At 41.2% G+C, this 65,286-nt stretch overlaps 4 protein-coding genes across 5 annotated transcripts in view; all 4 read left to right on the top strand.

Moving 5' to 3' along the window:
* The first annotated feature begins 4,560 nt into the window (after positions 1 to 4,560).
* iyd (iodotyrosine deiodinase) lies at positions 4,561 to 10,205 on the top strand. The gene is made up of 5 exons (XM_033649455.2): positions 4,561 to 4,822; positions 8,652 to 8,849; positions 8,954 to 9,113; positions 9,263 to 9,419; positions 9,638 to 10,205. The coding sequence occupies exons 1-5, from the start codon at positions 4,627 to 4,629 to the stop codon at positions 9,818 to 9,820; spliced, it is 894 nt and encodes a 297-aa protein (XP_033505346.2). The 5' UTR covers positions 4,561 to 4,626; the 3' UTR covers positions 9,821 to 10,205.
* Positions 10,206 to 12,795: 2,590 nt separating this feature from the next.
* Positions 12,796 to 34,514, top strand: sec63 (SEC63 homolog, protein translocation regulator). Of its 2 annotated transcripts, none has more exons than XM_033648545.2 (20): positions 12,796 to 13,065; positions 13,943 to 14,042; positions 15,269 to 15,383; positions 16,602 to 16,714; positions 16,853 to 16,914; positions 18,642 to 18,700; positions 18,787 to 18,837; positions 18,955 to 19,063; positions 19,158 to 19,252; positions 20,064 to 20,196; positions 21,142 to 21,234; positions 21,360 to 21,505; positions 21,598 to 21,745; positions 23,823 to 23,905; positions 24,060 to 24,128; positions 24,278 to 24,430; positions 24,514 to 24,693; positions 24,799 to 24,999; positions 29,760 to 29,864; positions 31,493 to 34,514. In XM_033648545.2, the coding sequence occupies exons 1-20, from the start codon at positions 12,942 to 12,944 to the stop codon at positions 31,628 to 31,630; spliced, it is 2,277 nt and encodes a 758-aa protein (XP_033504436.2). In that variant the 5' UTR covers positions 12,796 to 12,941; the 3' UTR covers positions 31,631 to 34,514. The 2 variants fall into 2 exon arrangements, with proteins under 2 accessions (XP_033504436.2, XP_033504435.2); XM_033648544.2 differs by having other exon boundaries at positions 12,797 to 13,065; positions 24,275 to 24,430.
* A 3,898-nt stretch (positions 34,515 to 38,412) lies between these two features.
* scml4 (Scm polycomb group protein like 4) lies at positions 38,413 to 62,260 on the top strand. Its single transcript, XM_033648082.2, has 7 exons — positions 38,413 to 38,783; positions 47,389 to 47,668; positions 52,206 to 52,408; positions 54,584 to 54,713; positions 58,606 to 58,818; positions 60,341 to 60,489; positions 60,632 to 62,260. Exons 2-7 carry the CDS (start codon positions 47,428 to 47,430, stop codon positions 60,755 to 60,757), a joined length of 1,062 nt encoding a protein of 353 aa, XP_033503973.2. The 5' UTR covers positions 38,413 to 38,783; positions 47,389 to 47,427; the 3' UTR covers positions 60,758 to 62,260.
* A 2,496-nt stretch (positions 62,261 to 64,756) lies between these two features.
* lnc.lemp (lncRNA encoded micropeptide) overlaps positions 64,757 to 65,286 on the top strand; it is a 927-nt gene continuing 397 nt past the window's right edge. The window contains exon 1 of the mRNA XM_078173757.1: positions 64,757 to 65,003. Within this exon, the coding sequence (XP_078029883.1) occupies positions 64,830 to 65,000 (171 nt within the window). The 5' untranslated portion in view covers positions 64,757 to 64,829 and the 3' untranslated portion in view covers positions 65,001 to 65,003. The remainder of the gene's footprint in view (positions 65,004 to 65,286) is intronic.

Below are 65,286 nucleotides of genomic sequence, written 5' to 3'. Positions count from 1 at the left end.
CCATATTCACCTGCTGTCAGTGAGACATAGATCTGAGTGTTGTCTGCATAATTGTGGTAGGACACATTATTACTTTGTATTAACTGGCCTAAAGGCAGCATGTAGAGATTGAACAGAAGGGGTCCCAGGATTGACCCTTGGGGCACCCCACAGGTCAAGGCCATGTGGTCTGAGACACAGTTACCAATTTCAACAAAGTACTTCCTGTCTTCTAGATAGGACTTCAGCCAATTTAGGGCAGTGCCAGAGATGCCCACCCAGTCCTCTAGTCTCTGTGAAAGGATCTCATGATCGACAGTGTCAAAAGCAGCACTCAGATCTAGCAGGACTAAAACTGAGACTTTGCCTGCGTCAGTGTTCAGGCGGATGTCATTTGTCACCTTAATAAGAGCGGTCTCAGTGCTGTGATGGGGTCTAAAACCTGACTGGAAAACATCAAAGGAGTTGTTCATTAGGAGAAAGTCAGTAAGCTGTTGGTAAACAACTTTCTCAAGGACTTTGCCTAAAAACGGCAGATTTGAAATGGGCCGGTAGTTGTTCAGTACTGTGGCATCAAGACTGCTCTTCTTTAGGAGAGGCTTTATGACCGCAGTTTTCAAGGCCTTTGGGAATGTTCCAGATTGTAGTGACATGTTAACTATGTGAGCGAGTGGTGGTAACAAACTGCTCAGCACAGACTTTAGAAATCTAGTGGGTAACACATCGAGGCAGCATGTAGATGAACTCAGACTGGTGATGATCTCTTGGACAGTTTTGTCAGTTACAGGTGCAAAATGAGTCAGCTCTAAGTGTCTAGGTGGCTGCAGGGTTGTTATTGGTGTTGTGGAATTGATGGCATTTTTAATGGTCTGAACCTTGTCGCAAAAGAATACTGCAAACTCATTACACTTAGATGTGGAGATCAGTTCCAACGGCAGTTGAGCTGGAGGGTTTGTTAATCTGTTCATTGTTGCAAATAAGACACGCGAGTTGTTACTGCAGTTTCCAATAATTTCAGCAAAGTTCCTCTCCCTTGTTCTACGTAAGATCCGGTTGAACACGTACAACTTTTCTTTATAAATTTCAGAATGAACATGAAGCTTTGACTTGCGCCATTTCCGCTTGGCCCTCCGGCACTCCTTTTTCTGTGCCCTGACCGAGTCGTCATTCCTCCATGGCGCCTTCTGCTTATTTTTAACCATTTTAACCTTCACAGGGGCAATGGTGTCCAGAACATTCAAAACACTCGAAGTAACAGAGTTCAACAAATCATCAACATTAAAACATGAGGCATTTTCAAGGTTTATCATTTCCATGAACAGAGCACCTGTGCTGTTATTTATGTGTCTCCTCCGAACAACTGCAGGACCAGCCGGTGGTTTGGGAGAAACAGACAGGTCAAAGAAGTCACAGAAATGATCAGACAGAGCAACATCAACCACATTGACGTTTGAAATATTAACCCCCTTTGTAATGAGCAGGTCCAGAGTGTGCTGCACTCTGCTGTAGGTGGGCTCACACACATGCTGAGTCAGGCCAAAGGTTTCAAGGACAGCACTGAGCTCTTTAGCATTTCTGTCACAGACATTATCCACATGTACATTAAAATCACCTGTAATGACCAAACCATCAAAGTCTGTGCATACAATTGAAAGCATCCTGGTAAAATCATCAATAAAACTTTGACGGTGCTGGGGATTCTTGTATATAACTACATAGAGTATGGACGGAGATTGTTTTAGCTCCATTTTAAAGGATACATACTCAAATGATGAAAACACCCCAAATGACAACCTGTGCAACCATATGATCTCTAAATATTGCACAGACACCTCCACCCTTTTTGTTTTCTCGTGTTTCAGATTCAAATTTGTAGTTGGGTGGAGCTGATTCCGTTAGAACAGCATAACCTGTGTTTTTGTCAAGCCATGTTTCAGTTAAAAACATAAAATCAAGATTATACGAAGAGATCAAATTATTAATTAAAAATGATTTGTTAGACAAGGATCTGACATTAAGCACAGCAAGTTTCAGATTAGTTTCAGTAGGACTGGACATTATCTTCTTACAAGGGATATGGATTAAATTTCTCTGATTGGACAGTCTAACTGTCCTGTAATCTGGTCTATGTGGTGTGGCTGTAGATATAGAACTAGGGGAGAATATTGTCTCACAGGGCCCCAGCTTGATATTACCTTTATCATGGCTGTAAGTCCTGGGACAGCAGAGGCCCTGTGCATCCTAGCTCTTAGGGATACCAGCTCTGGGGGCAGGCAGGGGAGGACGAGCAGGGTGAAGTTTGGGTGATGGACCAGATGAAAAACGAGGGGGAGGAACTGGGGGAGCTTTAGTTTGTGAAGCAGGAGAGTTGAAGCTCCTGTGTGACTTGAGGGGCACAGTTTTATACGGGGGAGAGTTCAGCATAGTTGGTGATAGAAGTCTTGACCTTGCTATATTAGGGGTGAGGGGAACCATCTTAATCCCTGATTTGATCAGGCTTTCAAGATGGTTGGGAAGGCCCATGGGGGAAGGCGGGGATGAAAAGGAGAGGGACAAGTCTCTAGAGGGGGTTGATGTGGCAGGGGGGCCCAGGGCTGGTCTGTGGGTAGAGGAGGTGATGGGGGTGCTGCCAGGTCTGAAACTTCTGCTGGGGCCGTCACAGACGAGTCCAAGGCCTGTGATGAGGGCCCGGGGGGAGGTGAAACCGATGGCGGGCCTGAAACCTTCGCTGGGGCCGTCACAGACGAGTCCAAGGCCTATGATGAGGGCCCAGGGGGAGGTGAAACTGATGGCGGGCCTGAAACCTTCGCTGGGGCCGTCACAGACGAGTCCAAGGCCTCTGATGAGGGCCCGGGGGGAGGTGGAACTGATGGCGGGCCTGAATCCTTCACTGGGGGCAGTGGAGGCTGTTGTGGTGCTGGAGCTGAATCCTTGGCTGGAGGCGGTGGAGGCTGTTGTGGTGCAGCTGGTGCTGAAACACTGGCTCAGTCTCTGGCTTCTGCGACAGAGATGCTTCTCTCGTTCCTCTTTTCTCTCACTGGTCGCTCAGGACCCTGTCCCGGCCCATTTTGATGCCTCAGAGCGTGGAGGAGGTGTTCCGTCAGCACTCTCCTCCCACCTCTGCACAGGTGTGGGCCCTTTCCCTTGAACAGGTCCTCTCGTTTCCAGAACAGATAAAAGTTCTCAATGTAGTGCAAACCTCTGTGCGCACACTCTTTGGACAGCCATGTGTTCAGCTGAAGCAGCCGGCTGAACTTGTTTATCTTCCTGTCTATGTTTGGAAGAGGTCCACTAATGAATGCCTTGACCTCCACTTTATCAAGCTCCTTGAAGAACTTAGTTGAAATCCCTTTTCAAGACTTCAGTCTGTTCCTTTCTGATGTCCACTGCACCCATGTGCACGATCAGCTGTTTGACTCCTCGGTGTGTAGACAAAACTTTTGGGAGGAGTGTTGTCATCTCAGAGACAGTGGCACTGGGACAGCAGCATGTTTGAATTCTTCCGTGGTTTATGCCACTGATAGCACTGTCTCCTATCAGCAGCGTATCTCTGACCTTGACGTTTGGTCCAGATTGTCTGTCTGCCTGCTGTCTTTTGCCGACTTTATGGCTCCAGTTTCATGAAGATAATCCATTTTCTCTTTGTTCGTTAGAAACATTAAATTCAGTCTCTGACAGTGGCAAAAATCTGTTTGTAAGCTGTATTTTGGGTGATGTTACGTAGGTATTAACATTGTCTCTCATCACTTTGTGCTGCTTTGGCTTAGCACCAAGTTCTCTCCAGGATGAGGCATTTTGGTCTTTACAGAGTTTTGGAAAAGACACAGTATCACTCACGTTTAAGATGAAAGTAGCAGGTTTTTCACCCTTTTTACTGAAAGTAACTGTGGGCTTCTTACCACCGGATGTCACTGGGAGCGTCTTGTGAAGTCCTTTTTCAGATTCTAAAGCAAAAATCCGTGCTTGTAGCTCATTAATTTCTTGTTGATATCTCCGACAGCGTTCACAGAAGGAATTTGTTTGGTTTCTTCCCCCGGACATGTTGCTGGCTCGTCAGATCGGTTAAAAATATAAAAATGTTCTCCAAAGTCTTGGTTTACTTAAAATAATTCATGAAATGATGGATATAGAGATTTTCCAGGATTTGTAGAAGGAGTAAAACGATTAAAAAGCAGAGTAAAGAAGGGAGCAGGCTGGAGCAAGCAGGAAAGCATCTGCACTCTTCAGAAGCAGGAAGCATTAGGTAATGATTGTTCAACTGAAATAAATACCAGAAAATATTAACATAAAGCCTACTTCCACTCTGCCAATTGGAGCTGTACTTTCTTATTGTAGAACAGAAAGTACAGAAAGAAGAGAAGTATACAGTGCATTCATGACCTACCTGAATATAAACTTTAGACTCAACTCATTGACTAACTGTGACTTTATAACTCTGACTTGTGTAGGTCATGGTCTGATATCTTGACACAAAAGAGCAGCAGCCCGTCACAGCGGAGCAGAGCTGCCAGCTGAGGGCACATTTCTCACAAAGGTAGCTCTGACTCAGCACAAAAGCCCACCCTCTGATAACAGTAGTAGTGTTTCATAACATCAGGTCTGCACTCAGCTGACTACCTGTGTCCTCTTCTCTCCCCTCCAGCAGTCATGGCTCTCCTGTCCGTCCTCACGCCTGTCCTGGCGGTGGTCCTGTGTCTGTTGATAGGCTTCATGCTGGTGAGGTCACGGGAGACGGAGACCACCTCGACCTCTGTTAAAACTGAGAGGGCGTCAAATGCAGACTTCAGACCGTGGGTGGACCAGGACTTACAGGATGATACAGAAATCACAGCGAAAGAGGACGGTAAGAGCTGAAGAGAAAGTTTTTTTTACTGGACAGGGATGATCTTCTTTCACAGGCAGGTCAAAACAAATAATATGTAGACCATAACCACCATCTCAACACGATATAAAAATTTGGAATAATGTAAAAATCCTTGATCAACAGGTGCATGTATGTTTTCTTCCTTCTGACCCTTTCTTCACAGCTGGGTTAATCAGTAATAGTATATGACCTATAACCTTTTTGTACATACAGAGAGAGTGATCTTTCTCAATTTCTTTTACATGAATCATGCAATTTATTTAAGACTGCACCAAACGAAATACTGTGAAAATGATAGTCAGATTTTTAAAGGGAATGAAATGAAAAACCTGATTTCTGGTTTCACCATAGCCTGAACCATAACCAGGATAAGCCTCATAAAAAGGTTGATTTTGGGGTTGGTTATGGCACATGGTCCAACCAATTCTAAAATTAAGAGTTGTAACTCTATTTTGAGAGATTAAAACTATTTTGAAAGTTTAAAAATAACATTTATATTTTTAGTGTATTGCTCGATGGCAAAAGTAATGAGACATTCCTACTGATGAATTGCTTAAAAATGTTTGCTTTTTTGTTTGTTGAAGGTGGCAGTGCTGTTTGGGCTGAGAAAGCCTGTGAGTTTATCTTCTTTATTTCCTTTAACTTCGGCTTATATTGGAGTTATGATATGTAGCATGTGAAATAGGGTTTGGTGAATATGCTACGAAAGGTAGTATCAGCACGGTCACTACCTGGAGCTCACATAAACGGAGCCTGGGTTTGTTGAAAGTGGCAGTGCTGTTTGGGCTGAGAAAGCCTGTGAGTTTATCTTCTCTATCTCCTTTAACTTTAGCTTATATTGGAGTTATGATATGTAGCATGTGACATAGGGCATGGTGAATGTGCTAGGAAAGGTAGTATCAGCACGGTCACTACCTGGAGCTCGCATTAACAGAGCCTGGGTTTGTTGAAGGTGGCAGTGCTGTTTTGGCTGAGAAAACCTGTGAGTTTATCTTCTCTGTCTCCTTTAACTTTAGCTTATATTGGAGTTATGATATGTACATTCTTGGAACCCATTGGCTGTATCGTCGTCTGCCAGAAGTCAGACGACGATACAGCCTCCGGGGGCAGACCCCCGATTTTTTGGCATTCCGGTTTGAGGAGGCAAATTTCCGTTTCCAACTTCCGTTCATATATATAAGTAAATATGTTGAACCATTGCGATGGATTCAGAGTTTGCAATGACGCCAATTATGTTCCGCCTTGTTAGTTCACCGCACGGAGCGTTTAACCTGGCAACAACTGCAGCCGGCTCAAACGTGATTGGCCAATATCACGCGGACTACAAACAGCCTAGCACCGGAAACCAGGGCTCTTCCGCTCTTCTTCTGGAGGCAAGATCTCCGGGTTTGCCTACAGACTCTACATTCACTGAATGTAGAGTCTGTATATAGAGACTATGCTATGTAGCATGTGAAATAGGGTATGGTGAATGTGCTAGGAAAGGTAGTATCGGCACGGTCACTACCTGGAGCTCGCATAAATGGAGCCTGGGTTTGTTGGAGGTGGCAGTGCTGTTTGGGCTCAGAAAGCCTGTGAGTTTATCTTCTCTATCTCCTTTAACTTTAGCTTATATTGGAGTTATGATATGTAGCGTGTGAAATAGAGTATGGTGAATGTGCTAGGAAAGGTAGTATCGGCACTGTCTCTACCTGGAGCTTGCATAAATGGAGCCTGGGTTTGTTGAAGGTGGCAGTGCTCTTTGGGCTGAGAAAGCCATGTGTAATGTAAGGTAAAGGAGGTTGTTGGGTCGGTGCGGGGAGCAGTGAGAGCTGGCACTAGGGGAGTGTCTCTGGGACACCAGAGATCACTATCTAGCCTCCTGGAGGTGTCGTGGGACCAACTAGACGAAACGCTGGTAAAAGGAGGTTCCCACCTGATGACCCCAAAGACATGTTAGTTATCACTGCTCACTGGTCTGTATAGTTAAGCCTTGCCATAATAGCTTATCATAGGGCTTAGGAGGTTATTCACTGAGTGCTGATCCTTTCTCTAGAGCACAAATTTCTTGTGTTTATTTGAACTAAAAAATAGGCAAATATTCCATGAAATGTTAATGTTTTCAGGTTTACTTGTATTTCTACTGATTGCTTCCATTTTTTGGGACAATAGAATTTTAACATTGTGCCAACATACCCCATGATTTGGGCTGTTTGGCACAAATGCACATGACCTTAACAACAAATCATTAATTTTAAAAATTAGTACAATTTAGCAAATTTATTTATAGCTCAGACATGAACCTTTCATTTGCTGCTGGTCAGAATATTCTAACATACATTTTTCCAGAGAAATACGACTACTTTTTACTCCACTGCATTTATCTCATAACTTATCATGACTTACTTTGCAGATTCACAATACCAAATATAATCAACAAATAAATTATGATGTTTATTTTTATAGGTTACTTTTTACTTATTGCATTGTCCTGTGTTTTTTTTTATTAAGATAGATAAACACACACAACATATAGCAACACACAGCACAGTACACATATACATATCTGGGGGTCATGTAGTCACAGCTAACCCTCCCTCTGGCCACCAATTTATAGTTGCTATCAGCATGTTAACTGATTCCCCTGAATAAGGACCATAACATATATACATACACATACCGTTTACTCATTCTAGTTGCTCTGTGTTTTAAAGGTTTTACTCATTAGACTGATTGTTTACTTATTATGTTGGTTTGTGGTCTTTTATACTGACGCATCTTGTTTGCATTATCCTCTTTGCTGCTACTGTCAAATATTTATAGGCCTTTTCACCACCACAACTTTTATTAAGTTTTTGAATGCAGAATAACAGTGCATTTCTACACTGTGGTATTGCTCCTTTTAGTCAAGTAAAAGATCTTAGTCTTATCTTTGCCTTTTGATTGGAATGCACCAAATGGAGATTAAAGGGACAGTTCACCCCCCAACAAAAAAAACATTTTTTTTTTTCTCAGAAGGAAGTGTGCATCTACCCATGGTTGAGAGGCTTGTGACAGCAAGAGAGGTAAACATTAATGGTGTCTTCCTCTGCTGAGCTGTAACGTGAGCTAACTCAGCTGTGCTAGGTGAGCTAGCAGTAGATGAAGGCTTCCTTCTGGGCGGTGATATGGTTGGCAGAACTGCTCACAACAAGGTCTTTGGATTATCTTGAGTAACCAGGTCATGAGTTCTGTAAAGAGACATTGCTGTTGAGTTTTTCAAATGTATTTTTTGTAATTGTTTTGGTATGAGCTGCTGACTGTTGGTGGTAACAGCTGTAGAGATGTTTGCCTTCTCTTGTCCATGAGTAGATGCACACTTCCTTCTGCGCAGTAATACGGTTGGCAAGTGTAGGCCAGTATTAAGAAAATAGTTCCTACATGAAACTGCTCACAACAAGAACTGTGGATTATCTTGAGTAACCAGGTCATGATTTCCAAATTTCTTTTGAGCACCCTTTGAGCACCACAAGCTGAGTGCCATCTAGTTCTATTACGTTTGAGAGAAGGCAGACATCTCTACGGCTGATATCTCCAACACTCAGCAGCTCACACCTTTTGGGTGAACTGTTCCTTTATGCTACAACTTTGATTACCTACCAGACAAAGTGGGTCTAACAATTACTGTGGAATTATTAATCAAAAATTGTTTCGACTGAATTCTTAGTTTTGCTTTAAGATGACTAACTTTTCAAGAGTACCAATTTTGCCATTGTTCTTACTGACACCTTTTGAATTTTCATATCCAAAGCTGCTCACTGGTCGTCTTTTTTGTGTGTCATCCTTGTAGATGATGGTGAATGGGGTGACAGCAATGAGGAAGAAGACCTTCTACATGTGCCCTATTCACCAAAACGTTACCCCGAGGACATAATGCTGGAGAGATCCAAGGATTTTTACACCCTGATGAACCAGCGGAGGTCTATCCGATTCATCAGCCCAGAGCCGGTCCCACGAGAAGTCATCGATAATGTCATCCACACTGCAGGCATGTGCACATCTACAAAGGACAAATGGACCACTCTAGAGTTTAGAGTTAGACGCAGGTGTGTAATGTTTTGGCCTTTCTAATCCTCTCCATCTTCTGGACAGGTACGGCTCCTAGTGGAGCGCACACAGAGCCCTGGACGTTTGTTGTGGTGTCAGACCCAGAGACGAAGCACCAGATCAGACTGATAGTGGAAGAAGAGGAGGAGGTCAACTACCGTCAGAGGATGGGGGACAAGTGGGTCCATGATTTAGCCAAATTAAAGTGAGCATTCATACTTCTTCCACACTGACACCATTCAATCCCCATTCCCTAAATTTAAGACTCATACACAATGATTATTAGTCTTTTTGGACCAATGTAAAGTCTAAGTGAATTTTCTAACACTTCTCACAACTTCCTTCCTCTTGCAGGACAAACTGGATAAAGGAGTACTTGGATGTTGCTCCGTACCTCGTCCTCGTTTTCAAACAGACCTATGGGATTCTACCAAATGGCAAGAAGAAGACACATTACTACAACGAAATCAGCGTCTCCATATCATGTGGAATCCTGTTGGCTGCTTTACAGGTGAAGAATAACATAAACCTTTGAAATATAAATCGGTAAACCCCTGTTTATTCGGTCATAAATGCCATTTAAACAAAAGGATGTAAGACAGAGTTTGGAGTGTTTATGAAGCTTTATGGACCCTCTTGGAAATGCATCCACATTTGAGGATAAACTTTTGTTTTACATGTCTGTTAAAGCAACTAAAGGTCTGTTCTTTCTGTCCATTTCCCAATCAGAACGTGGGTCTTGTCACGGTCACATCGACCCCTCTAAACTGCGGCCCCCAGCTCAGGCTCCTCCTCAAACGGCCAGCCAACGAGAAGCTGCTGATGTTGCTTCCTGTAGGTTATCCTGCATCTGACGCCACAGTGCCTGACTTGAAACGCAAGCCTCTGGATGATGTAATGGTGCACATTTGAAGACAAAAATAGTTTTTTCTTCTCCATCTTTTTTACCCTGAGCTGAAAGAGATGTTTTAATTGTGCTAAATCTATCTTTAACAATAAGCCTCTGTTTAGAAGGAGCAGAGAGCAAAGCGTTGTTGCTCCCATGTTCATCATCAGATACACAAGAAAAAAAGGATGACATCACTCTCTTTATGTACTTCAAAATTAACCCCTGATTGACAAGTATATAGTTTAATATGCCACTGCCAAAAAGCCCTACTGTTTTCTTCTGCCATGTGCAGGGGACAGTTAATAAATGGCAAAAGAAACAACCAATCCTGCAAAGTTACTTGACGTGGAACTGCCTATTCAGTGCAAACAATAAGCATCTAATAAAGGTAGTTTTTTATGAATAACATATTTTAGAGTCCATCGTTTTTTTCTATTAATTCTAATCATTTTAACAGTTGTATGAACTGTGTATATCATTATTTGGGATGAGATCTGATCTTACTGCAATATAATGAACACTGGTCCGAATGTTAAAGGGACAGTTCACCCTAAAACCAAACATACATATGTTTCCTCTTAACTGTAGTGCTATTTATCAGTCTAGATTGTTTTGGTGTGAGTTGCAGAGTGTTGGAGATATCAGCTGTAGAGATGTCTGCCTTCTCTTTAATATAATGGAACTAGATGGCACTCAGCTTGTGGTGCTCAAATTGTCAAAATAATACATTTGAAAAACTCAACAGCAATGTCTCTTTCCAGAAATTATGACCTGGTTACTCAAGATAATCCACAGACCTTGTTGTGAGCAGTTTCATGTAGGATGTATCACCGTGCTGAAGGAAGTGTGCATCTACTCATGGACGAGAGAAGGCAGACATCTCTACAGCCGATATCTCCAACAGTCAGCAGCTCACACCAAAACTTCTTCTTCCTCTTCTTCTTCCTCTTCTTCTTCCTCTTCTTCTTCTTCTTCTTCTTCTTCTTTGAAAAATATGTATTTTTGATTTAGCGGTAGACTGTCCCTTGACATTAATCAAACAACCACAAGGTCAACCTCACTCTTACCAAACAAACTGAGAAAGTTGTTTGCTTTGGGATTGCTGAGTAGATTGTTAAGAAATGTAATGCCCTTGGGCTTTAAGTGAAGAGTTTGTCCTATAATAATGACCAGCGCAACTCTTTTTTCCCCCAGAAATGTAAATAATAAAATATACTTTAAAATAGCTATTATATTTTTTAAGTCACATCAGTTAATATAAATGGGGAATGATTCATTGATATGCACAAGTTTATGTGTATCTTATGTGGTATCTCACTCCGAGGGAGGACAAAACCTCTCAATAGGTAGGTACATGATGAGGGGATATGGTTTGACATCTTTGTTATTTTAGCATAATATTCAGTAGACCATTCTGCAGAATCATGACCCAAACCTGAAAGAAAATTGTGCCGGTGCTCCCTTTTTTTGAGTAAAGTCATAATGATGGGATTGTTGTGAGACATCCCAGGTAAAATTGTCATCTCCAAAAATGTTGGAACTAGGTGCAACAGTTGCAGAACCTGACCAAGTACATTTTTAACGAAGACATCAGGTAGCCTATGTCAAGGTTCAAGATTCAAGATTAACTTTACTGTCCTGCAAAGCGGGTAATTTGTCTTGGGCTCTTCATTCATACTGCAGCCATAAAAATACAACCTACAAAAAAATAAAATAAAATAAAATACAACATAAACAAATCAACATTATACACAGAAAGTAACAAAAACAAAACAAAATAAACAGGAAAAACAAAACAAAAACAAAAAATAACGTTGAAATAATTGTACACAAATGCAAATTGTCAAATCATCATGATCCAGTACCTGTTCTGGCTTTATCTGCTTCCATTTAAAAGCTTTATAGACATGGGTATAAAGGATTTTTTAAAAATCTGTTCAATCTGCATTGAGGCACTCTAAGTCACCTACCAGAGGGCAGCAGCTGGTACTCTGTGTGCAGAACACGAGATGAATCATTGACGATCTTAACTGGCTTGACTTAAAGTAGCCTGTTCATAAATAGTCTGCAGGGAGATGTGCTCTTGACACCCATGGTTTTCCATGCAGTATTGATCAACGGGAATATTTTGGTTTTTAAAAGGTTCATTTTTGACATTTAAATCTGACTGCCAACTCAAAAACCATTCACACTCAGCTCCTGTGTCCTTTCTTAATTTCCACCTCGGGGGTCAGTGAAGAAGAAAGGCCACATTTCCAAGGACAGGTTTCACTGTTAATATACCAGCCCAGCAAGTTTCTGTTAGAAGATGGACATCAGACCATTTGTCAGTGTATAAATTGGAGATGGTGACAGTTGCAACAGCATTACAGATGACAGAGGAATTACAAATTAAAAAGACAATTCTTTGCACATACTCATGTTCAGCATTGATGACATACATCACAATCCTATTGTTAATGAAATATATGGAACTTTGTACAGATTTAATTATATAAATATTGCTATAACATTTATGTGGATTCCAGCTCATGCTTATTTATTTTATTTCATTTTACTGTATTTTTTATTTTATTTTATTTTATTATTTTCATTTTATTTTATTTTACTTTATCCTTTATCTTAGTATATTTATTTTTTTATTTTATCCTTTTTTTCCATTATTTTATTTCATTTTACTTTATTTTATTTCATTTTATTTTATTTTACTTTATCTTTTTATTCTATTTTACTTTATATTATTTTATTTCATTTTACTTGACTTTATTTTTAATTTATTTTACTTTTATTATTTAATTTCATTTTACTTTATATTATTTATTTTTTATTCTATTTTACGTTTTGTTATTTTATTTAATTCTACTTTATTTTATTTTATTTTATTTTATTGTGTGGAGGATAAATAACTCTGGCCGACACTCCCACAGGTGGCGCTAATGCACTTTAACGCCGACTGCCACGCGCCATAAACCCTAAACGAAGAAGAAAGGCCACATTGCGCAGGCGTACACCACGTACACCGATGATCAGAGCTGTTGGCTGGATGCTAGCTGGCTAGCTAACTGTCTGTCAAGTCGAACACATTGGGCTAGAAGGGGGAAGCGCAGCGGTGGAGAAGAACGGCGACCCAAGCGCCGCTACGAAATGGCCGGGCAACAGTTCCAGTACGATGACAGCGGCAATACATTTTTCTATTTCCTAACGTCCTTCGTCGGACTTATTGTGATCCCAGCCACATATTACCTCTGGCCCCGGGATCAGAATGCTGGTAAGGCCCGATGTCTGGCTCAGTTAGCTAACTTAGCTAACTAACTAACCTCAGCTAGTGTAACGCCAAGTGTTCATCCAGCAGCTTGTTTTGTAACGTTAACGCCTCACCAGGTTGCTGTCTGTTGATCTGGTTAGCTTGGTGCTACATGCAGATGCTGCACAAGCTAACACAACGTTATATTAACTTGTAAATGTAAGCTAGCAGACGTTACAAACATGATACCCACGTCTCTTTGCTTGCTCTGAGTTTAGTACAAGTTAACCCCGCCAGTTTTACCAATTACCATCCCACTGGTTAGCCATATATCATAATCTCACACAACTCGTCAGTATTTCCCGCTTCAGTGGGTAAAAATGAAGCTAAGTGTTGGCTAGTTGAGCTAAAGCTTCCACACTACAGCCAGCGTCACTCCTTCAGCTCCTCAGGCTTATTGACCTCATATATCCTTATTTTAGCCCAGCTATCTGTTTGTCAACAGCAGAGTATATCTAACGCGGATTATGTAACACATGCTAGCAAACTTTACTCAGCTGGTCCACTGGGAATAGCCACATGACAGGTCACCCTAGTTGAGATGTTGCTAACAGGCATTAGCTGTATTGCTAAGTTGGTTTAAGGCTAAATTTTGTTATCATGGTAACAATAAATTAATACACAATCTGAATGAAGGAAACACATGCCTCTACCTGCTTGGTTAACATATTCACAATAATTGCATATTCTCAGTGACAATATCACCCACCCCTGATTTAGATTATTAACTTAAAGCACCTGTAATCCCACATATATTACTGTGGCATTGTCAGAATTGATTACAACTGGTTTGATGGCACTAAAGTGTCTGTAATCTTTTTCTTTCTGCCCATCTCTCCAGAACAACTGCGGCTGAAGAGCCTGAGGAGGGTCCATGGCAGGTGTCTGTGGTACCGGCTCAGGCTGATGAAGTCACAGCAGAGCATTGTCCCAACACTAAAGTGAGTCCAGTGGTTTCAGTTTGTCGGTTTCATTGGGAAACAGGGAGAGCAAACCCTTACCTAATGTTGTCCCGAGACTTGAGACTGTGTTATGTGCTACACATGAGCCAAATGCATCTTGACCTATGATTGTTTGACTGTAACTTTCCCAGCAGTATAATATCAGGTCTGTTTCATTGGTTGTTCGCTTCCTTCTCCTTTGTTGCTGCACGTCGTTTGGGTGTGACTTGCCTCAGCTGTTTGCACTGAGACAGCTCAGTCATGCTTCCCTGGTTCATTCGGTGTGTGTTTCCAGCTGGGCAGGGATGTTGTCACTGCTGTGTGATGATAAAGCAAAGGCCATGCTGTCCATAGCGTGGGCACAGCTTATAAACATGTGTGGAAGTGTGTGCAAACCTCTCGTCAGTGTAAACACTGCGTTGCACTGTTTAACATCTCTCTTAACATGACCCTGTTTCCTCGGTGTTGTTTATTCCTACTGCGTATGTGGGTTAATGGAAAGATGCGGTTCAACGTCTCACTCTGCCTCTCTTCTCTCACACACTCGCCTCCCTGTCACTGTGTCTGAATATCTCCTCTTTGTTCAGTCTCTGCCTCCTCTTCATGCTTCTACTTTCCACTCCTGCTCTGTCACTAGACCCACATCCTGTTTTTAACTCTCCAAAAAATTCATGAATTCTTTATTCGCACGGTTGAGTCTGTGACTGAAGCTGGCGGAAGCACCCAGCGTGCTTATTAAGTGGAATGAATCAGCCTTTCTCTCAAAATCTCAGTATCCGTGTCCTCCTCACGACTGTATCATAACGGTGGTGTTTATTATAGGAATCCATCGTGTATTTTTTCTGGTTGAGCCACCCAGACGACTCAGGCCAGCGAGCGGTTGTCATGGCAACAGATGCTGCAGCGCAGGCCATAGGGTTTTGCCATTGTCATGGAAACAAGTTCAACTTCCATGCATAAATACCAAACAACAACAATGTCAGAACTTGTCCTGCCCTTCTGCGTCTGTGCAATAAGCTCTCTGTGCTCTAGCGCTGAGAGCTTGTTTGCATTGCAGATTGGTTCTGCACGATATCTTTTTTTACTCCAAACAGTTACAGTGATTGCAAGCTGCAGTGTGAAAGTGTGCTGTAAAAAATAAGACGGGCCTGATGTTGTCTCCGGGGAGCGCAGACTTTTTTGTGTGTGACATTTTTTTTTCTTTGTCTGTGTGTTGCCATTTTCAGGAAAGCAGCCTTGTTATTTGGCTGGGTCGTGTTCCTGCTGCTCGCCTACAAGGTGTCCAAGCTGGACAGAGAGTACCAGGAGTATAATCCATATGAAGTCCTCAACCTGGACCCGGTAAAAACACACACAAAACACGAAGTCTGCTGTACTCTACAGAGCCTCTGAAGTCTCTCAGGACACCTTTTATCCTATGATAAGAGGATGTTAGACTCATAACTTGTCTAAGATAAAACACAAGATAAAAATATCATCTTTTAGAACTTTAAGACTCTGTAGTATTCTCTATTTTTGATTAAAGGTCCAGTGTGTAGGATTTCAGGGGATATATTGGCAGAAATGGATTATAATATAGTAAATATGTTTTCTTTATTGCATAATCACATTAAAATAAGAATCGTTGTGTTTTTGTTTCCTTTAAATGAGCTGTTTATATCTATATAAGGAGCGGAGATCACCATATTGCACGGCTGTAGCCCAGAACAGACAAACCAAACACTGCCGACAGATAGGACCACTTGCGTTTTTGCGTCAGCCACCATAGTTGGCAGTCTCTCCGTGACAAAAGCGTCCGAAAAACACAGATTCTTTTAACATAAAACGGCTTTATTGAGTGTTTTTACCAGTTTTAATCACCAGGGGTCTCATTTATAAACATTGCGTATGCACAAAGCGAGGCCTGAAAGAGGCGTACACAGACATGATGGGAGAAACTCTGCCCCATGCTTACGAACATTTTTGAGATGGGAAATTGGCGACCAAGATGGTGAGGTGGAAGCCTGATTGTAGAAACTATCCAATATTTTTTTTTGCACGCCATATTTGGCTTTTGTCCGTAGTTACATTTTGAGTATGGATTCTATGCACTGTTTTATAAATGAGAACCCTGGTCTGAGAGACCTCTGCGGATAATTCTGCTCCCGGTGAAAACCTCCTGAACGTCTGGCTCTTAAGTTATCGGAGAAAAATGGTGAGCAGACTTTAGCAGGTGCTGGGCTAGTGACCTGTCCTTGACATGCTGAACAGCATCAGAGAAACATTTGTATTAAAAAAATACTTAATTTTGTGTTGTTACCGGTTTAAATCAGAGAGTAAGGGACCTCTGTGGATAATTCAGCTCATGGTAAAAACCTCCTAAACAATGAACACTGAAGGAATCCTAACCCGAAGTTTAGTTTAGCACATGGGAGAAGCTTCAGCTGGTTTCAATCTTCAATCCTCACTGCTAGTTCCCAATAAATTCCCCTAAATCCTCCACACTTTGTCTTTAAACCTGTCTCTTCCACTGTATGTGGTGTGCTCGGAGTTGCTGTAATTACATCTCTGTCTCTCCAGGGTGCATCGCTGTCAGAAATCAAGAAGCAATACCGTGTACTGTCACTCAAGTACCATCCTGACAAAGGTGGTGATGAGGCCACATTCATGCGAATTGCCAAAGCTTATGCTGCGTAAGTGTCACACAGTTCTCGTAAAGCCAGACAGCAGGACTGCATTTGCATAATCAATAAACATCTGAATCAATAATGAAATCCCAGAATGTTGCAGTGATTGATTCCTTTACTTTTTGCTCACCTTGTTTTCCGCAGTCTGACCAATGAACAGTCCAGACAGAACTGGGAAATATACGGCAACCCAGACGGTCCAGGAGGTGAGTGATCCCACACATTTGCATTTTCATGTGTCGACACACTGTCTGCGCTCGGAGCCGGTGAGTCAGCCTCTTGTAGTCAGGAATGTGTTAAACAATGGGAGATGAATTGAAACATTCACTCCTGTGAGGACTGAGCCTACGATGGAAATGTATCTCCCACTTTCACACACTCTTCTCTTGTGGGTGTTCACAATGCACGTTCACTGGGCTCCAAGAATAACATGTTTGCACACATTGTGATGGCGTCTTTAAATGGTTTAAATGCAGAGGTATTCTTGAATTTCTTAAAACATTTTCAGTGTCATAATGGGGATAAATCTTCAGGTGATGTGCCATTCCTTCGTTGTCCGTGATGCCAAAGGCTACGTTTACGCCTAGCGTCTGACGACACACTGCTCTGGCACGTACAAACCCCTTAAACTGAGACTTTGAAGACACTGCCGATCCCATTTTAGTTTAAAACCCTGGGGTTAGGTTTTAGTCCGGATGGGTGGACACCCATGTCACACAAACACCCAGCTAATTGCATCTTATCAGTCACGATGTGTCAAGCCAAAACATCATTGCTTGTCCTTTCTTACTTTCTGTGACTTTATCCTTCTTGTGTGGGTTTCCAATCGCCATGTCTGCCAGATAATGCTCCCAATTCCACTCAAAACGTCACCGTATTTGCTCTACAGCCTCTCCCAATCAACGTTTTTCTCCGCCTTGACTGCCGTTCTCGTACTACTTTCACAAACAGTTCCACCTCGTCGTTGGCCCAAGCAAAGAAATCTCTTGTTGTACTTTTTACTGTCTTATTGTCTGTAACTAAGCGTTTTAAAACAAAAATGATCTCTGAACACACGCATTTTAGCACCACTTCAGAATTAATCTCTGTCCACACCTGAAAACGCATATCACATGACCATTCACATATACTGGGCATGCATGTGTGCTGATGTTCAAACGGAGCAGATTGTCTACTCTGCAGGTGGGTGCTTAGTTACAGAAAATACCACGAAGATGGCGAAAAGTAAGACCAGATATGTATTTGCATGGATCGAAAACAAGCTTGAATTGTTACTGAAAGTAGAACATGAGTATAAGGCTGTCAAGGCACCGTAAAACAGACTGGGAGTCGTTACAAAGCAAATACAGTAACATGTCAGAGCAGTACAGGGAGCATTATCCATCACCGCAGGAAACCATGGCAATGGCAAAGGATTACTTACACAAGAAGGATGAAATCACAAAAGGTTTGTAGACCTTGTTAGGATGTTTTGGCTTGACGTGTCACGACTTATGAGGCCGAATCAGGAGCAAGTCATTGTTTTAGGGCTTCCAAAGTAGTAGTAGTAGCCAGAGTAGTGTGAGTGCAAGGTATAAACTTCGCAGTAGTTTATGTGGTTTTAAACAGAAAGGTACAGTGTGGATGTAGCCTAAGCAATCAACCGCAGAGTAGATGATCTGCTTCCACTTTACACCAACATGCCCAGTTTATGTGAATGGTCGTGTGATTTTCAGGCGTGTTATAAAATAATACATCATATATCTGAAACTGTCCTAAAACGCTCGTGTTTATGAAGATAGATTTTCATTTTGTTTAGAACGGAAACGTGTTAGTGTGGATGCAGCCAAAGTTGCCACAGAGCCCGGTGCTGGTGAAGGAGGCTTCACTGAAATGTGTAAATAGAAGATTTTGTCATATTTTGATCCGTTGCCTTTTATGTCTTCTTTTCTAGCAACCAGTTTTGGTATTGCACTGCCTGCCTGGATTGTCGACCAGAAGAACTCAATGCTGGTATATATTTATTGATGATGTCACTGTAGTTATATTTGCTTGAAATGTCATCATATTTATATTGTTATATCTGCGTACCTGTGCAGGTGCTGTTGGTGTATGGACTGGCCTTCATGGTCATCCTCCCTGTTGTGGTGGTAAGTCCTCACCATGCTCTGTGCAATAGATTGTATTAAACAACTGCCCTTTCCTCTTCCTGGGTTTGTCACTTTTCTCACTCTGTTTCTTTTTTGTGTTTGCCTCCTGTATCGTAGGGCACATGGTGGTACCGCTCCATCCGATACAGCGGAGACCAGATCCTCATCAACACCACCCAGCTCTTCATGCATTTCATGTACAAGACGCCCAACATGAACATGAAGCGTGAGTTCGCCTTCCAAAACAGGTTTATGAATCTCAGTTGTTTGTCATCGTTTTTTGTGGACTAATTGTAACTGTCACTATCTCTGCCCTGCAGGGTTGGCCATGGTGTTGACAGCAGCCTTTGAGTTTGACCCTCGCAGCAATAAAGAAGCCACCATACGACCAACAGACAACATCGAAGTGCCACAGGTAAGAGCAAACATCGATGCTTATGTATACATGTGTAAGAACAAAAGTTTGTGTTTTAGGGTGCTTTCAGACCTAGAGTTGTCTTGCTTTGGTCTGAATCAGGGACTAATTCTGTTAGAAAGTTGCATAATTGCCTAGAGTCGGTTCGTGTTCTCACAGCAGCATTTACAAGCGGACCAGATCAAATGCCTTGTGTGAGAAAGCTGCTCTTGATTGGTCAGAATTTCCATGTGGGAAAAATCCAGGAAGTAAAGCAAACGTTGAAGAAGAGTCCACTTGCAAGATAAATGTGACACTCTCTAATGTCACAATGGAGGGACAACTACGCAGGTTGATTTTAGCGCTGCTCATCGTGGACTATATTGCTGTCATTGTTCATTTTAGTCAAACAGTCCAACTCTGCATCACTCCTCATCCTCTCCTTCAGTGCTCCCTTGCAAAAGTGAAAGCCAACCCCAGATTTACTCTCATTCTGGAACAAGCTTTGTCCACATGGGGTTTCTCCTCGACATATTTGCATTCTTTTTTTTTTTTTTTTTTTTGTAGCCTCCTTTTTGTTGTGAGCTGCTCCTACCTGGCCGCTATATTTTTAGAAATTCCTGACCTCATCTGCACGCTGTTTTTTGCTGGGGGCTTCACACTGCTGCTGTTCCAAAGCCCAGACAGAGGGCAGAGTCTCTGCAGATAAATACACCACCACAAATTTCTTAGCGATGCTTGAGAGAGATTATTTTGTATGAGTTAATACATTTTTCTTTTAGGAAAGATTAACCTCAAGTGTCTTAAACAACCTCTCTCGTCTGTCTTGCAGTTAATCCGTGAGTTGGGAAATATTAACGTAAAGAAGAAGGAGCCTCCGTTCTGCTACCCGTACAGTTTGAAGGCCAGGGTCTTAGTGCTCGCTCACCTGGCACGCATGGACGTATCAGAGGAATTGGAGGAAGGTAAGATGCTTAAATTGTCATTGCTTTTCCAGAGACGTGTAGATATATTCTGAAAATTAATTAATTAGTATTACAATTTCTGTGTGTAGACCTCAAGTATTTTGTCGTCTTGCACCTGAGTATTTTTGCCTGGATGTTTGCACAATTTTTCTTTACTAAAGAAACATTTGACCCCCAAATTTTCATAACCTGCTTCACCCCCATTTCAGTTAAAACATCATTCATATGCTCACACAATACACAGCTGGTACAGTTCCATGTCAGCCCTCTCCAAAGCAACACAAGTGGTCAGAAACCAGTTCTTTAGAGTTCCAAAAATGGGAAATAAAACAGCTGTGCAATCTGTTCGGAGTGAAGTTGTGAAGTCAGAGGATTTCAGCATGAATACACAACCTTACCCTGTTTATAGTTTACACTCCTACACAGAGGTAATGATACATGCTCGACGAGGACAAGCTGTTTAGAGCGGTTTTAGGAGTTTTTCCAGCTGTTTGTGAACCATAAAAACAGTCTTGGCAAGTTGTGTTGTTTTGGAGAAGACAGAGCTGCAGTAGTTGATACTGCAATACTTGTTTATTTATGATTAATAACATTTGTAATTTGATATGGCAACAGATTGACCAATTTTAGCAACAGTAACAAGCTGAGACGTTGTTAACTAGAAATGACTCCTTTGCGGACATTGGAAATTTTTCATCAGCTCAATGAAGGACACTGGGACTTCATTATCGTCTCGATTGAGGATGTTGGGACTTTAGATTTTTATACTTATCAGGTCCTACTGATCCCAAATAGCAAGTAAAAATTGAAAGTGCATACCAAACAAAAGTTCAGGTCTCAGGAGGATGTACATATTTTACCCGTTACAGCCACAGGTACCCGACCTAGCGCAGGACTCTGAGGAGCACGTTATCAGAACATTGTATATGTGTGTTTTGGTTCCAGATCAGAGATTTGTGGTGAGGAAGAGTCCCGCTCTCCTCCAGGAGATGATCAACGTGGGCTGTCAGCTTACCATGATGGCCAACAGCAGAGGAGGTACATGCACACACACACACACATATCCACTTTAACATTAGCAGGAGTTATCACTTAGAATAAAGTTTTCACAAGCCTCAACCCACATAACAACTTCTTTGATAATTTCTGCCCGTTGCCTCCAGGCTTCCACGCTCCTCGACTGGTAACCATAGAGAATTGTATGAAGCTGACCCAAATGATAGTGCAAGGTCTGCAGGAGTCAAAGTCACCACTGCTGCAGCTGCCCCACTTTGAGGAGGAGCACCTCCGCTACTGCATCTCTAAGAAGGTAACTGCAGAATGTGTGTACACGCACACATACTGAACACTTGAGCAACTTAGTGAAAATAATAATGGATAACTCGTCCTCTCCCTCTCTAGTATAAAGTTCGGAGCCTCCAGGACCTGGTGAGTCTCAAGGACTCCGACAGACGCAGCATGCTGCGCTTCCTAGGGGAGGAGAAGTACGACGAGGTCATGGCTGTGCTGGGCAGCTTCCCTCACATCACCATGGACACCAAACTGCAGGGTCAGTCCTGAATTACACACATACAAACACTATTTGTTTGTCCACCAGTACGGCTGCACAGTTAATCAAATATTAATCGCGATCATGATTTTAACTGCCCATAATTAAATTAACCTTATTGACGGCGATATTGATGTTTAAAATGCGTGCTCCACTCAGAGAAAACTCTGCTGCATATCAAATCAAGTGCTTCTTAAACTAAGAGCCAGCCTCAACTTTTGAAGAGCTGTCAAGCCGCCGCAGCAGAGGCAGCCTGTGAGAAACTTTACTGAGTGTTGCGGCTGCAGTTCAGAGTAGAAGAAGTCATGTACAACAGAGAGCAGACGGGCAAAAAGAAAATGTGTGGAGCAGAAGGCGAAGAGCTGGTCCCCCGAAACGGATCATCATTCGTTGTTTAGAAGTATTTCAGACTCAAGCTGAAGACTTGTGTCTGCACTGCAAAGCTACACAACTAACTTGTTCAACCACTGAAAAAAAGACCAACTACAGTCTGCACAATGATGAACCCATAAAAGCTGAGAAGATTAATGTCTCCAACGTCATATCACTAAATCCTCACCAGTGTAGCATCAGTCAGACATCCATAACTGATGCTTTACAGTGCGTCACCGTATTCATCCAGCTCCCAAACACAGACTAAAATAACCACTGCAGTTCCATTCAATTTAGCCAAAGATACGTCCAATTAACATTGATTTGATTTGGTTACATTCTGTAATGGCATATTTATATTCAGTTAGCCTGTCATTTTGGTACAGTTTTATTTATATTTTGCTTCTAAGAGATGCACTGTGATGAAGGACCAGTCTCATTTTGATGCAACGACTTGCAGGAATGTAGCACAACATGGGAGTAAAAGCAGTGCTCAGTTTTTTAAAATGTGAAACTGCAATAAAATTATTTTGTCCCTGAAACCAACAAATAATTGTGATTATCATTTTGACTGTAATGGTGTAGCCTTAGCCACCAGCCCACCTGTGACACGTCTGCAGCCTACAACACCTTAACACGCAGTAATTCCATCTTCGTCTTTGTCACTTTAGCTGAAGATAACTCACTTAAGTATGATTGTTGTCATTATAGCGAGGTTGATGCCACAGTGACAATAGAATTGATACAGAGAAGAGTACGTAACATATAAGGTCTTTTAAGCAATGCTTTACTAATAACTGATCAAAAAAGGAAGTGAAATGGTTATGGTCCTCATGCAAAAGCACAAGTACAGTTTTGTTCGGAAATCCATCCATTCATTTTCAACCGCTTATCTGAAGCCGGGTCGTTGGGGCAGCAGGCCAAGCAAAGCACCCCAGACATCCCTCTCTCAAGCAACACTTTCCAGCTCCTCCTTGGGGACCCTGAGGTGTTCTCAGGCCAGATGATATATGTAATCCCTCCAGTGTGTTCTGGGTCTGTCCCGGGGCCTCCTACCAGTGGGACGTGTAAGGAACACCTCTAATGAGAGGCGCACAGGAGGCATCCTGATCAGATGCCCAAACCATCTCAACTGACCCCTTTCAATGCGAAAGAGCAGCGGCTCTACTCCGAGCTCCCTCCAGATTTCCGAACTCCTCACCCTATCTCTAAGGCTTAGCCCAGCCACCCCACGGGGGAAACTCATTTGGGCCGCTTGTGTCAGCGATTTCATTCTTTCGGTCACTACCCAGAGCTCATGACCTTAGGTGAGGGTTGGGACGTGGATGGACAAGTAAATCGAAAGCTTTGCCTTCTGGCTCAGCTCCTTCTTTACTACGACTGTCTGGAACAGCGCCCACATCTCTGCAGATGCTGCGCCAAACCGCCGATCCATCTCACACTCCATTCTACCCTCACTTGTGAACAAGACCCCAAGTTACTGCTTGGGGCAGTAACTCTCCCCCAACCCAGAGAGGGCAATCCACCATTTACAGCAGAGAACCATGGCCTTTCTGACTGTTTGGAAATGTACAATTAAATTTACCAACAGATTGAGACAAACAAGATTTCAAAAACTGACCACAAACTGTTCAGATTCTTCACTTGTCTTTTCCAAACTTTGGTGTATTGACAGCTCTTTGTCTCTCTCCTTGTGTCTTTGCAGTCCTTGATGATGAAGACAGCAATAACATCACAGCAGGCTCTATTGTTACAGTAACTGTCACCTTAACCAGAAAACGGATGGCGGTGAGGAATGATTGCATTAATATCTGACATACTAATGAATCACCAGAAATCAAATGGATTTTTTTTATGAGACGCACTTCCATGTATGACCACTAGAGTGCACTGTTGACTGTATGCTTTGTTGAATTAACCATCCTGTATGCTGTGTGTGTAGGAGGTGTTTGAAAAGGAGCAGGAGTCAACACCGTGTCTAGCAGAGGAGACTGCCACTACAGAGGAAGCAGTAAGGATAACACACACAGCACGTCGGCTCCGACCGATTTAGATAACACGCTCACTCTGTTTGGGTCAGATTTAGCCACGATTAAAGCTTAATGGTTCAAGAAACCATGCAGTGTTTACCTAACCTCATTTTGTCCGTGTGTGAAGCAGGGGGACACGAGTAAAACCAAAACAAAAGTGTGGCAGAACAAGAGTAAAGGGGCTAAGAAGACAGCCAAGTCCAAGAAGAAAAAATTAACCAAGAAGAAGGCCACTCCTGCGCCTGCCAAAACAAAACAGGCCAATGGCAACGTGGCAGGAAATGTACGTATCCAATCACAGCTCATCAAAGCTGCTTGGTGACTTTTTAAAAACTCATTTAACTGTCACTTTTATCCACGTCACAGGAGGTTGTAGTAGCAGCAGCAGCGACGGCAGTGGCGAAGGAGGAAGAGGACGAGGTCTCCGATAAGGGCAGCGAGTCGGATGAGGGCGAAGCAAACAAGGACTCTCCCAGCGAGAGAGACGAAGACAGTGACAAACAGAGTGACACAGAGGTGGACGAGATGGCTGGCGATGATGAAGAGGTCAGGGAACTTTAAAAGTTATCAGTCCTAATAATGGATGTAAATGGAAACGCTGCTTCTATCTGTATCTGTAACCTAATCCTCTCTTCCACACTTGTCCACCAGGAGTGGGAGGCGTTGCAGCAGAGCATCCAGCGGCGAGAGCGGGCCCTGCTGGAGACCAAGTCAAAGGTGACGCACCCAGTCTACAGCCTTTACTTCCCAGAGGAGAAGCAGGAGTGGTGGTGGCTCTACATCGCTGACCGCCGAGATCAGACACTCGTCTCCATGCCCTACCACGTCTGCACGTTAAAAGACACAGAAGAGGTGAGTTTGTTTATGTTGAAATGGTCTGATACCATTTTCTCATCCCGATACCGATTCCGATACTTAAAGGCATCAGCTGATACCTTTACAAAAAACTAAATGGACAGCTGTATACAAACTGTATGCTTGTACGGCATGGTTCAGGTTAAACTCGAAAGAGGCGGGACTTTCTAGAGTAAAATACTCCAAATTGCTGACAAATTGCTAGCAGCTAACTTTACGCTATTTATTGGAATTCAGTTCTTCTTCGCCTCTTTTTTTAAAACAGTAGTTGCCATTGACTACACAGTGTAACTCTCCATGTAGGCTGATGTGTTAGAGCGTTGAAGGAGAACTGATTTCTGCAGAAACTGCCATTTTATCCAGGTGTGAAACTACTTGAAAATGTATTGATAAATTACATGATATCAGATTGGTGCATCGACTTGCGTACGCGCCAATACCAGACCTAGCATTTTTGGCAGTATAGGAGGTATTTCTGATACTGGTATCGGTATTGGAACAACTCTATTTGAATGGACAAACAGGCAAATAACAGTTGTCATGGGTCTACCCAAGAACCCAAGTATCGACCTAGGAGCCATTCGGATTAAGATCCAGGTTTTATCATGGTCAGTTGGGTCTGGATCGGGGCCCATTCTTATACCAGGGGTCCTTCCTGGGTCTGTGTATCATTACATTTAATATCAAGTGAATCCATGAAGACATTGCGGTTGGGACTGATCACGAGAGAAAGGCATGAGCACTGTGTATAACTTGCACGATGATCATTGTGGGAGCAACGCTAGCAAGCAGCAGGCTGGTGGTAAGGGATAGTTAGCTGATCGGCTGATGTCCCCTACGATTAACACTACTGCAAAACTAGGAGCGCTCGAGAGGGTCAGTTTCGTGGCACTGTTTAGACCAGTGGTTCCCAACTGGTCCAGCCACGGGGTCCAGATTTCTCCTTAGTCATTAGTTCAAGGTCCACACAGTTTAATACATTCAGCGTCATACTAGTGTTTGGTCATGTCGTCAAGCTAGTTTGCTGTCTCTGTCGAGTAGCTGTCCATTGGTCATTCAGTCTATAGCAGGAAATGGCTTCAAAATAAAAGCTACCCACCAGAAATTCACTGTACTTCAAGTTTGTAAGTCACTTGCAGTTCATTCAGAATAAATCCACGACTTTCAGCATTGTTTTTAATTACATGAATATTTTAGTACAAACATTTACCCGTCAGTGTGGCAGATAACGTTCTGAGATTTACCCGCCAAACAGAAAATCTACTCACATTTGGTGCATGGCAGGCGTTAATTTCGGACTCTCTGTGTGTTTTGCAATAAAATACTTTGATAGTGTATTAAGGTTGTCAGAAGTTTCAATACGTAGACTCGTTTCAATACCACATGTTTAAAACGAAGCAATCTCCCTTAATTATAAATTTGATAGTATCAAAAGTACCAAAGCGAAACCAACCAGATTTTCAAACCAAGGCTGCAACTGTGAAAAAACTGAACTGGCCCTCCATCTGTGGCTGTTACGTAATTCTCCCCAGCAGCAAACCCACCATGTGACTGGAGGCGTGTGTTCAGTAACTTAATCTGTACCAGCACAGTGTGCAGGTTGTTAATCAAAAAAATAATAATTCTATTTGGTGTGCCTGGTTTGTACTTGTATTGTACTGAAGTTGAAATTTCTGGTGTTGTGACCACCCTCAGGATGAACTGTAGCTTTTCTATAATCCCTCCAGAGTCAAAAAAAGGTCTTAATAAGTTAAAGTGTGTGTACATGTTTCTTGTGCATGGTAGCCCCTCACACATCCTGTTGCTAGGCAACCATGTGCACTTGAGTCATTATTTCCTCAGAGGAGGGTGTGCGTATGTGTGTGTGTGTGTGTGTGTGTGTGTGTGTGTGTGTGTGTGTGTGTGTGTGTGTGTGTTTACTGTGCACCTCTGATGCCGGTGTCCTCCAGCAACAATGAGGATTGACAGCGAGGTAAAAGCTTAATGAAGCCCGTGTAAGTCTGCATGACCAGCTGTCCCCGCTCTGAAGGAATGCAACGGCGAGAGGTGACCCGCCCGTGCATAACGGTTCACTGTCTCGCAATCAATTAGTCTGTCACTTCAACAATTCTTTCTGTTGTTGGTGTTGTGAGGCTGCTTAGACACTGTGTGTTTGACAGACGTGGTTTTTTTTTTTTTTTTTTTTAGTGAGGGCAGGAGATTTGCTTTCATCAACAAGGCAGGGCAGTAAATTGCCGCTGCGTTCACAGCTCATTCTCCGCTCACCCGCTGAATAATAATTGGCCTCATTGTGCTGATAATTAGATGTTTGCCATATGTAATTGCACGACATGGTAATCACAGCCTGAGGTAATGCTGGTCTAATATTTACAGTTGGACCCCATCATCATGTCAAGTCATTTTTATTCATATAGCCCAATATCACAAATCACACATCTGCCTCAAGGGGATTACGATCTGTACGGCACAGGACTTCCTCTGTCATTAAGCTGGGCACACACTATGAGAATCGGGCTGATTCAGGGCCTGATTCCCTCCTCCTGACAGTCATCAGCAAAGCCTTTATTTTCTTTGATGGTTCTAATCATCTTGCCAGGATCCCTGTAATGTGAGGTATGTTAAGAGTGTTTTTAGGGCCCTGACACACCAAGCTAACGGTCGGAAGTTGGTCAACGTAGGGCCATCAGTGAGCATCTGCTTCCTTAGTTTTTGCAGTGTGTGTGTCGCACCGTTGGGATTAGTCGGCCAGTTGGCTTTTTTTCTGGCCAATTCAGCGTGTTGAATCGGCAGTTCAGCTCCGTGCATGACCAGAGAAATGTATATGAGGAAAGCAAACTAACGGCTAAAGTCAAGAGGGCGTAAGATCGAGACAAACTTGTTTTTATGAGGGAAGATTATTCCTTAAGTCATTGAGCAGCTGAGCAGAAATGGTTCATAGTTGGTTGTGTTATTGTTCACTAGCATACATTAGATATCCTTCGTTCTTTCAACATCGGGATGTGTTGTTAATGTGCTAACTGGCTAACTAGCGTCTTGCATCCGTCCTGTCTGTCTTCTAACACACGGGCAACATGAGGCCAAGTTACAGTCAACCTTTATTGCCACCAGTTCTTTGATGTCAGTCTATGTCGGGGTCTTTACACCCCCTGTTTTGCTTGGAAGTCCATCCTGGCCACAGCGATTCAAAATCGCAAATATTCAGTGTTTACTAGGGATGCAAGATACTGGATTTTTTTGCCGATATACCGAACTTATTAGGCCGATAACTGATACAGATATCGATATCTACTTTTTTCCCTGCCTAATTTTAGTGATCATCAAGTCTCTTCTGTAGTGGAATTAACATCATATTATGCATGCATGCTCTTATTGTGACGGCCCACCAGCAGATGGAGACATGAAATACAATGCTTTTCAATGTATGTAATATTCATTTATTGTGCAAAGTAAGAAAAAGCATGTTGGCCAATTCTGATAGCTCATTTTAAAGCCTAATCAAATGGGATCAGATTCCTTAAGGAGGCCTCAGGATAAGAGAGTAACTCAGGAATGTGAGCCAAGTCCTCAACGAGGGCGCGTCTCAAGCCCGTTGTAGAGGGGAGGTTCCAGACGTAAAAGCAGATTCATTCATTGACTGATACCAGTGATGTTCTGGTATTTTCAGTATGTTCGACGATTCTAATAGTTCAGTTTTAAAGCCAATATCGGCAGATATCGATGACGTGCCGATATTATCGTGCATATCGTGTGTGTGGGAGAACCCTGAGGATCGCAGGTGGTCCCGTGGATCTCAGAGGGTTTTATTGCAATATCACATGAGATTCAACTCAGAATTTACTCATCTCCAGATCGCACTTAAGATATACAGTCCATGCTCATGCCATCTCTCTAAAACCTTCAATATTTTGTCTTTTTTGATAATTTCCTGTAAAAAGTAGTGCAAAAATTCACAGCTAGTTCTTCCTGCCTGTCATCTGCCATATTCGTCTGCTCTAAAGTTACGTTTGATTGTGTAAGATTTCTGGCTTTTTAGAGTCAAGATTGATGGTTCGCTGTTTTGGGCAAGTCGTTGAAAAGTTACATTTATCATCAGCTGAGGCTCAGGAGGTAGAATTGGAAGATCAGGAGTTGAACCCCGGCTTCTCCAGTCCGCATGTCGGAGTATCTTTGGGCAAGATATTGAACCCCAAATTTTCTTAACGGCTGTGCCATCAGTGTGTTAGTGCATGTGAGTTTGTGTGAATGTTTAAACTGAGTAGCAGGTGGCACCTTGTATGGTAACCTCAGCCACCGGTCTATGAATTGGTGAGTGAGTGGGTGAATATCACATGTAACGTGATTTTGAGTGCGTCCCTCTGCAGCTCGATGATTGTGCGTCATCACTAACAGCAGATTGTCTTTTTAATAAGTTGTCTTTTCAGGTTCGCCTCCTTCTGTTGCCTCAGTTAGTGTTTCTGTTTTTGATTAAATAAAAAAGAGGCCAAACAGTCTTTAAGTGCTAATAACAGTCACCTTGTTTCTTTCTGTGACTGCAGTTTTTATTTTGACATCAACAGTAACAATCCAGCCACAGTGAAGCACTGCCACATGTTCTACTGTAACACCATATTTAATACATCAAGCCATTATGCCCTCAGTCACACAGTTAGATGACTGTGCCTGGAGGGCTCCTGTGATTATATCTGACAGCTGTTTGTTTGTGTGTGTGTGTGTGTGTGTGTGTGTGTGTGTGTGTGTGTGTGTGTGTTGTTCCCCAGGTGGAGCTGAAGTTTCCAGCCCCCTCCAAAACAGGCAACTACCAATATTCTGTCATCCTCCGTTCCGATTCCTACCTGGGACTGGACCAGATCAAACCACTCAAGGTGATAAGAAAATCTGTGTGTGTGTGTGTGTCTGTCTGTGTGAGTGTGATGCGTGGAGGATGTCTGCCACTGCCCAAACAGTTTGGCTGCTGAATGGGCTGAGACAACAGACCCACCAGCCAAAATCTACCAGCAGCTGAACAATGGTGTTAATTGTTGCCAAGGTGTTTGGAATGAGAGGGTCTGTTAGGAGCCAAATGGAGCATGAATTGCTCTGATATTTAATTATTCCAACACCTGATAGACATATTAAGAAATTAATGAGTCTCACAGATATACTGTATCTTTAATGCTATTTTTAAGGTTGTCCACAGTACATAGAGTTATGTTATGGGTGTATATTATGGTCTGTGCTTCAAATTAGCTTTCAGTTTAAAATTTAGTATAATGTAAAGGTATAAAGCTTTGCAGCTTTATTTATACAAACAGTTGAAGTAATTCCAATACATTTTGATTCCCCTCTATGGTCTATATTTCTACACATTTCTGTATCATGATGTTGTTGAATATTATCTCTGGCCTACACAATTCAAGTATTGCTTAAATAGGCTACAGTAATCATTTTACATACACACAGGTTTTGATTTTTTTAGTCAGCTATTGAAAAGACACTACCATGTCATGTCTTTATTGCAGTGAATTGTGGGCAATTATATCAGTGAAGCCTGTCTCCCATGTGGACTCTCTGGAAGTCTGCAGAAAGTCCGCTTTAGGCCCCTTGTGGACTGGAGGAATTGTGAATTTTGACAGCCCTAAGCACTCCCAGACTTCCAGGAATGTGCCCGCAAATCTGCAAGTGTGGTGAAGTCTGGACTTTTGGATTCAGCTCATGAGTGACTCAGACAGTAATAAATTCTGAACGCAAGTGGTCAGCAGGAGACACATGATAGACAGAAAATAATCTGCGCTTAATTTTGTAATCATTAATTAGTTAAAATGTAAATCCAGCATATAATGTAGATATTATGTATTGATTGATTGAAATCATCTACAGTGTCTTTTGCTGTAGCCCAGTAGCTTTTGACTAGTGACCGGCCTGTTGAAACAATAGAGGGGGTGGGGTTAGCGAGCTGTCAGTGTCAATGTCAGTGAGGTCAGAGAGAAAATGTGAGAAGCTGGAGGTGGTGATAATTAAAACAAAGTTAGCCACAGGTGAACATAAGGTCGCCCTGTAGGCTGGAAGAGGAGGAGAGGGAGCAGCCAGGCTCCGTCCTGGGCCCTCTGTCCTTCCTCCCGGCCAGAACACAGAGTGTCTCTGCTGGGGAAATATAGCGTGGAGAGTCTGTGATCCACCGAGCTGGTCCATTTTCTGCTGGTGGCTTATGCCGCCACACAGCCTGCTTTTTAAGAGGGCTGGGTTGGGGCTCAGTATTTTATGTGATGATCTCAGATGGACCAGGTTCTGGCTTCACCTCAGGTTGTAATTTTTTTTGGCCCATTGAGAACTTTAATAGACACAAGTGTGAACTATGTGTCTCAGCTGTCCACTTGTGTTTGGATCACCAAAAACGCATATTAATACCAGGCATAAACAGGTTCCATGACTGGTCGAGCACTAGAGAGTTGGTGTGCCTCTTTAAAATGACAAAACATACACGTGCTAAAACATAAATCTTGTGCTTTCCCAGCTGGAGGTCCACGAGGCCAAGGCCATGCTGGACAACCACCCACAGTGGGACATCCCCGACACAGAGGAGGAGGACGAGGAGCAGGAAGACAGCGACGGCATCGAGGAGAGCGAAGACGACGACGAGGACAACGACTGAATGCGGATACACACACGCTCAGCCCTCCCCCCCATGGACTGGCCACCCACCCACTCCTGACCCCACAACTGCACTCGAGCAGCGAACGAGGAGCGGCTGTGCCCACCACACAAACACACACACACACACATACACACACACACCAAACACACACTGAATCACCGGGGACAGTTTCTACACGCAGAGCCCTTCTCCTCTTCCATTTTATCTTCACATGGACTGTGACCCCGTCCCCTTACATTTCCCCTTTTCTACAGAGACTTGTTCATTCACTTTCCGTTTCTGGCGGAAGAGAATTCTGTGAATACTTTACCCAAGCCCGCGTGTGCGAGTGGATGTGCACGTGAGAGTGTGAGTGGATGGTGTGTGTTTGTAACCTTGTATGTGTTTGTACAGGTATGAAAGGTTGACACACTGTGGACTGGAGGACCTATTATCTGGGCTCTTAACTTCTTTTCTTGAGGGGGAGAGGGGGGGGATGTATAACAGCTAATTCCGTTTGCAAATTAACACACACAAAAAAACACATGACCTCCGTACAGGACTCATGACGTCGCTCTCGCTCCTAATTTTAAAAATCACTCAGCACCGATGTTTTCCACACCAATGATACTTTCTATTGTACACTTAAAACTGCAGAAGTGTGAGCTTTAGCCCCGCTCGCCGGGGATCACATCAGCCATCGGGGCGTTCGCTCCTGTCAGCGCATGGGGGCACAGTTGAGTCTCGTCAGGTTTAATTTTTAAATTTTATTTCCTGCTGTCAAACCAGCCAGTCACTTGTATGTACTTGTATTCACTGTATGTTTAAGGAGACAGATAGATACTGATCTCTAGTCAGTTCTGTTCATGCTGCCCCTGCGACCCACGTCAAACTGTGTCTTTCTGAAAGCAGGTGGATCTTAAATGAATCAACGTCAAGTATAAACGGGGGGAAAACTTGCAGTGTTAAGATTTGAATTACTGAGTACTCTTCTTGTCCATATACTACATACAAGTCGTGAGTTTTCAGTCTTTTTAAAAGGGGCTCAGATACTGATATATATAGATATATACATACTTGTGGCATTTCAGAGAAGTGACTTCCTTTCTCTTCATCCTTTTCTTTTTCCTTTTACAATTGTAGCACATTCCAGTGTATACTCATTGTCCAAAAAGGCCTTATGAATACAACTGAAATACCACAACATAGACAAGTCCTTGGGTGCTATGCACCGAGTGTTTCTTGGGAGAGCGGAAAAAAAAGATTCTTTCTTTTGTGTTTGTAACAGTGTTTTCCTTTTGTTTTAGTCTCTTCATAGTAACATACAGCTCCTCAGTCTTGGAATACATATCACTGATTTCGCCATGACAAAGCCTCTAATAAGTACAGTTTTCATCTGCTGAAAGAGGATTAGCAGTCGTACGGGACATGTTACCAGCCCTGTGTTAAAGGGATTGGAGTATGACGCTCTCATGATCTGGAAAGTGTCTCGAACAAAAACCTGTTGACAGTCACTTTTAGTGTGAGCGTACTCTGTCCCGCACACATTTCCTCTTCAGTGATTCAAGCAGAACGAGCTCCATTTTGTAACTGCCATTTCAGATGGAATGTTTTTTTTCCCCGCCACATCATGAGGATCTTAGTTCTTAATTTTTCTGTCTGAAGAATAGGGATGTCAGTGGCCTCATATATTTTTAACCGGTTACAGTTAATTTTGCTACTCTTGAGTTCAGTAGTAGCACTAGCACTATGCTGTAACACAGCAAAGCTAAAAAGCTATTCATGCTATAAAGTTTAGCTAGCTGCTTTTTTAATGTGCACTAACGGGGTTCAGTGGGAGCTAGCAAACGTTGCCGCTTGGTAATTCTGCTGGTAGTGCCATCCCTGTCCCACCACCTTGACCCAGGATGACATTACCAGTGCTCGTCAAATGAATGGCGACACTAGCTAGCTATTACCTGGCTGGTGTGCAGTGAGGAACAGCTAGCTAACCAGTGGAGACCGTAGAGAGGGCAGACCACCTCTAAATGGATAGCGCTTCGAAAAAGTGACACTAAAGCTCACAGAGTCAATGGAACGCTGGACTAAAAGCACCTCTTGTATTTTTCCATTTTTTTTCTCCTAAAAATGAACCAGTTAGTTGCCGGCTAATGGGTGCTGGGCTTTTTAAAGCAAAGTTAACTGAAGCTGACATCTCTATTGACGAATACAGAGCAGTTCTGGCTAACCAACAGGTCTCCATCTCATTTAAAATTAGTTGTTTTTTGTCTCATTTAAACTGTAGTTATAACAAATGTAACACATTGACTTGTTTTCAATCTAACCTTGTTTTTTGTTTTGTTTTTTTTACATCTGTTAGACTCATGAGTGCAAAACAAAAGTAAACAGAGCGTCCTTGTGTTGCTCTGTGGGCTCTCACTGTACGTCGACGACTTGACAGTGTTTAAAACAAATCTCTCACCATGATTATCCACACTCAACAGTTAATTTCTTTATACTAGTGTGTCATGTCAGTGTGGGAGAGACAATGACACTCTCCCGACACCACATACATACACACACTCACAAACTCATATGCGCGCACTATACCCTCCTGTAATTGTGTTCAAAGCAGGTGTATGCTAACAGGTAATATTGTACTCTGAGTATTTATCGCTCTGCAATAGAATGTAGCATCAGTGATTTACGCTGTGTGGAAAAAAAAACTGCAGTGAGGTTAAATACGACACCATCTCTCCCATGACAGACTTGTCCAGGCGACTGGCCGGCAGGCCGCCTCAGTTTGGACAGACTACCCAATGACTATCTATCTGCCACTTTTGTTTACAAAGGAACTGTCATTGTAAATGGAAAAATATATTATTTGTATTTAAAATCATTTCAAATAAAAACTTTTAAATGAGATGGTGTCATTATTTTCCACGTACGCTTTAGGTAGTTTATGATGGACAGGCCTTTAAAAGAATATACCAGACATGTTAGCTGCTAGAGAGGAAGACTGTCATGGCATTTTCTTTTCCTCTTGGCAATTTAATGAATTTAAAACGTGTTAGGAATTCCTGAAGAAAATGTTTTTTTTCGCATGCCTCCACAATGAACGAGGAATCAAAAAAATTCGACTGCATTTAACAACAGCAAACTCTATCTAATCATCCAGTTACAAACTCACACAACTCGTGCAGTATAATCCAAGTCTCATTGATCCAGTCATATGCTCAGTACTTCCCAAACAGACAGCCATTTCTGACAGGGAACTGAACTTAAACTGAAACTTGTCCATGCTCTCTTCACAGCCAGCCACTTTAAAAGTTAAGTTCGGACTCACCAAAGTCACACAATATCATAAAAGAGCCCATTAATCAAGGCAGTGGTAGACCAGCAGCTCCTGTGTTCAGTGAGGTACAAATACTGTTTTTTGTCAATGGAATCGGGCTTTGAAGAGACCATAGACAATTTTCACTTTTAGTCCAGTTCCCCTTCGTAAAAGTTCTGTCTGTTTGAAAAGTACTGAGCATACGACTGAATAAATGAGATTAAACCATACGAGTTGTGTGAGAGATTGTATACAGATGTTTTGATATAGTTTTGCTGTTGTTAAATTTGGATGCCCTTTTACTTAAATTTTCTCCATTTGTTGGTTCTTTCTTCACTGGATGTATACGAGAAAAATGTTTTCTTCACAAATTCAACAATACATGGATGAGTATTTGATATGCCAATGGTCATTTGGGAGGTGAAATATTCCTTTAAACCACTAAACCAGGGTAAGGCAACCAGCAGCTACCTTATAAGAACTGGGAAGCAGTCATCCAGAGGAATATTAAAATCACACAGATTATTGTCCAACAACAAAATGAAGTCTTCCCTTTCATGTCAGACATTTTAAAGATATATATTCATGTCATCCTTTCATTGTTTGTACCTTGTATCAAAGTCAAAGACAGTTCACATGAAACATACCAGCACAATCAAGTATTAACAGGAGTTCAAATTTTATCATTGTCGGCCTAACGTGATTCTTATATTCTCCATCCGTAAAAATTTGTAGCCTATACACTGTATTAAAAAAAATGTTTTAACATTTTGTCAACTAAAATGTGCTGTCACACACTATGCCTGGCACCTTTTCCTCTGAAAACAATCTCTAGCGATGACTACGTTAGTCTTGAGTCCTCCTTGCTAGGTTAGCTGTGGATTCCAAATCCAAAAAGGGAAATGTGTCAGGGGAAAATAGAGAATTTAATAGTGCATGGACAAATTTGTTTGCTTTCATCAGCAAAGATGTAAATTTAAAATACCGTAAAACTTAAATTATAAGCCCAGCCCCAGACATTTCCTTGTATACACATGGGGTTTTGATGCTGTAGTTGCATGTAAGCCCCTAAAGTGGATCCCAGTGTGTCATGCCATACACTGCCACCCAGTGGCCAGGTGTTGTAAGTGCAACACAAATCTCTGAAAACAAAGATGGCCGACAGAATGCAAGAAATGTTGTGCAGCTCAGGAATTTATCACCAATCCTACTATAATAGAAGAAAAAAATGGCAAACATGAAGTAACATATAAGGAGCAATACAGTTGTTAAAATAAAAGTAAAAGTATTGATTTTATGTTGGAAAGAAATTACAATTAATCTGTCCACTAAACTGGACATCATGCAGCACTGGCCATATTTTAACTACAATTAATACCAATACTGCAACCTTGTTCCTCATCTGCAGTGACTTTGTGGGCTGTAAATAAATTAATTTATATTATCAGAATGTAACTTGCAAATTCTGTGACAAAAATATTTTGACAAGATGTTTTTGTAGGAAAAGTTTATTAAAAAAAAATTATATAGTATAACAGGGAGCAGTGTGTGGCGGGCTGAGGAGGGAAGAGGGTACAAGAGGGAGGTGTAGAAAGAGAAAAGGGGGAGGCTGAGGAGTCAGAGGCAAGGTTCAACACATTTGCACAGGCACTTAATAGCATTGGAGTATATCAAAATATGTGAACACTCCAGTATAACAGCATTAAGAACATATTTCTATAGTTTAACATAATACATATTTTTTTCATTGTTTTTCAGTAAAAAACTTAAACACATGTTGTCCACCCCAGTAAAAAATGCTTGTTTTAAAATAACTAGTCCATACCCATTGAGTACAGCATACCATACCATGACTTAGGCCTAGTCATAGCAAAAATTAGAGGAAAAAACAAACAAACATTGGTCCACAGGGGGAGCCACAGCAATCGGTCGCATTTTAGACATTTTTAAGCATTTTTCTGTTGTTATAGCGCCACCCAGTTGCCAATTAGTGTCACATTTCTCCAGTCACCTTGAGGCGTCCTGTGCTACATATCTAGCAAGTTTAGTAACAATCCATACGGCGGTTAGGCCTAGATAAGAAATTAGCTCTCTAGCGCCCCCATTTTGTTTGATGGGGTCAATAATGGAGGGGTCCCCTCAGATTATGTGTGGTCATATGCCTACAAAGTTGCGTGGTGATGGGTGAAACCCTTGAGATGTTATACACCTTTATGTGATGAGCCACGCCCTCCGCAATATTCATTGCCTTATAGAAGCTCAGTTTTAGTAAGTTTTCCAACTTTTGCTAAGAGGGAACTTTAGATATTGGTCCCTAGATTATGTTCATCGAGTTTCATGCAGATCGGTCAAACTTCCTAGGAAGAGATCCATTTGAAGTGTTTTTCAAAAAATTCAAAATGGCAGAAAATCTATATAACCGGAAGTTATGGGTTCTTGAGGCAAATGTGTTCCTCATGAGGAGAGGCATCTCTGTGCAAAGTTTCATGTCTCTACAACATGCAGGGCATGAGATATGCTCATTCAAAGTTTGTAATTTCACTCGGTTGCTATAGCGCCCCCTTTGGCCAATTGATGTAATATTGCTTCATTCGCATCCTCCCATGACCCTCTACCACTGTGCCAAATTTCACATGGATTGACCAAGTCAGTGAGGAGAAAAACATGGAACAGAGACACAGACACACAGACAGAGTTTTCGTCATTATAGTAAGATGAACTTCAAATTTTTGTTTTTCATGCCTGCAGTAAAATGTTGACCAAAGTTGTCATAATTCATGCATGAATCATTTAAATCTATAATGTTGATGGGCTAAATTCAGCTTTAAAGGCTGTGTTACCTTCATTATGAGGCTCAGATTTAATCGGACAGATTGTTTTCCCCTTTTTTTGGCTAAAAATGTCTCTTTAGACTGTAAAGGTTGCTGACCCCTGCACTCAGCCACCATCATCTAAGGTCTGTCCTGCATTGTTACCCAATCTTGTGCTGATGTCTTGTAAAGGAACCCTGTCAAACTCTGTCTCAGCATCTGTTACTCCACTTTAGTGTTCTCAGGTGGTTCATATTCCTGTGATGGGTAAGTAGAGGTCCAAAACCAACTGTCATGAACACCAGTTTCCTCTTCATATGACAGGTGTGGGGATTCCCTGTCGGTAAGTTTTGCAAATGTGAGGTCAGTTTCTCAAGATAACATCACGATGAGGCTCATAAGCTCCTGGAAACACTAATAGCCTACCTGTCAAAGATAGGATCAGTGTGTGTGTGTGTGTGTAGATTCAGCCTAATGGACAGAAACGACAACGGTATGCAAGCTAATAATTAAATTATGAGGCGCATGATAATAAAAATAGCAGTGTAGGAATTGTTAGAAATTTGGGTTGAGCTCAAACACCCACTCCATATCTATCAGCCAGTGTTTTTGTGATATCAAAAGGGGGCTGAACCTCTCCAGTTTGAGTGCTCCTCTTTTTTTTTTATTTACCGTGCTGTCTGTGCCTCTGCAGGTAAATGAGATGCAGCTTTAAAGCCAGATAGGGAAATCATCCTCACGATTCTGCCTCACCACAACTTGCGCCCTTGAGGACGTTGCAACTCCTGCCAACACCAAAACCCTCCGGACAGCGTCGGGAAGGTCAAAACTGCGGCTCAGCAGACTCCACACCAGACTCCAGCCCAGCCCGCGGTGCTCGCTCGCTTCCCTGCCGCAACTGCAGGGGTGGAACCCGGACTGACCCGAGCCGAGAGTTCCGTGGTGTTCCTGCCGCCGCTGCTGCTCCATGCGCCGGCTCAGTGTCTGCACGCAGCCCGCCTGCTGTGGAGGAATGGATTCCTGCCGCTGATCGACCCCATCCTGATAGGTAAAGATATCACACTCTATCACTTAAAGGCACCATTTATCCTAATATTTTATAAGATGATTAAACACAGAACACATCAATGTCAAATTATTCATCGCAGATTACACTACAGTAGGCTGTATAACCTGCAACAAGGTCACTGTAAACTCACTTCAGTGCCCGTAGAAGTCTGTAGAGATATTTATAGAGATGCCATATGCTGCTATGCTGATATATAGGCTCCTTAATATACTATCCTATTTCAATTTGAGATGATAAAGATCCTACATGCCTGTAAGTCTGTATGGACGTTTTTGTAATCGTCATTAATATTCAAGCCAAATTTATTTTCTCCTGACACATAAAAGTTGATTTTAGTGTGCTTTAATAAATCCTCATTTCCCTAAACACTATGCACAGGTAGGTTTCAAAGACAGCAGTGGGCTCACATTGGATATGCTGACAGTTAACTGTTGACCTCCCTCAAACCAGACTAAATTTGCCTTTGAGACCACAATGCAAAGTGCCATGTTGGTGGTACAGTGGTGTGTGTGTGTTGGTGGAAGAACTAATGCATGAGTGGAAAAGAATGCAAATAGTCGGACAGAACAACACAACAGCTCTTTTCTACTGAATATGTTTGGGATCAAAAAATGCTGGGCGACAATGGAGGCGGCAGAGGTAAAAACCAAGGCCTTAGATTAGGTTATGTAGGGCGGGTTTCTCTCACCTGTCTTACCTATAAACTTAGTAGTTAATGAATTAACTATCAAAGGGCTGTGGGTGAGGTAAGAGCATGGTGACAGCTTCTTTGGGTAACTTGATCCACTTTTAATATCCAAAAAAAGGGACAAAAAATAAAATAGGACAACTGAACATTCACAATGGCATCTCACATCTTATATATATATCACTTCACCAAACTTAATCCTAACTCTCATTACCTGCACACAAGGTGTGCAATATTTAATAGTTCCAAATTCGATGTAAAGAGCAAAATAACATATGTTAACAATATACAAATGTGGCTGAAGACACTGGGACTTTATTATTGTCTCGTTTGAGGACATTGGGACTTAATCATTTTGACAATATTGAGTTTTTTTATACTTATCTGGTCCTGCTGATCCCAAATTTTTAGGGAGAAATTAAAAATGTATACCAAACAAAAGTTCAAGTCTTAGGAGGATCTAACAAAAAATACCAAAGAAAATAAGAAATTATTAATTTAACATTTTTAATAGTTAAATAATAGTTAATTTATAAAATAAATATTTGAATATATATATATATCTATATATAAAAAGGGAAAAATAAACATGAAGATTAGTTTGGGGGCATATACAGCAAATGTCACTGTTTCTAATTTAATGAGAGTTCTTCTTTGAACACATATTTTCAAGGTGGCAATCACTCATGAGGGCCCATTCTCTACCTGACACATTATTGGAGGGCCCATTCCCTTTATGGGACCCCCACCTGATGGGCCCCAGTGCAACCACATTGCATGCACTGTCTATATATATATATATATATATATATATATATATATACGCCCCTCCTGGGGACGATGGGGACATGTCCTCAACACTAATTTAAAAATGGCCAGTTTTGTCCCCATCACTTTTTAAAAGCCGATTTTTTTTAAAGGTAGCTTGCAGACCTTTCAACTAACAAATGACAAACTTAGAGAGAGGTTTATTTGCACAAGTAAACATACAATGAAAGGTAAATATAGAAGAAAGAAATGTGCTTTGTCCAAAAAAAGCAACATAAGCACCGTTACATTGGACAGATGTTAAATTTTGGCTGAAAATTGGTGATGATATTTTAAATATCATTGTGTTGATGTTAGAGTTGCAGCGATACACTGGTTTCGAGGTAAACCATGATATAAAAGTTGATGGTTTAATATGCCGGGTACATTTGCTTATCTACAATAATGATGCAGAATAACCACAGCTCCACCTGGCTTAGTCTTGACAAGGTGCTGGAAACATCAATAAGTCCGAACTGGTAGAAAAAGATTTCTGCACACTTACATCCATGTAATGTCTCACTGTAAAGTGAAAGTATAGATGTAAGAGTGCATAGATAAATCTTTTTCTACCACTGTGGACTTATCTACGATAATGAAGAGAAAAAAATGCAGCTGGACTTTGAATCTCCCCTTTATTTCAGTTATTTTCTAAGGGGAGACTTTTTACACAAACTTCCATTAACAAAATGGTCACAGTGTTCACTTACAGTAATTTGTCAAACCAAAAATAACTCTTTCATTTTTCATTCCTTTAAGGATCATTCTGACTGATAATAATATAAACTCTGTAATACTGTGATACTGTTAAACCGTGATATTTTCTGAGACGGTAACTGTACCGTGAAAATCTCATGTCATTGCAACTCTAGTGATGTTAACATGATGACACTTTTTAGACACTGGGCTTTGATCTCCATACCTCACGACTATATGGCATCTTTCTGTGTCAAGATGAAGAGACATTTGGGAGACAATGGATTAAGGTTACTTAACACAACTTATAACCAACAAAATCTTATCGTTGTCTGTCGCCAGTATTCTATGTCAAACTGACATTGGCATTAGACGTTGTCCTGACATTGATTTGTGGTCACCCAACGTCGCAACCTAAATTCAACCAAATGGTAACTTCCAGTGATGTTGGTGACCAGCTGGACATGTGATACACTAGCAAGATTTTGTAGAAGTCAAGTGTCTGGAATAGTTTCAGAATTTGCAAGGTGGCCCCCAAAAAGTCAAGTGCCAGATATATGAAAGTAAAGTGGCATATGTCACAAATAAACAAGCTTTGACGCCCAAAAACTGGAATTTGGGACAGCCTTAAGAATTATTAAAACTGCTCTGAAAAGTAGCCTGCACCAAGACACGTTGACAAACAAATGAGAACGCTTTGAGAAAAGTTTATTTGCACAATAAAGGTAAATACAGAGGAAACAAATATGCATATTCCAAAAATAGTAACATAATCCCCTCAAGTGGTTGTATAATGACCCAAAAACGTGCATGAACCGATCAGTAACTGACAAATTCTTGACACCGTTTTTCTTGTCCAGTTTTTCCATTCATGACTACAGTTATGAGCTTTTAAAGTCCAGGGGTTTATGAATTCATTCAATGCCTACATGTGTGTTGACTCAGCAGTAGGGATGAGCAAGATCACCATTATCTGTATTTGTGTCTCTTCAACCAGCTAAATGATCTGTAACCGTATCTGTACCCAGAAAATCAAAATCAAAAGTGGGTGTGGCCTAAGTGAAAGTTGTTATTTTAAACTTGATATCGATATGGTTTGATCAGAAGTTGCTATATTTACTATTGCAAGTACAGACATTGACACATTTTACTCGTACGATATTTATTTATCTGTCTATCATCCGAGTATTCGGCTCAACTCTACGCAGCAGGGCTAACATGTAATGAGAAAAGCTGATCTACAGGAGGAAAAATATTTAAAAGCGACACGGAACACCTGAGAGCCTCACTGCATTATATTCCATTATATTTTATATTAAAGTGTCACCTGCCTGAATTTTGCGTTTTCTTTACATAAACAAAGACATTTCCACTAGAAATTGGAACATAAAAGATCTACGCCCTTGGTGGCGTCCCACTACATCTATTGACTTAATTGCATATTTCTTTACACTTTTGAAAAGACAAGAATGTCAGAGGAGCGGGCGACATTGTCGCTGTTACGGCACAACCGCAGGGACATCCCAGAGTTTGTTTTGAGCCTTGTTCTTCTTTGTACGGGCTGTTTGAGAAAGCTTTTTAATAAAGAATAGATGGTCAGCGCTGAATTGAAGAGGGAAATAGTAACAGGGTGGCACATTATTAGTCTTTTCAGAGCGGCTGTATGAAACTGAGTGAAGAGGCTTTCACACCTCACACAAAAGCAAGGCATTGTACAGATGAAGGTCAGTGTTCACAATGAGAAAGCAGATACACTCACAAACAGCTGCGTGACTGAAAGCAGAACGCTCGATAATTTTCTGACGTGTTTTGTGCCCCAAATTCCACGTTTGACCCCCAAATGTATCGTACAAGGAGCAGGGCGTTCCTTCCAGCAGACAGGAGGTGATGTTTTGTCTGAAGGTTGCCAAATGTGACAGCCATGAATTGCACAGTGCAGCGAGGGGCTTCTCAGTGTGATGGCAATTAGATTTTGTGTAACCCAGATAGAGCTGAGATGATTACTCAGAGTACCCGGGGATCTTTAAAGGCGTTGAATTCATTAATGTAAAAATAAGGCCTGAAATGTTATTAAAATGTCTTAAATCAGTTTTTCAAAAGTCTTAAGAACGCAAAGACATGGGAAATAGCATTTTACTACATTTTAAAATCTCCAATTAATTAACTTCATCTATTCTTATAAGTAATTTAATGAATGCCTCTCTCATTAATGTCATCAGGACGCCACATTTTGTTTTCGGCCGGGATGCTCAGGGCAGAGGATCCACGGCTCGCTAGCAGGATGTCACTGTATCCTGGGCAACATAGGGAAGTTCAAATTCACGGACATTGGCTTCTTGCTAAGATTTTGTAGCAAATCGCTTCAGGGCAATGCACACAATGTGCGGCGTATTTTATGAACAAAAAAAATTCTAAACTCAGCACGATGGGAATCGTCGGGTAGTGGAATACCTGTACAACCCACCAACAAATGTTCCTCTCTACCCTTGTCTCCACCAAGCCTCCACCCCTATTTCCGATTCCAGCACCAGGGTCAGCAGCAACAGATCCCTGATTTTTGAACATTCGGGTGTACACCTACACATAAAGCAGAGGTACCAGGGTGTCATTTCTCCTAAAACCAAGAAATTAGTTACCACTCATGGTTCCCTCATCTCAAAGTCAGCAGGTTTTTTGAATGAGTTTTTTGTTAGATGCATGAAATAAGGTCTGTTGTTAACACAGCTTAAGAGACTTTCACGTTTTGCTCTACAAAATGAAATACGTCAGTAAATACACCACTCGTGAACTCTGAAGCTTCTATGTGTCTTTGAAAAGGCGGTTGCTAACAAGTGGCTAAATGAGACTACAGAACGTCATCACGCTGAGCCGCGCCAGTCTTGTTATGGTGGTGACGTTAGGTAATGCAGCTGTAGTGCAGTTCATTTATGGCCTAACGTTAACGTTTTACATCTGGCGACTGGCATCGGTGTTTTTCTCAGTGGAGTCTGGCTTTGAAGAGAGTGATATAATGGCTTCATTGTCCTGTTGGAAGTCACTGTCCTATTCCTAATATAACGTATACTTAAACTGATATTGATTTTTTTGAGTAGGACTTTTTGTTAGCTGGCTGAAATACATTTTGTTGCTGACCTCCCCACAGCAGCGCATTACTTAGCTTCCATGTCAGTGCTCCAGCCTGATGTCTGATTGAAGTTAGGCTCATATTAGCTTGTAGACACATGAAAATATTGACCTGGAAATGTTAATTTACAGCATTTTACATCGTCAGTAAACCTGTAAATCTATAATTTGCAAATCTGCTATGAGATATATAATTTAGTCACCAGTGTGAAAGCTAGCAAAGTGTTCAGGAATTCCTCCAAACATACCTCACATCTACCTGAGAATTATTTATACAAGTATTATTATGTAGGTCATTCCAGTAAAGCCATAAGACTGAGTTTCTCTCAATCTACTCAGGAATTTTCTCCATCTCTGCTTGTGTCTTCCACAGCTTTTGTGTGTGTGTGTGTGTGTGTGTGTGTGTCCGCTCGTGTTTGATTTTGTTAAAGAAATCTCTCCAACAGCTACGCTCCTGGCGGGGCTCCAAGCCACAAGTGTTTTGGTAGAGTGGCAAGATAAAGTAGTTTCCTGCTCTCATGGGACTCAGAGCCTTTAGATAGAAACAGAAGCATTCCCCTGTGTGTGTGTGTGTGTGTGTGGGGGCTTGGTTGCACTCTGTTTCGTCAAATCTAACTTTTTTTCATTCCGGTTGTTTCATGGTGCTCGAGATAGCGACTATGTGTGTGTGTGTGTGTGTGTGTGTGTGTGTGTGTGTGTGTGTAACAGTCTTCTTTCATGTTTTTTAGGATGACTCTTTGATGTTTTTGATTTTTTTTTTTTTTTTTTCAGTAAATATGAAATATTTGGGTTGAGGGCAGATTTTTTTCATCTCCAACCTGATCGAAGCTGACAGTTCAGAAGTCAGAAATGTGTTATCTGCACTTTTTATGTCCCACAGTTACACAGTCTGTTCTCTTCTTATATATCTCTCCTCTGATTTTTATTCACATAGACATATGCAAACAGAAAAACATTGCAATGTGTGGAGGGACTTTTTTGTGTGAAGGGTTTGCTTATTTGGTAAAGCTACTGTTAGAACAATTTGCCCTTTTTACTTTTCCCCATCTGTTTTCATTTACTCATCTTAAAGGGACAGTTTACCCTGAACCCCCCCCCCCCCCCCCCCCCAAATGATTTTCCCTCTTAACTGTAGTGCTATTTTATCAGTCTGAATAGTTTTGGTGTGAGTTGCAGAGCATTGGAGAATTTGGCGGTAAAAATGTCTGCCTTTACTCCAGTATAATGGAACTAGATGACACTCAGCTTGTGGTGCTCAAAGTGCCAAAAATATGTTTGTAAAAATTCAACAGCAATGTCTCTTTCCAGAAATCATGACCTGGTTACTCAAGATAATCCACAGACCTTGTTGTGAGCAGTTTCATGTAGGAACTATTTTCTTTATACCAAACTACATCCGCTAACTGTATCACCGCGCAGAAGGAAGCATGCATCTACTGATAGCTCACCTTGCACCTCTGTGCTAGCTAAAGTTACAGTGTAGCCGAGAAAAAGGCCATTAAGGTTTATATCTCGCGCTGTCATGAGCGCAAGGTTAACACCATTAGCTCTGTCAGCAATGTTGCCATTGTAAGCATTGTTTGCACTGTTAATACCAGTAGCTGCTAGCTGCTCATCCAACTCCATGTTGTAACAGTTAATGTTAGCTATTAGCTGCAGGCTCAGCCACCTTCATGTTGTTAGCCAAGTTATTAACATTAGCTGCCGGCTCATCCACCTCCATGTTGTTAGCATGGTTAGTAATGTTAGCTGCTAGCAGCTGGCTCATCCACCTCCATGTTGTTAGCACGGTTAGTAATGTTAGCTACTAGCAGCTGGCTCATCCACCTCCATGTTGTTAGCACGGTTAGTAATGTTAGCTGCTAGCAGCTGGCTCAGCCACCTCCATGTTGTTAGCACAGTTAGTAATCTTATCTGATAGCTGCTGGCTGCTGGCTCAACCACCTCCATGTTGTTAGTTCATTAGCTGCTAGCTACCGACACAGCCACCTTCATGTTGTTAGCACTGGGAATAACGTTAGCTGGCTTTGCCACCTCCATATTGTTAGCACTGCCAGTGACGTTAGCTGCTAGCAGCTGGCTCAGCCACCACCATGTTTTTTAGCACTGTTAACATTAGCTGCTAGCTGCTGGCTCAGCCACCTCCATGAACCGTGTGAAGACCACTTGAATCACACTCTGAATCATATATGTGCTGAGTGTGTCAAATAGAGCACCTTTTAGCATGTTAGCATTGTCATTGTTAGCGCAACATTAGCATTTAGTTAAAAGCACTGCTGTGTTTGGATAGAAAACCACAGAGCATACAGTATCATAATATCTGATTACAGTTTAGATGAATTAATTTAGTCCAAAAGAAGACATTTTAATATATTATGGGTACTTTTATCCCTGTCTAATTTTTGGAATGAAGAAGTCTGTGTTTAAACCATATATACTGTGCTATATGCTTAATTAAATTTTTGTGATGAGACAAGATGCTATAGAAGTAATGCTGTCTAATGATGCATCCCAAAATTTAACTTTGAAGGCTGTTGGGAGAAGAAGCTATAAAATTACACACATTATTTGCCTGATAATGGCACATAAAGCCCTGGGCTTCCTGACGAACAGTAATTACTGCCGGACTAACAACCACCAAACAGAAAATAAGATCTGCTTGCTGAATAGGTTAATGAGTGATAATGTGAACATTCCCATCAGCTTTAAAAAGTTTCTCAGCGTCTTTCTCTCCCCTCTTCACCCGCCTTTGTTCCCTCCAACACAGAGGGGACTGAGAGCTTAGTTAGTTAATGTTAATCAGTAAATCCAGCCCCCTGGAGGCCAAATTGCATTCACTTTACAGCACAATAGACACATTGTCCCCAATACTTTTATCATTAGCAGAGCCATATTCTCCCATTAGCCACCAGTTTATTTCTTTGACCTCTGGACACACACTGGTATAATTACACCGCCGCCTCCCCCCAGTTTCTTTTCTCTCTGTCTCTTCCTCTCCATCTCCATCTTTCCTTCAGTCTGCCTGCTTTTTGCCGTTTCAACACTCATTTTGTCTGAGGATTACAGGCCTGAAATTAATTTGTCAAGGACACGATTAATGTTGAGAAATGGAATATCGGACCTCTTCATCTCGAGCGAAGGGTGATTAGTAGAATTCAGATTGATTAAAAATGAACTGTGAATACATTCACGTCTGACAGCAGGCCTACGGACCTGTCAGAGATCTGATGTATATTGTTGTTGTTAAGTGTTTTCTCTCCGTGTCTCCAGTGTGATGTATCTCTCCTCCCCCTGGCGGGCTGCGAGGGCATGAGACTGCGAGGCAGACGGGATTTCAACTCTCCTGACTCCTACCTGGAACTGGCCCCTCCTCCTCCTCGTCCTGTCTCCTGGTTACCTGGTGTCCTCAGCAAGGGTGTGCGCCTTCGTCTGCGCTTGGATCGCCGTGACAACCAGGGGCGGGGCTGCTGGCAGCTGGTGGACTTGGAGGCGGAGTCACAGCCAGTCGGGCAGAGACTGAGGAGCCGGGCCTCCAACACTTGCACTCAAAGTGAGAGCTGATTCTTAAAAAGTGCTTCCGAGCACTTTATTTTGAAGGGGTGATTTTTCCTGATTGCCTGTATTTGCTGGAATGTAAATGATTTTATGGATTACAGTTTAACATCAGTGATGAAAGACGTACTTAAAGTTGAAGTTCCGTATTTTTCAACCTATTCTCCCATGTTTTTAAAGTGACTGATGAGTACAACCATTTTTGAAGCTGGGACATAGGCTGCAGAGTAACCTCTTGGGGCATGTTCGCACCGTCAGTGTACATTCACTAAAAGTGCTTGTTTTTGTCACTGACAGGCTCAGATTGCTATTATAAGTGTTTGGCAACATTAAGGAAAGGATCCCTACGGAGACAGATGATTTTTATTTAACCAGAAACATGATGATTAAAATTACTGCTTATTTAAATGGAGTCTGATGGGTTTCACGATTGTGATTTCAGGGATTTTACTCCTAAACAAAGGGTCTATCTCTGTAGGGATCCTTTCCATAATCCTGTCAGACACTAAGTATCACAATATGAGCCTGTCAGTGACAAAACAAGCACTTTTAGTGGACGTACACATGCCCCAAATGGTTACATTGCAGTCTGTTTCACCATTGCCGTCTGCAGCATTCTTGCTTAATACTAGATGGATTTTAAAAAAATGTTGTCCCATTAGTCACTTCTACACGTAAACATGGGAAAATGGGTTCCAGGTTGAAAAATACCAAACATGTCGAAAAGTAGAAATACCACAATGTAAAAAATGTATTTAATGACAGATGCAGTTGGGCTAAAGAGAGAAACAGATCTTTGTGGATATTTGGCTTCTGGTGAAAACCCTCTGAACATCTGGATCTTAAGTTATCAGAGAAAAAAAGTGAGCAGACATAAGCATGTGTAGAACTAGCCACCTGCAGCGACGTGCCAAACTGCGTTGGAAATACATGGATTTGTAATGTGTTATTTGGTGTTTTTGTAATTTTTAATGACTGAGTCTGTTCATTTTGGAAAGGTAGAGACCTCGGTGGATAATTGAGCTCACGGTACAAACCACCTGAATGTCTGGGTCAGAAAAAGGTGAGCACACCTATGAGAGAAAAGGAAGAGGCACGCAATAGCATGTTATGGGCAAACGGTTTTAATCCTCTGGTCTATTTGTTTCGGAGAGGAAGAGACCTCTGCAGATAATTCGGCTCCCAATAAAAACTTTCTGAACAATAAACACTGAAGAAATTCTAACTGGAAGTTTTAGGTGGTTACAATCTGCAATTCACGGCTAGACGCCACGAAATCCCTCTAAATTGTGCACTTCACCTCTAAGGGGAAACAGCAACTCAAGAAGCCATTTCAAGTGTGTGTGGTCTATTTAGACACGTATGCATGCGTGTGTGTGTGGTGTGTGTCAGAAAGAGAAGAGGCCATTTAAATATTCCTGCATGTGATTTATCATATTCTCTCATTTCCCCTCCTCTCTGACCCACAGCTGATGGAATATTCTCCACCTCCCCCCTTTTCTTCTGGAGTGTGTTGTGTTATGAGGGAACTCAGTGGAGATAAGGAGCAGCAGTGTGTGTGTGTGTGTGTGTGTGTGTGTGTGTGAGCGCGCCTTATTTAATACACACATTGTTGTTTATGCGTTTATTTATTCCCACCTTATCACATGACTCTGGCGCAGGATCCGATTTCACTGTCTGTTACCATGGCGACGCCCTGCCTGAGCTGTAAATAAATTCAGGGGGTTTGTTACATTGATTAGAGAACACATACACACACACACACACACACACACAGAGATCTATTCTAAGTGAGGAGTGTATAGTTTCTAGTTAAAATGCAGTTATTCTTTGCAGCGTTTCAGTGTGTGCGACTGTTTGTTTGTGTGTGTGTAGGTGTGCAGTTTAGCATAATTCACTAGCATAATTCACTTCATTGCAGTTTCCCCTTTGCATAAGTGAAAACAGATACAAATCTCCATCCCCTGAAGCTGCTGATTAAGTTATGCTAATCATGGCTGATCATTGCTGCATTACTGTGGCCATAACAGTGGCTCCAACAGCTTCCAAATGCCCTCCTCTGCCATTCAGCTCCCAAAAAAGGAGACAATATCCCGTCGTCGGAAAATGAAATTGGGCGTAGGGGTTCACTGATCTCCTAATTGCTTAATTAGCCATAAACAAATGAGGCTGCGGTCCCAGATGTATTGTGCAAGGGTGCAGCGGTGCCTGCGAAAAGGAGGCAGAGGAGTTGCCTCACATTGTCAGCCAGTGTTAATGGACTCCCCTCCTCCTCCTTGTATCCAATTCTTTTTAAGTAAAAGATGATTATCTGCTCTCTCTCAGTCTGTCTGTGTCTGTAACGTGATGCGCCGTAATGGGACAGGACTGATTGAGGAGGGACATCAGGATTAATCTCACTGTGTAATTACTTTTATGATTTACGGTTCCCTTTCCGTCACAGGGGCCTCCCGCCATCGCCGTCACACGGCATTACAGCCCTATTGTCCTGACCTTGCTGTTTATTTTCCTCCGTTTCTTTCTTATCATGTATACGCTTTGAGTAATGAAACGCCGCAATTTGTCTGGCCTGTCACATTCGGCGCTGAAACAGCTTGTGAGCGACCGCTTTACAGCCGACTCCTGACAAATCTCTTTACACACTGGCAGCGGCTCTGCGTGCGAGCGAGGGCGCGCCAGCGTTTGATCCTCCCCTGCGAAAGGTTAACCTGATTTTGATTGAGTGTTAAAACCCACCAGCATGGCTTCTTTGACCGCAAACAGGAATCGGCATAGCAACCCAAGCGTAACTAATCGATATATGTTGGTGAAGGGGAGGTTAAAAAAAAAACCTGAGTTGTGCTCCACAGTTGTGGCCCTCTGGAGCCTGCACCTCAGCGGGTAGAACGCCTCGCCTTTGGCTGTGGCTGGTCTTTTTTCTTCTTCTCCATGTGTAGATTTTATATAATAGATAGAAACAAACACACGTAAGCTGACACAAAGACAGAGGAAGCCTATAAATAAAAGGCAGGCGGTGAGCTCTGACAGCAATATGATCTTTCATCACAAACAAAAGCGGCGGAGAATCCTGAAGGGCTTCTTGCTGGAGCCCTTTTGATGTTTACAGAGAAACCCAGACTCCGTATGAAAACTTCAACCCTTTAAGAGTGATTAAAAAGATCTCACAATTTGGCAGGAATCTTCACACGTGCAGAAATTTCTCCAGATATTATTTGAGGACAGATTACAGTGGTGTAACCCTGAAACGCTCGCAGCACAACACACCACACAGCGTGAATCCCTTGTCGCCCTGTAAAGACAGAAAAGAAAAAACCCTGAGCTGCGGCAACTGTAATTACATTACAGTCCCCCCCCTTCCTCACACACACACACACACACACACACACACACACACCACACACACACACACACACACACACACAGACATCGTTTTGAGCTCAGCACGTCTGCCGGCTGCCGCGGGATGTTAGAGGCGTGTTGCTATGACGACCGAAAGGGGACACAGAGGAAGGGGGTTAGGCTAGAAGGGAAGGAAAGAGAAGGGGGGTTGTTTCGGAGGAAGGTGGGTTGGAGATTGAGGAAGAGAGACACGCAGAGTTGCCGGCGTCTTGACAGTGTGTAGCAGCAGAGAACAGTAGAGGCAGGCTGTCGGAGATCCATCAGGGGGATTATTCAGAAAACCTGCTGCTGGAGCGAAGCATCACACAGACAGTGATTACCAGACGGCTGTGTGCATGGTAGGAAATAATCATCTTTCTGGGCTAATTTTGAAGCTGCTTTTTTGTACAAGACTTGGTCTGAGAGGCTTCATGCATTTTCACGTGCTCTTTCTGCCTCTGTTCCTGTTTTTCCTCTTTCTGCTTTGACACTTTATCATCACAGGAGGATGATTTTATCCTCTATTTTAGTCTCTCTGCTCTAAAATGAAGCCAGTTTTGCTTATTATTCAGGCATCAGATATAAAAGAATAGCAGATATATGACAGCTGATTTGTAAAACAGACAGAGTCAGCACAGAGCGACTTAGCGTCAGATTCAAAGGCCATTTCAGGTAAGCGTCTGTGTTGCATGAATGAAATTACGCAGAGAGCGATGCAGAGAGACGGCCCTGTGGATGAATGGTAGCAACACAAACACTTGAAAGCGCTGCTGAATGTGCACTTGATTGATTGTTTGATCATGTAGGTGTTGTGGGTATATGTGCTTTGCTTTCACTTCCTCTGTGTGTGTGTGTGTGTGTGTGTGTGTGTGTGCGGTAATGATATTTATTGCAATCTTTGCAGTTGGAGAGGGGGAGGGGTGTGACAGAGTACAAAGCTCCTTGTGGCTTTGTTTTCTACTATTTCCTATAGTTTCTGTTTGTGTGTGTGTGTGTGTGTGTGTGTGTGGAGGGGAGGAGAGGGGGGTTGTCTCACATGTACATCTAAGTTTCCGCTCCAGTTTGGAGCCGAGGCAGTGGTGCGTGCAGTTTAAAGCTGCCACTTCCTGTTACTTTGAGATTGCATTTTAATAATCTCTCCCTCTCGTCTCCCTCAGGTCTGATGAGTTCCCTGTCTGCCAGCTCAGAGATGCAGACTCCAGCTCTCGGCCCCCAGTTCATCGCGGGGCCTCAGGGTAAGGTGCCGGGCAGGAAGAGAGGACGACCTCCCATCCGTAAGCTGGAGTTCCAGAGTCACTACGTTGAGCCTCTGTCACCTCTCAAGGTGCCGAAGAAGAGAGGCAGGAAGCCGGGGTTTAAGGTAAGTCAGCGTTTTATTTTGATATTATTAATTGTATAATGCTTTACTGCTATTCTGTTAAGTTGTCTCTTCACATTAAGATTCCTTATTGTGTGTTGGAAGCGTTTCTTTCCATATAAAACATGTGCAAACACAGTTTATGAGCATATTAACACCTGGATTGTATCTATATTTACATAGCTGTCAGTCCTCTTCATCTGTGCCTTTAACTCATGCTTTGCTTGGTTTGTCAGCTCTTTAGCACCAGCACCTAGGAATGTGAATGTCACATACATATGCATTCTCATGTAGATATGTAGAGCACGAGATCCGCTCATTAAAACATTACTCTGTAGTGCCTTTAATTATCGCTGCTTCACTGGCTACCTGTAGTTATTTTAGCATCGGTATCACTTTGTCGTTAGTGATGGTGTTGTTATTGGCTGTATGAGCAGTATTTTTATGCCTTCGCGCTGGCAACAGCCGTAGCCAGAGGTATTATATTTTTGGGTTGTCTGTCCATCTGTTCGCCTCAAGAACGCTTTAAGGGAATTTCTTCAAAGTTGGCACAAATAAGCAACTAAGTAATAAGTACACACGGAGCCCACACTGTAACTAACTGCACTCCCTGAAGAAATATTATCATATTTTTGGAGAAATGAAAGAGTGATTCCAGAGAGAAGCAGACAGAGGGGTCTACAGTCTGTGTTTGAAGGATATATCCAGGATGTCAAACTGACTCAGCAGCAACAACAGGTTAAAAAGACAAAGATAGTTAGAAGCTAAAGCCGAACTATAGGCTACAGATCACAGTGTAAAAGTGAACCACCACATCACTGCTGATCGCCACACAAGACAATGAATATAAAGGGAAACTTTGCTGATATTGAACCAGCTGTGTGGCATCACAGTGTGTGCAGATGAACGGTGTTTGGCTTCGCCCCTGTGCTGCTGCCAGCACCCAGACCTCCACCGCCAGACGGGAGGTCAACCAATGTTCATCTGCACACACTGTGATGACACAGAGCTGGTACAATATCAGCAAAGTTTCCCTGCTTCCCTTCACTGGTTCCTGTACAGCAGGGTCGGTCTTTGTTTCACTGATATAATCATTAAAAAGCAAAAGCAGCATGTGTATACATTCAGTAGGCTATATCTTCAGTAGCTAGCTAGCTAACCCTACACTTTTCAGGGTTTGATTTTGGTTTTGGAACAGGGAAGAAACGTATATCTTTTTCCACAAAACCAGCCTGAAAATGAAGAAAATCTAAAACGACTGCATTAGAGTCAGTGGAGCACAGCTGTGTTGTTGTCGGACGCTGGTCTGAGCCGGCCTGATGCTACGGTACGACTGGCCGGTCTGTATCCAGGGGTGGGACTTAGTGAAGGGTCTATTCCCATCAGCTCCTCCTGGACGATTGGGTCACAGAAGGTGTAGATTGAAAACAGTCACCCCCACTGTTAAAATGGTGATTACAGCCCTGTTCAGACAGGCACACCAGCTTTTTTTTTTTTACTAAGCTCTATAACACTAGTCAACACATAAGCAGGTTAATCCTTACTCATGCATTTGGCATGATAGTAGACACTGTTGCACTTTGTTTTATGGATCATGTGTTATGATTTTATGGTTTTTATGACTTCCTTTTCATTTCTACAATGTGTAGTTATGTTTTTCTCAAGGCACGTGCAACACTTTATATATCCTGTGTGTTTATTTCCATTGTGTTTTTCCCACTGTGCTGTTATGTTGATTGCAGCTTGGTGAAGCACTATTACCTGAGCCAAATGCCCCTGTGGGGACAATAAAGAATATCTTATCTTATCATTGTAATGGTTACGGCATTGCTGTTATTATTTGTATGGTGCTGATATTTTTAGTGGTAGTGTTGTCAGTAATGGAAGAGGTTTTAGTGCCAGTGCCTTCTCCCTCCCCTGACCTCATCTAGTGCCACCAGTGGGTCACAATGTACACCCCTCTAAGACTTATAAAACTGACGACCAAATACCACTTCACACTGTGGCGCCGCCCATTGGCCAACCTTTACATTTTTTTGCCCCACTAGTGGTGAGGAAATAAGAATTTTGATCGACCCAACAATTTTGTTTTCTGATGTTTAATATGTATGAAATATGGATCCCTCATTGATTTGTGTGTGTGTGTGTGTGTGTGTGTGTGTGTGTGTGTGTGTGTAGCTGAAGCCCAGGATGGTGATGTCCCCACTCGCTAACTCTCCTCCCAGCAGCACACCAGAACCTGAGCTGGGCTCCATCCCACAGGATGCTGCGATTGTCCCACACTCTGCCACACCACAGGTCCTAACAGGTAACAAAAATACCACACACACAGCCAAGTTATTACTTTTACTGAAAGACGTGTATTTCTTCCACCAATGCATTAGCTTAAAATCACGTGTGGACAGCCCCTAATTAAAGCTGATTTATCACCTGAAGAGCCGATCTCCAGAGCTGTGACTCGCCAGGCAGTATCTTCATGGCCACTGTCTTTATAATGACGGGATTATGGGTTGTTTAGCTTGGGATATTTCTCGGCCTCAAAACAAGTCTCTCCTCATCCATTCTTCGCCACACATGAGACACAGCAACAGCTACAGAGTTCTCTTTATGCATCAATGGTGAGGAGAGGAGTCGAGCTGCCACAGGAGCAGAGAAGAAGAGCTGCTATAGGAGCTGGTATACAAGCAGAGATCGAGTGGGGGAAAAAAATTCACGTAATTCCCGGGACAGCGCGGCTAGAAATAGGACAGTGATGTGAGGTGTCGCAGGGCGGCGCATCCAGGAGTGTTGACATGTGTCTAGTCACCGTCAGTGTGGGGTTGTACATTGAAAATAGTAAGGCCGTATTTTTTGACACTGCATTCGCCGTCGTTGTGTTTTGGCCTTAAGGGTGCATTTGAGTTTTGGTTCGGTTCCTGTTCATAGGAAAGTTCTACCGACTGACAGGTAACTCGCTGATTGGACAGTGCTGGTGTCTGTCATACTGCATCATCAGGACCCATGTGAGGAAATCAAATCTGGTGACTGACACAAGTTTATGCAGCATCACTTTAATGCTTCTAAAGTGTTTATATGTATGTTCTTTGGTTTCAAGTGGACTGCATCAGGCCACCTCTTCAAGAAGGTCTCAGTCCGGTTGTTTTGGTGCACAACCGAGTGTGATTACTGTGTTCACACCTGCCCAAATGAACCACACTTAGGGGGGAAAGGAACTTGAGTTCGATTGAACCGAACCAAACGGAAGGCGTGAAAGCACCTTTCAAGAGATGCAGGCGGCAGTCTGACATGGAAGTTAAGCAACGCACTGCTGTGGACGCGTCGGCAACAAAATGTATTTCAGCCACTGAGAAAAAGGTCCCACCCTCAAAAAAACTCAATATCAGTTTACATGTATACTACGTCGATGGTATTATACACAGCTTATTAATTCCAAAAATTGTTGTCTCCATTAGTCAATGAAACACAAAAACATGGGAAAATAGGGTCCTGGTTAAAAATGCCACAGCAACTTTACAACCGTTTCTTTCCATTAAACACACTCATAAATGATGCAGATTCTGTACAGAGTGAAATCCTCATCAGGACATCAGGTCACAAGTCTAATATTTTTTTATGCCTCGACACCTGGAGCCGTTCTCTATAAGGAAGAGGTTTCTAATATTTTTACACTTATTATAAACTCACAGCTCGACTTGACGGTGTGACTCCGTGGTACGAAACGCACCCTCCCTTCCTCTCTTTTATTTCTGTATCTCGTCTTTTTCATGTGCCTGCTCTGACTGTGACTTAAATACACACGTCAGTGTGGTGTCTTTCTTCTTTGTTCTCTAAAACACACAGATGACTTGTTCTCTCTGTCGAGATGCCACACGCTTTTTAAATGAACATTACACTCTACCAGTGTCTACAGATTTACCGTGCATGTTTACATACTTTAAAAAGAGGAAAACACGCCTTCAAACATCACCCGAACATATGTTATTTCTTATTCCCTTTCAGTCTTGTCTCCTGCTCTGCCTCTGGAGGAAATCAGACGTTTTTAATTCTTTCACAAAAGAAAATAGGTTTCACAAAGCCATCCTTTTCTGTCACGCTTTCATTTTTCCCCTCCTTTTTTCCCCTCTCGGTCTGTCCTGCTCTGAATAAGCAAATATTTAAAGACTGCCTTTAGTGTATTTGAGGTGGGAATGGGAGTCTCGTGTGTCAAGGACTGGCGCTTTGCTCTTTGTTCTTGCAAATCGTGGAAAGTGTTTGATGTCAGACTGTAGGCATACAGAAGCAAAGCACACACACAAATATATACAGTGTGTGTACAGTACACACACACTACAAACTAGCGTGCTCCCTGTGGTGCCACCCAAACCGATATGTAAATCATTTCTCTGGTGAAGAAGAGACGCAGTTCAAAAATAGTCGCTGTATTTTAGGGATGTTTTTTTGGGATACTGTCTCAGCTGTGCACAAATACTGATCTTTTTTTACAGTGTATCATTTTCTTTACATGAAAATATGTATTGTCATCTTTTTTCCTATTTTTATGGTGTATTGAAGAATATTTAAGATGTTAGGTTGTAAAGATTTAAGAACATTGACATTAAACTACATACGTATTAAAATATGAAGCTTTTCCTGAGGGATATGAGGGCAGCTCTGCACTGTGTGTCAATACACAAGCCTCCAAACTCACATGTGCAGATCTTATCACGTAATTGATTTCCCAGAATACAATCAAAAATACATTTGACCTTTTGTGCGAGCACAAAGTGGAGGCAATTCAGAAACGTCTCAGTGGAGTGTTTCTGTCATATGAAGCTGTCATCAGGTGAATCCATAAGCGCTAAGCCCCGGCATAACCAGCAGGCATCTACATTATTGACGAGCTGGAAACTGGTTGGTACAAAGGGAGCGGATTCAGAGGAATTACCGGGTACCTTTCAGCTGTTTTAAATCCGTGGCTGAGGGGGCTTCAACACGGCTCACCTGTGTGTTCATTTTACTCAGTGTTTGAGGACGTGACAAATGTAACTGCTGTTGAATGTAGTACATACGTGTAAGTCTGGAGATGTTATACTGGTCTAAGTGAAAACCTGTGCTCACTGGCAGACCGACGCCACACTGAAAATTTCCCAGATAAGCTTGGCTTTAAAAGGACACGTCAGTGATCTGTTAATTTTAGCTTTGCAATCTAATGTCCTGTAGGCTACTTCATTTTATGACCAAATACCAAATTTCCATTAGCGTTGGCTGCCTTTAGCAAATGTTAGCATGCTAATATGTTCTAACATGATGATGAACATGGAAAACATTATAGCTGCTCAACATCAGCATGTAAGCAATGTCATTGTGACCATGTTAGCATGTTGACAGTAGCATAGCACTGCTGTGTCTGAGTACAGCCTCACAGGCTGCTAGCATGACTGCAGAGTCTTAGTCTTGTATCTTAAAGGGACAGTTCACCCCAAAAATTGAAAATACATATTTCTTCTCTTACCTGTAGTGCTGTTTATCAGTCTAGATTGTTTTGGTGTGAGTTGCAGAGTGTTGGAGATATCAGCTGTAGAGATGTCTGCCTTCTCTCCAATATAATGGAACTAGATGGCACTCAGCTTGTGGTGCTCAAAGTGCCAAAACAATACTTAAAAATAACACTCAACAGCAATGTCTCTTTCCAGAAATCACGACCTGGTTACTAAAGATAATCCACAGACCTTGTTGTGAGCAGTTTCATGTGGGAACTATTTTCTTTCTACCAAACTACACCTGCCAATGGTATCGCAGCACAGAGGGAAGTGCATCTACTGCTAACTCACCTAGCACCACTGAGCTAGCTAACGTCACAGCCCAGCCAAAGAGGACGACATCAATGTTTATGAGTGACATTTTGCAGGTGAAAGCCAGGGTGGCCACTGACAATGTAGAGCTGTTCAAAAATCCATCCATGACAACAAGGTCTGTGGATTATCTTGAGTAACCAGGTCATGATTTCTAGAAAGAGACATCCATGTTCAGTTTTATAAATGTATTTTTTTTTGGCACTTTGAGTGCCATCTAGTTCCGTTATATTGGAGAGAACGCTCTGCAAACTCACCAAAACGTTCTAGACTGATAAACAGCACTACAGGTAAAAGGGAAAATATGTATTTTTGATTTTGGGGTGAACTGTCCCTTTAATGACACCACTTCCTGTTATCCCTCTCCAGCTGAGACATCGATGCCTGATGACTTCTTATGTGACCCACCAGTGGACTCCAAGCGCTACGCTGTAGATCCCAGTGACTCCGCCTTCAACGTCATGACATCACAGTACCCACCAAAGCAGTCCTACAGTTACCGTGGCAGCAGCTGCTCCACCCCAATGGGCCTGTGCAGACAAGCGTCCAGCCCGGGAAGCTTCCAGGAAGCAAACAGGAATGGTGAGGCTGTTTTTTACAGTACTGCTTTATTAGTTTCTTTTATTCATACTATATTATGACATTTTGATGATATTTCAATTGACATACTATACTATGACATTTTTGTGACATTTTTATTGACATGCTATACTATGACATTTTGGTGATGTTTTTATTGACATACTAAACTATGACATTTTTATGACATTTTGATTGACGTACTATACCATGACATTTTGGTGACATTTTTGTCGACATACTATACTATGACATTTTTGTGATGTTTTTATCGGCATACTATACTATGACATTTTTTGAGATATTTTATTGACATACTAAACTATGACATTTTTATTATGTTTTTATCAACATACTATACTATGAAATTTTTTGAGATATTTTATTGACATACTAAACTATGACATTTTTATTATGTTTTTATCAACATACTATACTATGACATTTTTTGAGATATTTTATTGACATACTAAACTATGACATTTTTATGACATTTTGATCGACATACTATACTATGACATTTTGGTGACATTTGTGTCAACATACTATTCTATGACATTTTTGTGATTTTTTTTTTCGACATACTATACTATGACATTTTTGTGATGTTTTTATCGACATACTTTGCGGTGACATTTTTATGACATTTTGATTGACATACTATACTATGACGTTTTGATTAGATTTCAATTGACATACTATACTATGACATTTTTATGACATTTTGATCGATATACTATACTATGACGTTTTTGTGATTTTTTTTGACATACTATACTATGACATTTTGGTGACATTTTTGTTGACATACTATACTATGACGTTTTTGTGATTTTTTTTTGGACATACTATACTATGACATTTTTATGACATTTTGATCGACATACTATACTATGACATTTTGATTAGATTTCAATTGACATACTATACTATGACATTTTTATGACATTTTGATCGATATACTATACTATGACGTTTTTGTGATTTTTTTTGACATACTATACTATGACATTTTGGTGACATTTTTGTTGACATACTATACTATGACGTTTTTGTGATTTTTTTTTGGACATACTATACTGTGACATTTTTTTGAGATATTTTGTTGACATACTAAACTATGACATTTTTATGACATTTTGATCGATATACTATACTATGACGTTTTTGTGATTTTTTTTGACATACTATACTATGACATTTTGGTGACATTTTTGTTGACATACTATACTATGACGTTTCTGTGATTTTTTTTTTTCGACATACTATACTATGACATTTTTATGATATTTCAATTGACATACTATACTTTGACATTTTGATGATATTTCAATTGATCTATTGTACTATGACGTTTTTGTGATATAACCCTAAACTATTCCTTTAAGTTCAAAATTGATGCTGTGGAAGTAAAATCTTGTGGCATTATAAGACTTCAAATGTCTTGTTGTTTTGTTTGTTTGCATAATTGGATTCCCATTATGTTAAGCATCTTTCCTTTCCTGTTCCCCTGTGTTCCCTACAGTAGCTTACAGTTCGATGCCAGACTCTGGAGAGTGCAAGCGTCCTGCTGGTAAGGACCCGTCCAGGTGGGGAGTGGAGGAGGTCATCTGGTTCATCAAAGATGCTGACCCCCAAGCCCTGGGACCCCACGTTGATGCATTCAGGAAGCATGTGAGTCCAGAGTCATACTGTCATACCAAATGTATTGGAACACAGCTTTATATCCCAGCATGCTCTGGGTTCTTAGGCAGGGAACTTCAACAACTGCTCTATTTAAATCAGCAGATGTCACATGTTTTTTTATTGGTTTCAGGAGATAGACGGAGATGCTCTGCTCCTGCTGAAAAGCGAGATGATGATGAAGTATCTGGGACTGAAGCTGGGACCTGCTCTTAAACTCTGTTACCACATCGACAGGCTCAAACAGAATCGGTTGTGATTTCCTGCGGAGGAGCCGAACCCCTGATCACCTCTCTCCAAAACTGTATCTCAAACAACCATCAGCAGCCAATCACAGACGCCTTCAGATCCAGACTTTCTCGACAAACTGTTGACTCTACATATTAAGACTATTTACAGCTGAAGCAATGATTTCATTTCCATCATTGTACACCAGGTATCTGAATGGCTTTAGATTGTGAATAGTTCGGCGCCATGAAGACGGCCACTGCTGTATATTGAAATGTGACCTGTCCACTCTGCAAGCTGCACAAAGCTTTACTGCAACTGACTCAACAGCATGAATTTGTGCAGATCATGGAAATCATTCACCGTTAGTGACAGGGAGCTTAACAAACTTGTATGGTGCTTACCTCAATATCATATTTAAACTTAAAGAAGTCTTTGGGTTGAGGCACAATGCTGCTGCAATTTAAAAACAATACTTTTGTTAGTTAGTTAGTTGTAAACCGATGATGATGTTTTTGACCCAGGTATCACTCTGACACACAAACTGTAACTGATCTCTCAAACTCTTCAGTCAAGACTTTTGATGTTTTCAAGATACTAAAACATGTTAATCTGCATTATAAATAAGTGATGTATGTATGAGAAGTGAAACAAAAGGGTTTTCTAACATGAAGATTTTTACCACAAACCACAGCACAAGAGTGAAGCGATAAGGCGTCAGAGGTGCGCATAATCACACTCATAGTGACAGGAAGGAAAGGAGACGAAGACAGATGCCGTTGTTCTCATGAATTTTACTTGTTCTTCTGAAGTGCTGTGAGAGAAAGCAACTTTTAGCAAACTCAAATGGTGCAACTTGGTGCTCACTGAAACCATTACTGCCACTACAATCACAACACTTAACAATTTAATCACTCTCATCCTGCACTCCATGATCCACTATCTCTGCATGACTTCCAGATAGAGGTTACATTCTCCTCATGCAATACCTGTTCAGTCGTGTTGAACATAAATGCCTCTGAGTCATTTCAAAGCAGTATCTCCAAACTGTAAAAAGTGACAAACTATTTAGTGAAATGTCTTTAGCATTAATAATAACATTTTTTGCTGCCACCAAATAGTTTTTGTTTTTCATTTGAAATTGTAAAAAAAAACAACTTGTATACACATTAATGAGCAGTCACATGCAGTATATGACAAACTTGTGGTTAAACTCGATGCTTTTTTAAACTGACTGTACAGTACTTGTTACTCTTTAATCTTTTGTGTTCCATGTGTTTTGCTGAACTTTGTGCCACAGATTTATGTGAGTGCAGCATGTATTTCTATGTATGAATTCTGTGTTTCATGAATGGACTGCATTTTGTTTTCCTTTTCAATTGACCAATCTGATAAACTGATTTTAGTGATTCACAAGAAATGAAGCAATTGTGTTGCACAGGAGCTGTTTCTCTCAAACTAGAAATCTCCAAATGTTTTCCACGATTTTTTATCAGGCCTGTGACCCATATTAAATCGATTTTGACTCTTGTTGTCCTTTTCTTTTTAATAGTGTTTTTTAAAGCATACTTTTTTCATGCAAAATAAACTTTCTTGTTCAATAAAGTGTAATGTATTAATGTTATTATAAGTAGTAGTAATGGTAGTGGTGTAATATACATGTATATAATATAAATTACGACAAATAGAATGCCTTGAAAAAGTTACACTGTAATATGTTTAAAAAATGTAACCAAATTGTCATAGTAGAGACGGTTAAAGAAATATGTTAGAATTTGTCATAGTATAATAGGTCAAAAAAATATATATAACAAAAATCAAAGTAAAGTATGTCATAAAAATATACAAATGTTCTATTACACTATGCTATACAAATATTATGAAGTGTCTAATGATCATGAAAATAATAATAATAATAATATAAAAAATATCAGAGAAAGGTATGCAATGATAATAAAATGTCATAGTATAGTAAGTCGATAAAAATATGACAAAAACGTCATAGTATAGTATGTCGATAAAAATAGCAGCAAAACGTCATACAACAGTATGTCGAAAAAAAATATTAAAATATTGTATAGAATGTCGATGAAAATGGCATAGTATAGTATGTCGAAAATATCACAAAAATGTCATAGTAAAGTATGTGGATAAAAATATCACAAAAACGTCATAGTATAGCATGTCGATAAAAACACCACAAAAATGTCATAGTATAGTATGTTCGATAAAAATGTCACAAAAATGTCAGAGTATAGTATGTTCGATAGAAATGTCACAAAAAATGTCATAGTATATTATGTCGAAAATATCACAAAAATGTCATAGTAAAGTATGTGGATAAAAATATCACAAAAACATCATAGTATAGCATGTCGATAAAAACACCACAAAAATGTCATAGTATAGTATGTTCGATAAAAATGTCACAAAAATGTCAGAGTATAGTATGTTCGATAGAAATGTCACAAAAAACGTCATAGTATAGTATGACGATAAAAATGTCATAGTATAGTATGTTGATGAAATATAAAAATGTCATAGTGTAGTATGTCGATGAAAATGTCATAAAAATGTCATAGTATAGTATGTCTATATTAATATCATAAAAATGTCATAGTATAGTTTGTCGATGAAAATGTCATAAAAATGTCACAGTATAGTATGTCGATGAAAATGTCATAAAAACGTCACAGTATAGTATGTCGATGAAAATGTTATAAAAATGTCATAGTACAGTATGTTGATAAAAATGTCATAAAAACCTCATACTATAGTTTGTCGATGAAAATGTCATAAAAACGTCACAGTATAGTATGTCGATGAAAATATAAAAACGTCATAGAATAGTATGTCAATGAAAATATGATAAAAACCTCATACTATAGTTTGTCGATGAACATGTCATAAAAAAGTCATAGTGTAGTATGTGGATAAAAATATCATAAAAATGACATAGTATAGTATGTCGATGAAAATGTCATAAAATGTCACAGTATAGTATGTCGATGAAAATGTCATTAAAATGTCATAATATAGTATGTCGATGAAAATGTTATAAAAATGTCATAGTACAGTATGTTGATAAAAATGTCATAAAAACGTCATAGTATAATATGTCGATGAAAATATCATAAAAATGTCATAGTATAATATGTCGATAAAAATATCATAAAAACGTCATAGTATGTTGATGAAAATACCATAAAAATGTCATAGTACAGTATGTCGATAAAAACATCACAAAAATGTCACATAAATGTCATAGTATAGTATGTCGATGAAAATACCATAAAAATGTCATCGTAAAGTATGTGGATAAAAATATCATAAAAATGTCATATGTATAGTATGTCGATAAAAACATCACAAAAATGTCATAGTATAGTATGTTGATAAAATGTCACATAAATGTCATAGAATAGTATGTCGATAAAAATACCATAACAATGTCATCGTATAGTATGTGGATAAAAACATCACAAAAATGTCATAGTACAGTATGTCAATAAAAATGTCACAAAAATGTCATAATATAGTATAATCAAAATATCACAAAACAAGTGATAATATAGTTTGTCGACAGAAATATTGTCAAAAAAAATCACAGTATAATATGTAGATGAAAATATCAGAAAAACTGTCGTAGTGTAGCATGCTGATAAAATATCATGCAAATGTCAATAATACTGTTTTTGAAAACATTCTAAAAAATGTCATAGTACACTATGTGTCAAAAAATATAAAAATGTTAGAGTATAGTATGTTGATAGAAATATCACAAAAATGAGAAGTCTGTACCAAAATTATCATAAAAATGTTGTCTCACATCTTATAATAATATCATCAAAAATGCCATGATACATTATGTCTAAAAATAAATCACAAACCAAATGTGACAGTAAAGATTGTCATAAAAAAAAAAAAACAAACTTAAAATCATTAAAATATGGTTAAACCCTCCGTGCTTTTATTTTGAAGGGCGCGAGAATACCGTCCGTCCTATCGCGTGACTAGGAGGAAATAACTTCCTGTATCACAGCCCCCACGATATTCATGCGGCTGAGTCAAATGTGTGCATCTGTCATCAGCCAGAGGTGAACATGGCTGAAGTGTCGGAGAGGACGCTGCAGGTGGCCGTCGTGTTGTCCTTCGCTGCCGGCTTCGTGGCGGGCTGGCAGGCCAACAGGATGAGGAGGAAGTTCCTGGACTGGAGGAAGAAACGGCTCCAAGACAAACTGTCAGAGACTCAGAAGAAGCTGGACCTGGCATGAATGGTAGTGTGGATTGTGTCCTGTTATATTGGGCAGTGAATGTAACTTGGGCCTGTGGTTAATTTACTTGACTAGTCTGTATTTAAATTAGTTAGAAAAATAGATATAAGCCTGATAATAGTCACATGAATACAGATTTAGACTTAGTATAACTGCTGTTTCTTACTCACACATGGAGGCCCAGTTATATAAGACAACCTGTCAGCTGCTGTCTGAGTCATGAAGGAAGTCTGACACACCTCTGTGACTATTGTGCTTCAGCTCTGAACATTTAAACTGTTAATAA

The sequence above is a fragment of the Epinephelus lanceolatus genome, chromosome 13, assembly GCF_041903045.1.
Source record: "Epinephelus lanceolatus isolate andai-2023 chromosome 13, ASM4190304v1, whole genome shotgun sequence".
NCBI classification, from domain to species: Eukaryota; Metazoa; Chordata; class Actinopteri; order Perciformes; family Serranidae; genus Epinephelus; species Epinephelus lanceolatus.
The sequence above is the reverse complement of the archived record's forward strand: the minus strand, read 5'-3'. Positions and strand labels throughout refer to the sequence as shown.

Excerpts from the sequence above, each read along its gene's own strand:
- iyd (XM_033649455.2), top strand. The coding sequence starts at position 4,627 with ATGGCTCTCCTGTCCGTCCTCACGCCTGTCCTGGCGGTGGTCCTGTGT. Across the intron at positions 8,850-8,953 it reads TAATGTCATCCACACTGCAG|GTACGGCTCCTAGTGGAGCG; the intron begins GCATGTGCACAT and ends TCTTCTGGACAG. Across the intron at positions 9,420-9,637 it reads TCCTGTTGGCTGCTTTACAG|AACGTGGGTCTTGTCACGGT; the intron begins GTGAAGAATAAC and ends TTTCCCAATCAG.
- scml4 (XM_033648082.2), top strand. The coding sequence starts at position 47,428 with ATGAGACTGCGAGGCAGACGGGATTTCAACTCTCCTGACTCCTACCTG. Across the intron at positions 52,409-54,583 it reads GCAGGAAGCCGGGGTTTAAG|CTGAAGCCCAGGATGGTGAT; the intron begins GTAAGTCAGCGT and ends GTGTGTGTGTAG. Across the intron at positions 58,819-60,340 it reads CCAGGAAGCAAACAGGAATG|TAGCTTACAGTTCGATGCCA; the intron begins GTGAGGCTGTTT and ends TGTTCCCTACAG.
- sec63 (XM_033648544.2), top strand. The coding sequence starts at position 12,942 with ATGGCCGGGCAACAGTTCCAGTACGATGACAGCGGCAATACATTTTTC. Across the intron at positions 21,235-21,359 it reads GATGGCCAACAGCAGAGGAG|GCTTCCACGCTCCTCGACTG; the intron begins GTACATGCACAC and ends CGTTGCCTCCAG. Across the intron at positions 24,129-24,274 it reads CTGCCACTACAGAGGAAGCA|CAGGGGGACACGAGTAAAAC; the intron begins GTAAGGATAACA and ends CCGTGTGTGAAG.